This window comes from Rhinopithecus roxellana, chromosome 20 (assembly GCF_007565055.1).
Source record: "Rhinopithecus roxellana isolate Shanxi Qingling chromosome 20, ASM756505v1, whole genome shotgun sequence".
NCBI classification, from domain to species: Eukaryota; Metazoa; Chordata; class Mammalia; order Primates; family Cercopithecidae; genus Rhinopithecus; species Rhinopithecus roxellana.
This window is the reverse complement of record NC_044568.1, coordinates 53,387,567-53,459,294: the sequence shown is the minus strand read 5'-3', so window position 1 is coordinate 53,459,294 and position 71,728 is coordinate 53,387,567. Positions and strand designations below refer to the sequence as shown.

At 49.6% G+C, this 71,728-nt stretch overlaps 1 protein-coding gene across 1 annotated transcript; it reads right to left on the bottom strand.

Annotated features, from left to right (window-relative positions):
- Nucleotides 1-16,160: 16,160 nt before the first annotated feature.
- On the bottom strand, nt 16,161-69,078 carry COTL1 (coactosin like F-actin binding protein 1). Its single transcript, XM_010355627.2, has 4 exons — nt 68,825-69,078; nt 68,485-68,567; nt 41,237-41,394; nt 16,161-17,519 (listed from the first exon to the last, which is right to left on the bottom strand). Exons 1-4 carry the CDS (start codon nt 68,899-68,901, stop codon nt 17,409-17,411), a joined length of 429 nt encoding a protein of 142 aa, XP_010353929.1. The 5' UTR covers nt 68,902-69,078; the 3' UTR covers nt 16,161-17,408.
- Nucleotides 69,079-71,728: the final 2,650 nt, after the last annotated feature.

Sequence of the window (71,728 nt, the reverse complement as noted above, 5' to 3'; positions counted from 1 at the left end):
CTCCATGTCAAAGGTGCATGTCCTGGCCAGGGGTGGTGGCTCACACCTGGAATCCCAGCACTTTGGGAGGCCAAGGCGGGTGAATCTCCTAAGGTCAGGAGTTTGCCAGCCTGGCCAATGTGGTGAAACCTCGTGTCTACTAAAAATACAAAAATTAGCCGGGCGTGGTGGCGGGCACCTATAATCCCAGCTACTTGAGAGGCTGAGACAGGAGAATCACTTGAACCCAGAAGGCGGAGGTTACAGTGAGTGGAGATTGCACCACTGCACTCCAGCCTGGGACAGAGCGAGACTCCATCTCAAAAAACAAACAAACAAACAAAAAAAATGATGCACGTCCTCTTTTGACCCTCTGCTGGCTATCTGCCCTTGGGAAATACCTGCCCATGTGCACGAAGCAGCATGGATGTTTATGCAGGGATGTTCCTTGCAGCATTGTTTGCAATAGTAAAGAATTGGAAATATCCTAAAATGTTCATCAGTAAGTGAGTGGTTAAATGATGGTACATTTACACTATGGAATCTGTCACCATAAGAAAGAACGCTATGTCTATATCTGGGTTTCTCAACCTCAGTACAATTGACATTTGGGCTGGATCATTCTTTGTGGTGGGGGAGTGTCCCGTGCATTGCAGGAGGTTTAGCAGCATCCCTGGCTCTACCCACTAGATGCCAGTAGCACCAACCTCCTTGGTGTGACACCCAGAAATGCATCCAGACATTACCAAGTGTTCCCTGAGGGTAAAATTGCCAGTGGTTGAGAACAGCCAGTCTATATGCAGTGAAATATGAAGATCTCCAAAACAGACTAATACATGAAAAAAAAAGTTACAGAACTGTATGCATTAAAAAAATACAAGCTGGTCAGGTGTGGTGGTTCGAACCTGTAATCTCAGCACTTTGGGAGGCCAAGGAGAGAGGATCGCTTGAGCCCAGGCATTTGAGACCAACCTGGGCAGCACAGGGAGACCCCCTACTTACAAAAAATAGAAAAACTTAACTGGGCATGGTGATGCACACCTGTAGTTGCAGCTATTCAGGAGGCTGAGGCAGGAGGATTGCTTGAACCCGGGAGGCAGAGGTTGCAGTGAGCCGTGATTGCACCACAGCACTCCAGCCTAGGTAGCAGAACAAAATCATGTCTCAGTAAGTAAGTAAGTAAGTAAATAAATAAATAAATAAAGCTAAGCTATTTATTTATATAGACGGCTGGGCGCGGTGGCTCATGCATAGATACAGATACAGAGATAGAGTCATGCATTCAGTGAGTTTTACTGAGCATCTGCCCCACGCCTGGAACTGTTCTTGGTGCCGAGGAAGTAACAATGATCAAAATGAAGTCCCTGCTCTACTGGAGATTACACTCTGGAGATTACACTCTGGAGATTACACTCTGGCTTCTGGCGGGGAAAGACAGGCAATGAACAAGCGAATAGACACACGGTGTCAGGTGGTGATAAGTGCTACAAAGAAAGATAAGTGGGGCTCGGGGACCTCAAAAAGACACAGGGTGCTGTTTTAGAGTGGGGTCAGAGCAAGCCTCTCCACTAAGGTGACATTGAGCAGGGAGCTGCATGAATGAGGGACCAGCATGGGAACTTACAGGTCAACGGGCTTCAGGCAGAGCAGGAGTCTCCCTGAGGCAGGATGGTGCTGTGTGAGCAGGAGGCCCAGCGAGGAGACCCGAGTGCCTGCAACAGAGTATGTGAGGACTGTGATGGGCAATGAAGCCAGTGAGACATCAGGGTTGAAACCACAGCTGGCCTTTGTTGCATTGACTTTGTTTTTTGCCTCAAGAACTGGAGACGTGAGGAGAATATCCAGCTTGGAATGTAAAGAGGCCAGGGTGGATGGTTCTGGGAGTAATGGAAGAGAAAAGGGGAGGGAGAGAGGGAGAGAGAAAAGGAAGAAAGGAAGGAAAAGAAGGAGGGAGGAGGGGAAACACCAGATTGTCTAGCTCACTGAGGAGTTCAAATCCCAGCTCCTCCATCTCCTCAGGCAACCAGCTTCGCCTCTCTGAGCCTCAGTTTCCTCTTGGGTAAAATGGTTTAACCATGCCGCCTCTCTCATAGGAGAGAATGTTGCCAGCAAAGTTCCCATTACGGCACTTTTTCTATAGGCCTTCAGTGAAAATGGAAGATTCGCCCTGTCCTGCCCCCTCCCCCAGATGACTCAGACAACTTCTTTGCAGCATTGCTGTGGCCCAGGGGCCCCTGTTTAGGCTGCAGGCTCCCATGGAGGCCCAGAGGGAATGCCTTTCCACATGTCAAAGAAACCTGAGACCCTAAATTCATATCAACTGCAGACCTTTGGGCCTATGGCTATTGCCAAGAAGAGCCTTTTAGAAAAACATCCCAGCAGGGGCCGGGTTTGAAGGCCTCCAGGGGCTTGTGGGAGCCAACATTTTCTTCTGTCTGACAGCCCCTTCCAACTCCCCCAGCGCGGGATCCCTCCCTGACAGCTGGTGGGCGGAGTCTGCTTCCAGAGGCTGGGCTTTGGGGTTGGGGTCTCTCTCTCAGCCCAGGAATAACCCAGCCCCCGCCCCTCCCCCTCCACAGTTCACCCTGCAGGAGAGGTCAGGCGTTCCCACGGCATCTGCTTAAGATGCTCATAAATCCATGGGGACAATCCCAGGCCTGGGGCATCTCCATGTCACATAAGTGGGGAGGGGAGTGCTTGGCTAAAAAGGGGGCCTCGAGAGGCTATAAAGATAGCAGCACACGGCTGGGCACGGTGGCTCAATCCCACCACGTGGTAGCTGTAATCCCAGCACTTTGGGAGCCTGAGGCAGGTGGATCACCTTAGGTCAGGAGTTTGAGACCAGCCTGACCAACATGGAGAAACCATGTCTTTACTAAAAACACAAAATTAGCCAGGCGTGGTGGCCCATGCCTGTAATCCCAGCTACTCGAGAGGCTGAGGCAGGACAATCACTTGAACCCAGGAGGCGGAGGTTGCAGTGAGCTGAGATCCCGCCACTGTACTCCAGCCTGGGCAACAGGAGCGAAATTTCGTCTCAAAAAAAAAAAAAAAAAGACAGCAGCACACGGCTCACTTTTCCCTTAGACTCTGCAGGGCCATGGAAATAGCCACAGGGACTCAGGCAGCGGAAGAGAATGTTCTAGAATCCCTGGCAGGAGCCAGGGGACCTGGAGATGCAGCCGGGTGCATCTATTCAGGCTTTCAAGCCTCCAGCAACCTGGAGACCTGCTGTCTCTACGCCTCTCACATGGAGCCAGCCTGTGGGGGCGAGTGGCTCCCTGCTCCCACCGCCCCCACTCCTCCGTGTTGGTCAGCCAGGGCAATGAGAATATGCTTGCTTTGATGAAATGTCAATCACTTTTATATAAATATCTATATTTAGGACTCCTTTAGAAAATAAGAAGATCTGGGAGCACACAGTCACCATGCAGCTGCCCCCTTTAGAAAGGCACGTGCCCTCCCCTGGCCACAGTCTCCACCTCTCCCTGTTGTCTCCTTGGTGCCCAGCCTCCAGCCCTCCTCCCCTTACTTGCCAGGCCCCGGAGGACTTGGATCCCCAGTCTCCTGCCCAGAGATGCTCCGGGGCAGCCAACCCCATGCCAGATGAGGGTCTCAATGGAGTAGGGAGGCAGGCCGAGCTGCAGGAGGCCTTCCCACTTAGAATCAGCAGCTGGGGCAGGAGGGTGGAGGAGGAGAAGCAGGAGGGTGGAGGAAGGACATGCCGAGGTCTCAAGCCAGAGAACACGGGGCTGATGGGGAGGTGGCAGAGACAGGGCCTGCTGGGAGAAGCAGGAAAGGCAGAGAATGTGTCCATGCGTCCGAAGCCCTGACCCGTGGTGGAGCCATTGTGTCGGCAACCAGGACACGCGCTTGTCTGAGCTCCAGGAAGAGAGAGCTGTGTGCACATCCTGTCATCAGAGCAGCTTGAAATAAATGCCCCTATTTGTGTATCCGATTGGCAACAAGTAAAAAGATTAATGATAGGAGACAGAAAGCAGATGAGAGGCTGCCGGGGGCCAGGGAGGGGGTGGGGAGTGACTGCCTGATGGATACGAGGTTTCCTTTTGGGGTGACAGGAAAATTCTGGGACGAGAGCAGCAGGGATGGCACAATACTGTGAGTGTGCTGAATGCAACGGACTGGATCACTTTAAAACAGTTAAAACAGTAAGTCCTATGTCGTGTGTATTTTACCACAGTTTAAAAAAAGACTCATATCCATTGTTGGTGAGGGCAGGGGGAAAGGGGGCAGGCTATCAATCCACACGTGCTTCAGGAGGACAATTTGGTAATTCACATCCATCATTTCCTTTTTCATTTTTTAATTTTAATTTTTTATTTTTTGTAGAGGCAGGGATCTCACTTTGTTGCCCCAGCTGGTCTCAAACTCCTGGCCTCAAATGATCCTCCCAATTCGGCCTCTCGAAGTGCTGGAATTACAGAAATGAGCCACTGCTCGTGCCAGCACACATCAATAATTTAAATGGTTAGCCCAAAAATCTTTTAGAAATCCATCCCACAGAAATTCTGAAATAAAGATGTGCGTGCAAGGAGGTTCAAGATAGAAATGTTCCTTAAAAGCACAATTGCTGGAAGCCATAGGAATGCCTTACCAGTTTTCTTTTGTTGTGTAACAAAGTACAACAAACTTCATGACTTCAAATAACACTATTCCCTCTCCATAAAAACACCCAAGTCACTGGTGATGTCACAGTTCTTTTCAGAAGTCTGGACAAGCATGGCTGGATTCTCTGCTCAGGGCATCCGAAGGCCAAAATCAAGGTGCCAGCTCACTGCATTCTCACCTGGAGCCCAAGGGCATCTTCTGAGATCACTTAGGGGCTTTAAGACAGAGGTTCCCATATTTCCCGACTGACTGTGAGAGCCAAGAGTCATCCTTATCTCCTGAAGGCCTCTCTCAGGTCCTTTCTGACCCACCCCCGCAGCAATAGAGAATTTCCCTCAAGGTAAATCCCTCTCCTACTTACAATCTCCCCGTCAGAGAGAATCCCAGCCCTTTTAAGGGCTTAACTAATTGGGTCAGGCCTACTGAGGGTCATCTCCCATTCTTAAAGTCAACAACGTCATAAAACACCCTCTAATCTAATCACGGACTGACACCACTATCATATTTGTAGGATCCTCTATGGGTTATAGACGTCAGCCTGCAACAGTGTCTGTCAATAGGGGACTAGTTCATCTCCATAATCTCAAATACTGGAGAGTTTTTCAATAAATGAGATAGAGCTATATGAACATTTTCCTTGAGACATTATTAACGACATGCAAATAATTGATGCAATTTCATCAGTTTCTTTGATGTAATTGCAAAACTACACATATAGATATTATATATATATAATTTCACATATAATTATATATGTATAATTTCACTTATATATATAAAATTTCATTAAAAAAAATCTATGCATGGCCCAGGTGCAGTGACTCACACCTGTAATCCTAGCACTTTGGGAGGCTGCGGCAGGCAGATTGCCTGAGCTCAGGAATTCAAGACCACCCTGGGCAACACGGTGAAACCCCATCTCTATTAAAAGGCAAAAAATTAGCTGGGCATAGTGGTGAGTACCTATAGTCCCAGCTACTCAGGAGGCGGAGGCACAAGGGTCACTTGAGCCCAGGAGGCAGAGGTTGCAGTGAACTGAGATCATGCCAGCCTGGACAACAGAGTGAGACTCTGTCTCAAAAAAAAAAAAAAAAAAAAGAAAAGAAAGCTATGCATGCTTGTACAAGTGTGTGTGTACATGCACAAAGAAAAGTCTGGAAGAATATAGACCAAACTATAAATAGCAAGTACCTCAAAGAAGTGAGGCTGTATGAAGCAGAATTTTCACTTTTTATTTTATATACTCTGTATCATTAAAATTAGTTACATTGAATATGTATTACTTTCACAGTTAAAAAGATTAAGGGCCAGGCACAGTGGCTCACGCCTGTAATCCCAGCACTTTTGGAGGCTGAGGGGGTGGATCACCTGAGGTCAGGAGTTCGAGACCAGCCTGGCCAACATGGTGAAACCCCGTCTCTCCTAAAAATACAAAAATTACCCAGGCATGGTGGCACACACCTGTCATCCCAGCTACTCAGGAGGCTGGGGCAGGAGAATCACTTGAACCCGGGAGGCTGAGGTTGCAGTGAGCTGAGATCACACCAGTGCACACCAGCCTGGGCAACAAGAGGAAAACTCTGTCTCAAAAAAAAAAAGTTTAAAATATTAAATTTTAAAAAAGCTCATAATGTAATCACTAAATGTTTAAGGTTCATAAAGGAAAGCTGGTCCCCCCTCACTGGCCTCCCCCTCACTGGGAGAAATTATCAAGCCAGGTTGGTCCTTTGTTTTGTTTTCTGTTTGTTTGTTTTGAGAAAGGGTCTCACTCTGTCACCCAGGCTGGAGTGCAATGGCACCATCACAGCTCATTGCAGCCTCAACCTCATGGACTCAGGTGATCCTCCAGCCTCAGCCTCCCAAGTAGTTGAGACTACAGGTGCGTACCATCACACCTGGCTAATCTTTATTTTTCTGCAGACATGGGGGGGTCTCATCATGTTTCCCAGCTGGTGTCAAACTCCTGGGCTCAAGTGATCTTCCCTCAGCAGCCTCTCAAAGTGCTGGGATTGCAGGCGTAAGCCACTGTATCCAGCCCAGACTTGTTATTTTTCCGTTTTGAACTATTTCTTAGTGACTCTTGAACTTCCTCATTGTTCGGTGAGAGGTCTAGAAATCAGAGTGTGGTGAGGACGCGGAACCACACCCGGTGCTCTCTTCTCTCAGAGGGGCCCAAATGTCTCTGTGCAGGCAGCTGCAGGGTAGAGGGACTGTCCACGCTGGAGGTCAGCAGCACCCCTGAGACCTGAATCAGGCTGAGGGTCAAGAGCTGGAGAGGATGGAGTGGGGTGGGCTCACACACCAGGCAGCAGGGATGGGTTCCCGGGGTGGTTGTATAAATCAGGCTTGATGCCAAAAGTAGGAATGATTCTATTCTGCCAGAGAGTCACAGACTAGGCCACCCCAAAATATGCCATTCTGGCATCAGGATTATTTTGAGCTGAAGACAGTTGAGAAGAAGCAGATGAAGGAAAAGCTCTGCCCTCCCCTATTTAAGCAGGACATAGATTTCTTTTTCTTTTTTCTTTTTTTTTTTTCTTTTCTTTTTTCTTCATTGAGACAGTGTCACTCAGTAGCCCAGGCTGTAGTGCAGTGGCGCGATCTTGGCTCAATGTAACCTCTGCCTCCCAGGCTCAAGCGATTCTCCTGCCTCAGCTTCCCGAGTAGCTGGGACTACAGATGCATACCCCATGTCCAGCTTTTTTTTTTTTTTTTTTTTTTTTTGAGACGGAGTTTCACTCTTGTTGCCCAGGCTGGAGTGCAGTGACACAATCTCAGCTCACTGCAACCTCACCTTCTGGGTTCAAGCGATTCTCTTGCCTCAGCCTCCTGAATAGCTGGGACTACAGGCACCTGCCACCATGCCTGGCTAATTTTTTGTGTTTTTAGTAGAGATGGGGTTTCACCATGTTGGCCAGCCTGGTCTTGAACTCCTGACCTCAAGTGATCCGCCTGCCTTGGCCTCCCAAAGTGCTGGGATGACAGGTGTGAGCCACCGTGCCTGGCCCTAAAAGCAGGACATAGATTTCTAACAGTGCCTCCTGGTCATCCTTCTATCAGGAAGGGCAGAAATTCATCACCAGACATAGACCTAGACCCTTACTGCTCAGATGACACCAGAGGAATCTACGTAACAAACTTTGCTAACTGGCCCTTATCTTCTCTCGGTTTCCCCATCTTTGCCTTCCCCCAATCTTCTGTTGCCCCAGAAACTCCAAGTATTTCAGGCAGAAGACAACTGAACACAAGGTGTTTGATGCTGACAAAACTGAGAGTTGGCTGGAGGACCGTAAGGACCCCCCAGGTGCTGCAGAACCGACTCACCAGCAAGGCTGCCTGATCAGGAATGTGCAGAATCAGAAACCTGCCTGAGGGACTGCTGAGCCAAGCACATCCTCAGAGCTGCAACCCAGAGATCGGAGGCCCCACAGCTGCCTCCAAACCTGCCTCTGCACACCCTCAGAGCTGCAACCCGGGGGTCACAGGCCCCACAGCTGCCTCCAAACCTGCCTCTGCACACCCTCAGAGCTGCAACCCAGAGATCGGAGGCCCCACAGCTGCCTCCAAACCTGCCTCTGCACACCCTCAGAGCTGCAACCTGGGGGTCACAGGCCCCACAGCTGCCTCCAAACCTGCCTTTGCACACCCTCAGAGCTGCAACCCAGAGATTGGAGGCGCCACAGCTGCCTCTGCCCCTGCCTCCAAGCACCCACGAAGCTGGAGACTGGACACTCATATCCACACAACCTTGCCTGCCAAGAGAAAATGGGCCACTGAGAGATGCTTCTGTCTCCCTCCTGTCTTCCAAATCTCACGCGAACGTGCTTAACTGTCACAACCAAATGTGCCCCCAAAACCCCAGATGTCAGAGAGTCTGGGTAATTCATTTTAAGTTTTCAGTGTTGAAAACCCTGGAAGGAAGTGGGAACGGATGCCGAGTACCAAGAGTCACTACCCAGGATGGGGACTACACCACGGGAGGCCAAGAACTCAGACTGGGGCCCAGGAGGCAGGAGAGAATCCAGCTACAAGGTCCAACGCCATGTTCACTGTCTGAGCTGGGCCACGCTTGCATTGCTCTACAGAAATACCTGAGACTGGATACTTTATAAGAAAAGAGATTTAATTGGTTCATGGTTCTGCAGTCTGTACAGAAAGCATAGCACTGGCATCTGCTTCTGGGGAGGCCCCAGGAAGCTTCCAATCATGGCAGAAGGCAAAGAGGGAGCAGGCCCCTCACATGGCATGAGCGGGAGCAAGAAACAGAGGAGGCAGGGAGTTGCCACATACTTAAACAACAAGATCTGACAAGAATTTACTCACTATCGCAACGACAGCACCAAGGGCGTGAGCTAAACCATCCATGAGAAATCCACCCCACCCAGGAGGCGGAGGCTGCAGTGAGCTGAGATGGCACCACACTGCACTCCAGCCTGGGCGACGAAGTGAGACCTTGTCTCAAAAAAAAAAAAAAAAAAATATATATATATATATATATATATATATGTATGTATGTGTATGTATGTGTGTGTGTGTGTATAATATATATGTATATATATATAAACCCATTACCATGATCCAGTCACCTCCCACCAGCCCCATCTCCAACACTGGGGACTACAATTCAACATGAGATTTGAGCAGGGCCAAGTATACAAACTTTATCACCACTCTAGCTGCAAGGAAAACCTTGACACTTTGACATGGTCCCTGGTCTAGGTTTCCTAGGTGACCTCTTCGTCTTTAAACATAGTATTGGGGGTCAAGTTCCTCTGCTTTAGCTTCAGTGCGGCTGAGCAGATTCACTCCTGTGAGTCTTGCACTCTGATAATTATTGATCATCACAATCTCAGTGGCTGCTCTGCACTGAGTGGCTTGCCAAGCACTGCGCTGAGAGCTTCGTGCATTACTGTGCATCGGGTATTTTGCAGCAACTGTATATGATTAGGACTGTTGTTACTATTATCATTTAAAAGGTGATGAACCTGAGGCTCAGAGAGGTTTTATAACTTGCACAAGGTCACACAGCAAGTAAATGACAGAGCCAGGATTAGAACCTATTTGCTGAACCACATGATGACATTGGCTGCCATTATTCATTTTTATTTTATTTTGAAATAAGCAAACAAATCTGTGCTTCCTAAATCAAGTTTCTTTGGAAGACAATTGTTCCAAAATATAAAATGCATGGGGAGGTGAATAGTAAAAGGAATGCTTTGTAGGGAAGGAAGCGGAGCCTGTGGTACTCAATGATCCCTGTGCCCTTTCAGAGCCGACGTTCTGTTCTACAAGCATGCCTCTTTATTCCCTCTTCAATAGCAACTGGGACTGCATCCATGCTGGAAGTTACTACCCGTGGAGCCAGGGTGGGAGGCGGGCTCGGGGGAGGGGACCTGCTTCTTGGAGGATGCTCTGTGATCCTCCCTGAAGCAATCTACAATATGGTCCCAGAGTTGCCATAGCAACTCCCCATCTGGGCTATTTAAATGAAATAAAGGAAGCATCTTCTGTCTCCAGACCATTGTGACTTTGAAGAATGATTCCTTCAGCAGACATTCAACAGTGTCACCCAGGGGTGGCAAACGCAAATGCTCACAGGAAGCGAACAGACAACGTAAACGATCTAATGAAAGGACGGCAGGGAGGTTCAGTGGGTAGTTGGGGGCTGGAGGGCCCTGGATAGTGCACCTCCCCCTGCCCCCATCCATGCAGGCAACTGTAGCTCAGTCATAGCCCCTTGTTACTCTGCAGGAATGTAAACCCAGGGTTACTGGATCTTCAGGTTTGTCAAGAAAAGCTGAAAGCTAGATTTTTAGGTGAAATCTTTTCATCTATAAATGTTAGCACCCAATCCAAACTTTGCACTGGGGCTTCCAGGCATTGTCGTGCAAGTCATGCCCTGCACAACTCCAAGGACGTCAGTTTCGTGTTTGTCCACTCCCTGCCGTAAACTGCACACTGCGAAGCCAGATGTGTGTAGTCCTGTAATGTCAGGGGACTAAATTTGGCTTGTCACCACTGTGCCAATTCCAATTCTAAGTATCCAGCCATAGAGGTCTGGCTAGAGAGATTATTGTTCAACTAACCAATGTAAGCCACCAAAAATAGTGAATAGTGCTCATGGATGTGAAAAGGTATTCACCATATATTGACATGTGAAAAAAGCACAGTATAAAAATATAAAGAGAGCATAATCTTAATTTTTGAAAATAAAGATGTATACATTGTATTAAAAAGTATTAAAAAGCAAGGAGAGAGGAGGGAGAGTATTAGGAAAAAGAGCCAATGCATGCTGGGCTTAGTACCTAGGTGATGGGGTTGACAGATGCAGCAAACTACCATGGCACACGTTTACCTATGTAACAAACCTGCACATCCTGTACATGTGCCCCAGAACTTAAAATTTTTCAGAATAGTCTGCAAGGCTGCACCTCCAAATGTGAAACAGTAACCTCGGAGAGGTATAAGGTCATTTTTATTTTCATCTCCTTTTTCTCTGTGTTTTCTCAGTATTTTTTGTGATGGCATGTAAATACTTACAAAATTTAAAAAATTAAGTTCATTCCAAAAAGTATTCTAATGACTGGATGCAGTGTCTCACACCTGCAACGCCAGCACTTTGGGATGCCAAGATGGGCAGGTCGCTTGAGCCCAGGAGTTCGAGACCAGCCTGAGCAACATGGCAAAACCCCGTCTCTACAAAAAAAAAAAAAAAGCCAGGCATGGTGGAGTGCACCTGTAGTCCCAGGCACTTGGGAGGCTGAAGTGGGAGGATCGCTTGAGTCTGGGCAGTCGAGGCTGCAGTGAGCCATGATTAAGCCACTGCACTCTAGTCTGGGCAACAGAGTGAGATCCTGTCTCAAAAAATAATAACAATAATTCTTCTAAAATGGAATCAACATTTGTTTTCTAGCAAAAAGGAAGAGAGTAGGGCTGTGGCCAAAAGCAATGGTTTTCAAACTCCAGCGTATTTCAGCATGGCCCTGGACAGTTAGCTCAAACACAGATTACTACCTGTCCTGGCTGTGCCTGGAATAGGTCTTGTGGAATTTGCTGTTTAAGCAAGTATCCAGGTGATGCTAGTGCTTTGGTCCCCAGACCATGCATTTCAAACACTGGGGAAAAAGGCCTTATTAGGCTCTGTACTCTGTAAAGATATTCTCATAAGAATATCTAAGAATCACCTGGTAAACTCGCTTAAAATGTAGTTCTGGGACCATCCCCAAAGACTGAAACTCACTGGGTCTGGAGTGGGGCCCAGGAATCTGCATTTTCACAAACACACAGGGTGGTTTTGCTGTAGGTGGTTTCTGGGGACAGCCTTTGAGAAGCACGGTTGGATCTAAAAGCCAACCTGGAGATGGGATTGAGGGATTGCTGGTCTCTTTGTGGTAGGAGCTCATTTAGGTGGCATCTATATATTAAGTGAGCAGCTACTGGGCTCCCACTGTTTGCCAGGCACTGGGCCAGGAGCTGGAGGAGCTGGACAGATGTATAAGACATGCCCCTGGTGCAGCCCTGGGCTCTACTAGGGATGATAGGGACTGCGGGGAGCCAAATGCAGCCAGCACCCAGGTGGAAGGCATCTGAGGAGGCTGGGGGATGGGGACAGGGGTACACGAAATGAGGGCCTGGGCAGTGAGTGCCCCCGGGCTAAGGGAGGCAGTCTACAGGAGGGCACTGGGAGCTTTTGGGGTCGTTCAGTCTCTCGATCTTTCAGACAAAGAATTTGGTTCTCAGCAGCAACCAGCCACATTCTGGTAGCGTCTGAATCTTCATACTCAGAACTTGTTCATGGCGCAGCAATCTGTCCTCTCTGTTCTTAATTGACCCTCTGTAAGAACCCTCATTACTTTCTTCTTAGCTTCCTGCTGACTCTTCCAACAGGTGTACTAAACCAAATCTCCTGTTCCAGGTGAGCAGTTTGACATTCCTCCCTCTGATTAGCAGGTACTACATAAATTCTTTGTTTAAAAAGTATTTCTTGGCCGGGCGCGGTGGTTCACGCCTGTAATCCCAGCACTTTGGGAGACCGAGGCGGGCAGATCACGAGGTCAAGAGATCGAGACCATCTTGGCGAACACGGTGAAACCCCGTCTCTACTAAAAATACAAAAAAAAATTAGCCGGGCGTGGTGGCAGGCGCCTGTAGTCCCAGCTTCTTGGGAAGCTGAGGCAGGAGAATGGCGTGAACCCGGGAGGCGGAGCTTGCAGTGAGCCGAGATCGCACCACTGCACTCCAGCCTGGGCGACAGAGCGAGACTCCGTCTCAAAAAAATATATATATATATATTTCTTAACTTTAATACTCCAGACAGACAGAAAAATAGGGAAAATTATTTAATTTCCACCTACCCATTACACATATGCTAACATCTTACTATATGCATCTGTAAGGTGTTACCCAGATGCTTCCAACTTAATTTATTTCCTCCAGCTCTTTTAAAAATACATGAGCCCAGAAAGACACACCAAGCTCCACTCCAGCACTGTCTTTGCCCCCCTCCCTCCCTCCTCCCAGGGCTCACCTCTCGTTTTCATTGTGCCAGATGCATCTCTGCTCAGGTGGACCCACTCGTAACCAAGGTCTTAGGAGTTTGTTTGGAAATTTAGCACAAGTGTTATCACTGTGCCCCTATCACTTTGTAAGCTGCCTTTTACCCTTGCCTTTATGTTCTGGGGTTTATCAGAGTCATCACAGTTTGTCTTGCCCGTGCATACACGCAGTGGTGTGGCCTGTCTTTAGCACTGACACCAGACATGGGAACGGCTAGGGATGAACCAAGGAGCAAAGAATTCAGTGCCTGCTCTCATTCTCTCAGGTTCAACAGAAATAACCCATGGAGTGTAGCCTTCAGTTCAAAGGGGCTTTTTCTTTTTTCTTTTCTTTCTTTTTCTTTTTTTTGAGACAGGGTCTTGCTCTGCTGCTCACACTGGGGAGCAGTGGCACCATCATGGTTCACTGCAAACTTGACCTCCTGGATTCAAGCAGTTCCCCCACCTCAACCTCCTGATTAGCTGGGACCAGACATATGCCACCAGGCCCAGCTAATTTTATTTTTATTTTTCGTAGAGAAGGCGTTTCCAGCCGGGCACAGTGGCTCACGCCTATAATCCCAGCACTTTGGGAGGCTGAAGCTGGAAGATCACTTGAGCCCAGGAGTTCGAGACCAGCCTGGGCAACAGAGCAAGATCCCATCTCTATTTTTTTTTTTTTTTTTCCTGAGATAAAGTCTTGCATTGTTCCCTAGGCTGGTCTCAAATTCCAGGGCTCAAGCGATCCTCCTCCCTCGGCCTCCCAAAGTGCTGGGATGGCAGGGATGAGCCAACGCTCCAGGCCCAAAGGGGCCGCTTTACTCACTGATCCCCCAGTTGCAGGGGCAGCTCCCTCAACCAGTTCCCAGCACAGGCAGACAGAACAGCCCCTGCCCCAGACTCCCTGGTGTGCCTTTAGCCTTAGGGCAACACCTGCCTCTCCTGCCCCACCCAGAGAGAGCCAAAGTCCCACACCTGGCACCTGGGGAGCACTTGGCAGAACCCAAAGCCTGCAGCACACGGCAGCCTCCGCAGCCCCCTCCTGGTAGTGGTATCTTAAGACTCCCTCAGAGACGATTAAAAGGGAGGAGGACTCAGGGTAATGGGGTCAAGCCGCTGGGGTGGAGCAGCCAGACAGGTGGACAGGCGCACAGGATAGCTGTCCTCCAGGGCCAGCCCTGGGGCAGAGCCAGAGACGGAAGCCAGCACCCAGGCAGAGAAAACCAGAAAGACCTCTGGTCTCATTGCCCAGTTCAGCACAGACTAGGTCCGAGCCCCTGAGCAAGTCTGGATTCTGAAACAAAATAGATTCCACTCACAAGAGGAACCCACGGAGGAGATGCAGACCTCCCTTTCAGCCCCTCCTGCCCGGGATCGGGGCCACTTCTGCAGCTGTCTGGAAAGGAAAAGCTGGCGTTTGTTGAGTTCGGCACTCCCATTTCACTAGTCTGGAATAGAGGCCTCATCTGTATTTTCAAAGCTCCCAGTGATCCTAATTCACAGCCAGGGATGAGACCACAGGCCTAGGGGCAGATCTGAGAGCTGCTCATTCTTTCTAGTCCGCTTTGGGGCAGGGAGTGGGGTGGGCAGTGAGCCTGGAGGAGGGCTTGGCTGACCAGGAGATTCCAGGAGAGGATGGAAGGCTTGCGGGGCGGAGTGCATGGTGACATGAAGTCATGCCCATGTTCTGAACAGAGCCCAAGTTCTGAACGGAGCTAAAACCCGTGCACTGGGAACGGACCTAGTTTACCTCCCTCGACTCTAGGTACAGGAAAAGATGGAAGCCCACAGAACTAACAAGACCAGGGGCAGGTGTGAGATAAGAACACTGTGCCCTGACAGGCACCCTTTGCCTGCACAATCCTCACTGCTTCTTCAGCCTTTCTACACGTAGGCAATGTTGTCCATTTTGCAGATAAGGAAACCGAGGCTGAGAGGTTAACTAAATTGCCTAAAGCCACACAGCTGTGAACAGATGAGCAGAAATTAGAACCCAGACGTGGCTGGAGCGGGCTGGGGCTGGGGGTGGTGGTGACCTGTGGCCCCCTGCTACCTGGGCAGCATGATGAGGGTCTTGCCCATACCTTGTAGGATTCCTTCCTGCCCTGATTTCGGCTTCTGCCCTCTCCCCGCACCCTCCCTGCCCCACGCTCAGCTCCTCCAAGCCCCGCTATCTGTGTCTGACAAATTCCTCTGCCCTGATTCTGGGCTCCCACAGGGTCTGGTGTGCTGGAAGTCCAGTTTCTCAGCTGTAGGATAACCTCGGAAAGGATGTCATGGCCAACGAGGAAGATGCTTTCTCTGGCTTTTCCTAAAAAGGCAGACAGGGGAGTTCTGGCCACTCAAAAAGAATCACGACCTGTGGTCCCATCACTGTCCCACATGTGTAGCCTCCCCGTTCCCTTCACAAGCCACAGCACCAGGGGCGTGGAGAGATCTCAGTTCAAATCCCAGCTCTGGCTGTGTGTGGTGGCTCACACCTGTAATCCCAACACTTTGGGAGGCCGAGATGGACAGATCACCTGAGGTCACGAGTTCGAGACCAGCCTGGCCAACAGTGGCGAAACTCCATCTCTACTAAAAATACAATAATTAGCCAGGCATGGTGGCAGGTACTATAATTTCAGCTACTATGGAGGCTGAAGCAGGATAATCTCTTGAACCTGGGAGGCGGAGCTTACAGTGAGCTGAGATCTCCCCACTGCACTCCAGCCTGGGCGACAAGAGTGAGACTCTGTCTGAAAAAAAAAAAAAAAAAAAAAAAAAAATCCCAGCACCGCCACTTTCTATCTGGGTGACCTCAGGTGAATGAGTCCCTCTGAGCCTCAGTTTTGAGGACATGGGGACAAAAGCAGCCCCTGTTTCTTATGGGTGCTAAGAATTAAATAAGCTAGTGAACACGAATGTGCCTGGCCCCAGCAGCTCCGCAAACACCCATTAAATCTGAAGGTGATGATGACTGCCTTTGTTTTTACAACAAAGAAAAGAACTTTGTAGGACAAATCAGAAACCAAACTGTTTTTTGAAAAACAAAAAAACATTTATTTCCGTAAACTGTCTGAGCGCAGAGATGTTTTTTACAATCCCACCACAGTACAGATTTCTTCCTCAAAACGAAATGAGCAAGGAAAAAAAGAGAAAGAGCTGTATCAAATGTGCTCATGAAGAACCAAGCCAATCTCATCTTTCTTCAAAAACCAAACAAAACGATCCTTTTGAATGCGTGGTGCAGGCCTAGGATTGAAGCCGCAGGCTCCTGGGGTGCTGTGAACCCAGGGCTTTGCTTGGCGCACAGCTAGCGCGGCGGGCGGAGCAACCCTTTGGCCCGAGTCATCCTCGCAGCTTGCACAGAAGCTTCCTGAACCTAAGGGATCCGTTCCCAGCCCTCCTTAAATTCCCAGTCCCCACCCCGGACCTCTCTCCCTAACGTTCTCGTCACTTTGGGAGCCCCTGAAGTGAACCCTGAAATACTCCCTCTGTCAACTCTGGGCTCAGACCTTTGCCCTTCTCTGTGTCACAAGGAAATTTCGGTCAAGAGTTTGGGAACAGGTGGTTTCAGACCGTGCAGCAAAGCCACTGCCAGGCAAGTTTTAAGGCAAATTTTATCTCTTCTTATTCAGTCTGAGCCAGACCTAACCTTCTCACCATCGAGCAATCCTGCCTCTGCTGGACATGCAACTTAGGCAACTCTGGATGGAGGTGGGATGAGGGAGCCCAGGGCAGATTCCAGGAGGTCTGGGCCTGACTAGGGAATGGACGTGTGTGCTTATGAAGGCTGCAGGCACCGGGCACAACTCCTGGCCCAGCTGCCCCTCAGTGGTACACAGGAAGCAGGGCCCAAGAAAACTGAGATGGCAAAACAGGCCCAGGCTCTGGAAAGCAACGTGAGGTCATACAGATCTCACTAGGCAGACCTCGTCGCATGGAAGAGAAATGCCAGGAAAAGGGGTCACTGCAGGAGGCACCTCGGATCTGATGGCAGGCAGGACCTTGCATCAAAATGATTTTTCTTTAGAACAAAAAAGAGGGGGAGAAAAGAAAAAGAAGATCAAAGAAAGAGGTTCCATGAGCGTCATGAGATAGGACACAGCAGGGTTCTAAGGGAAGCAGGAAGGTAGGGGCTGCGGACACAGGGTGGCGGGCACTGCCTCTCATGGCTTCTTTTCTCCCTGGTGGGCTGGTGGGCTGGTAGCTGAGGCAGGCGGTCCTCTCCCCCGGGGAGCAGGCAGATGACTTTGGCAAGGGGTGGTGTGGGGGGGGCTGGGGTTACTCTGTCTGGGCGTCGTAATTGGCTCCCCCCGCCTTCTTCAGCTCGTTCTTGATGAAATCTTCCTCCAGCTCCTTCCGATCACTGATCACAAACTCCTTAGCGAAATTCTGTAAGAACAAAGGAAAACACAGTGTTCCTATTAAGAAGGAAGGGACAGGATGTGAGGGTGGCTCAGGCAACACACTGGGAAGCAAAGCACTGAAAACCCTGGCGAGGGATGGAAATGGAAATTCAGCAGCAGAAAAAACCTGACTGGGGAGGAGGGAGTGAGGCAGATCTGATGCTGCGTCTTCCCATGTCCGTGGGGACAGCCCGAGGAAGACGGGGCTTGAATTTTGGCTGTGTTACCTTGGCCAAGTCCCTTCAATTCTCTGTGCCTCAACTTCCTCATCTGTAAAAAAACATCTTGTCAGGAGAATAATAGGTCATGAGGTTGGAAAGGCAAATGGGTGTTCTGGTAAATGTTTAACACCAGGCACTCCAAAAAAATAAAATAAAAGGACAAAAGCTCAGATTGGTATCTTTTGCCCATTTCCATGGTGTAAATAGTCCCACAGTGGCTGATGTCAAGCTATGAAAGTGATGTCACCATACATGGAGGTGGAAGGAGATAGGCGTAACTGGCTCTTGCCAGCTGGGACAAGCAAGCTTCAGCCACCAATGTTCCTAATGATGCAGGAGCCTCCAGTCCTGGGTCTGCCATGGGCTGTCCACCCGCACTGAGTTACACAAGGGTAGAGGCTCTGCCTTCATTCAACAAATACCATCCAGGCTGTGAGGCTACAGGGCTGAGCAAAATCGATGCAGTCACTCTCTCCTCTTGGGAGTACACAGGTTTCACCCACAGAACCTGCAGGCACCCATGGTGCACTCAGTAAACACTTGTGGCATGGATGAGGGAAGCAGGTGACCTGGCTTATCAGACAGCCCTAAGCCATGATGATACACAGTTACTGCCATATGTGGATCGTAAGACTTTAACAAACGAAATTTCAGGATGATGATGGACAGCTTGACAAAAAAAAAGCTATCAAAACCACAAATAACAAGTCTAAAGGTAAGAAACTCATCCACATTTTTTAAAAAGCCCATAAGGAAATAACATAAACAATGACCATCATTTTTTTTTTCTTCTTGAGAGAAAAGCCTATTGCCTAGGCTGGGGTGCAGTGGCGCAATCTTGGCTCACTGCAACCTCTGCCCCCAGGGTTCAAGCCATTCTCATGTCTCAGCCTCCCGAGTAGCTGGAACTACAGGCTCCCGCCACCATGCCCGGCTAATTTTTGTATTTTTAGTAGAAGCAGGGTTTCGCCATGTTGGCCAGGCTGGTCTCAAACTCCTGGCCTCAAGTGATCCACCCAGCTTGGCCTCCCACGGTGCTGGGATTACAGGGGTGAGCCACCACGCCCGGCCAACCACATTATTTAGCATTTCTGTGTACCAGCACAGTGCCACGGTACTGAGAACAACACACAGTAGTAAATATGAATCATGGAAGGTGGAAGGAACCTCTATGTCCATCAGCAGAGGAGTGGATTATCAAAACACGGTCTGTCCACACAATGGAATATTCCTCAGCCACAGAAAGGAATGAAGCACTGCCACGTGCAACTATATGGATGAACCTCGAAAACAGGACGCTGAGTGAAAGAAGCTAGGCTCATATGAAGACCATATATTGTCAGCTGCCATTGGTATAAAATGTCTAAAAAAGGCAAACCCATACAGACAGAAAGCAGATTCCTGGTTACAAGGAGCTGGAGATAGGAACAGGAAATGATAGAGACGTTCTAAAATTGGGATTGTGGTGATGGGTGCACAACTCTGCAAATTCACGAAAAAGTACTGAAAAAGTACACTTAGGATGACTTGCTTTTGTGGTACATACATTATACCTCAATCAAGTTCTTTTTAAAAAAGGCCCGTAAGGTGATCAACATTATTTCCATTTTAAAGGTGAGAAAACAAAGGCTGGAGATTACAATGCTTGTCCAAAGTCAGACAGCCAGAAGGTCCAGTTGACACCAAAGCTGGCATCTTGAAAGAGCCACCATCTCCTTTGGGGTGATGAAAAAGTTTTGGAACCAGACAGAGGTAAGGCTTGTACAACACTGTGAATGTTCTGAAAGTCACTGAATTGTATACTTTAAAATGGTTCGGGCCAGGTGCGGTGGCTCATGCCCATCATCCCAGCACTTTGGAGGCCGAGGCAGGCAGATCACCTGAGGTCAGGAGTTCGAGACCAGCCTGGCCAACATGGCGAAACCCCATCTCTACTAAAAATACAAAAATTAGCCGGGCGTGGTGGTACATGCCTGTAATCCCAGCTACTCAGGAGGCTGAGGCAGGAAAATCGCTTGAACCTGGGAGGCGGAGGTTGCAGTGAGCCAAGATCACGCCAGCACACTCCAGCCTGGGCGACAGGGCGAGATCCATCTCAAAATAAATAAATAAACATACAAATAAAAAGGTTCATTTTATGTTATTTATTAATTGTCCACCACAATTAATAAATAAAAAGCAAAAAAGTCACCATACCACCAAGAATGATGAGCCCAGGAATATCCTCAAGGTCAAGCTTTACAATAAAAAGACAAAACATTTGGTATGCAAAGCCACTGAGAACACTAACAAGGTGGAGAAGGGGAGGTTAATTTTTATCAAGCAGCTGATGTGTGCCAGGAACAGCCTCACTCATGTTCTCTTTCAGTCCTCAGTATGTTAGCTTTATTTTATTTCACTTTTTGAAGATAAGACTCACAGGCTGGGCTTGGAGAGACTTGCCCAGAATGACAAAAACACCCTTTAGATCCTTTCTGTTCTCACCCCACTACAGTATGTTACTATGTGTATGTGATCAGTGCAATGAAAGAACACAAGTTGGATGTAAGAGCCAGAAAGGAGAATCGAGAATTAACGCATTTCTCAACCCTGAGCCCCACAGCATGAGGGAGGGGCAGAGAGTGTTCAGAAGGAGGAAGCCAACAGCTTAAGATGCTTATAGAAGAAAGTCCAAAGTTCCTCTGCTTTGTGATAGCTATATGTGGCAATCTACAGAAATAAGAACACTTGAAGTTCAAGTCGGTTAGCTATTAGAAGATTTAGATTAAGAAAAATAAGTTTGAGGGCCAGGGATGGTGGCTTACGCTTGTAATCCCAGCACTTTGGGAGGCCGAGGTGAGCAGATCACGAGGTCAGGAGATCGAGACCAGCCTGGCCAACATGATGAAACCCTGTCTCTGCTAAAAATACAAAAATTAGCTGGGTGTGGTGGTGTGTGCCTGTAATCCCGGCTACTCGGGAAGCTGAGGCAGGAGAATGGCTTGAACCTGGGAGGCAGAGATGGCAGTGAGCCGAGATGGCGCCACTGCACTCCAGCCTGGCAACAGAGCGAGACTCCATCTCAAAAAAAGAAAAATAAGTTTGATAAAGTCTAAGAAATCTAAAATGAAAGATACATGGAGCTAGGCACAGGCCAACCTAAAACCACAAGTACTTAGGTAATCAAATTATAACAAAACAAAAAGAAGCAAAACAGACAGCAGATCTAGTAAAACATAACAATAAATGTAAATGAACAAAATTACCTTTAAAAATGCTATGTTTCAAACTACAAAAAAAAAAAAAAACCCTCAAACCTTGTACTACATACCAGAGACATGTTTAAAATCAGAAGATTAGCAGAAAAATGATTCCAAGTTATACAAACAAAATATATACAAAAGCAACTATATGATTTCTGAAAACGTTTAAAGCCAACTGAATCTCACAAGATAAACAGGGTCATCCTGCAACTTGCTAACCCTCCTGGCTCAGCCGATGTTCTTTCCTCTCTGCTCAGTAGAAAAGAGAATGGAAGGTTATTTTCCCTGTAGAAGGGCTGTTTTTATTATCAGTACTTAGAGAGGCCTTAAAAACCAAGTCGTCCAGCAATCTGATTACTGCCAAAAAGCAAAGAAGGGTTAGAAAGCAAGTGTCTTAACACACTGAACTGACTCACACCTAAAAGTCCTGTATTCATATTTCATTTCCCATTTATCCTCAGGGGAACACAGAGAGTTTTAAGACTGTGCAAAATTGAGTCCTCCCTCATTCCTTACTGCTTTTCCTTTTTTTCTTTCTTTCTTTTTTTTTTTTTTTGCCTCTTCCAATGACCAAGAAAGACAAAACTTTAAACATTTCTGAAGCTACAGTGATGCTGTAGGCCCCTTTAGAACAGACCCCAGATTCTCTGTTCAGAAGAATCCTGACATACTGCCTCCAGGGGTGGGCTGAAGACCTTGTATTCAGACATGAACCTATTGGCTCCCTTCACCTTCAGTCTGGCTGACAGCTGGCGCATTTGGCACTGCTCCTCTCCTCACACAAGAGCCCCCGCCGCATGGCTGCCAAGGTGTACAGCCTGGGACTCACTACAGCCCACGCTGGTGTGAAGCTGAGCAGAGAGAAGGGATGGATGGAGGACACCGGAGGGCTGGGCTTCCTCTGGGCCTTACCATTGCCATGGCCTCATAGACAGCAGGGCTGGTGGTCCTTTGAGGTCATCTCTTGCCCCTCAATTCAGAAGGGGAAACTGAGGCTCGGTGAGTGACACCATGAGGCTGGTTAAGTGGTGGTCATCCCCCAGCCCACTGCTCTCCACCCTTGCACCTGGGTCCGCTCGCCTCTCCCCTGTGCCCGTCGGCTTCCCAACCCTCTTCGTGTCTCCTCCTCGTGCTGCTCCTGTGTCTTGTCCACCCCTTCCCCATTCTTTGAGCCTGGTAGTGACTCCTAGCACCTTCCAAATAAAGTGTCTGCATCTCAATCCAATCATCCCCCTGGGACTGGCTCCCCACTGTCACCTCACTGGCAGACTGGTCATGCACAGGCCCACTGCCTGGACATCCTGTGGACACATAGGTGAGACAGGCCTGTGACCAATAGTGGTCAGTTCCCTTGGAGTGAGAGCTGGACCCCAGCCTGCTCCAGAGTGGACACCAAGCCGCTCCCACCTTCTACAGGGCCAGCACCAACTCTGCAGGGGCCCAGGTGGTCAGGCTGCATGGAGGGGGTACTAGCAGGCCTCCATCCTACATGGGGTGCCTCTAAGCCCCCAGAGGCTTACAGAGGTGAGCCCTCACCTCCCATCCAGTGTGTGGACTCCACAGCATGTCCCCAAAATATCTGACCTGAGCCTCAGCCCAAAAACCAATTCAAAACAACCTCAGCACCCCTCCACCTCCACACCTTCCAGCGGCTCCTGCAAGATAAGGGAGTTGCAAGCACCACTGGGGAGTAGGCTTCATTGGAAGTCTTCAAAATGAGGCAGAAGCCGAGCAAAAATGGCACTGGGCAGACGGAGTCTGCCTTGGGAGCAATGCCTGAGACTGGAGGGAGCCTGCGTGGAGCAGCTGAAGTCTGCCTTGCACCTGAGGCTGGAAACCACAGGGAACATATGTATGCAGAGTGTCGCCACCCCTATGCCACACACACCTCCTCACAACACAGCACTCGCCAGCACCCACATGCCACCAACACCCACGGGGCCAGGGGCAGGTGGCAAGATTCAGGAGGTAAGTCCTTCATCAGAAGGAGACTTCCAGGGCCTAGAGCAATGCGGACACATGCAGAATTTTAAATTTTCTTTTTTTGAAATTCAGTCTCACTCTGTCACCCAGGCTGGCGTGCAGTGGTGCGATCTCGGCTCACTGCAGCCTCAACCTCCTAGGTTCAAGTGATCCTCTCACCTCCGCCTTCCTAGTAGCTAGAACTACAGGCACGAGCCACCACGTCCAGCTGATTTTTGTATTTTTCTGTAGAGATGTGGGTTTTGTCATGTTGCCCAGGCTGGTCTCCAACTCCCAGGTTCAGGCGATCCATCCGTCTTGGCCTCCCAAAGGCCAGAACTTTGAATTTTCTTTCTTTCCCTTTTTTTTTTTGTTGTTGTTGTTTTGAGACAGGTCTCACTCTGTCACCCATGCTGCCAGGCTGGAGTGCATTGGTGCAATCTCAGCTCACTGCAACCTCCATCTCCCGTGCTCAAGCAATCCTACCGCCTCAGCCCCGGAAGCAGCTGGGACTACAGGTACACACCACCATGCCCGGTTACTTTTTTTTTTCTTTGTAGATAACAGGGTTTGACCATGTTACCCAGGCTGGTTTCAAACTCCTGAGCTCAAGTGATCCACTTGCCTTGGCCTCCCAAAGTGCTAGAATTACAGGTGAGAGCCACTGTGCCTGGCCTGGAATTTTCAATTTTCTACTAGCCACAGTGAAAAATGTAAAAAAGAAACCAGTGCCATTAATTGTAATAGTATTTTATCTAATCCAATATATGCAAAATATTGTCATTTCCACAACGTCATCAATGCCAAAAGTTACGGACGAGGTCCTTTACATTCATTTCTTTTGAACCCAGCCTTAGAAACGCCGTGTCCCCTCCAGGTCTACGCACACAGTGATATGGCCGGGTGCGCTTGAAGTGGCCGGCAACAGTGCAGGTCTAGACAGAACATTAAAGAGTCTGAAAGAATAATGTGATCAGGCAAAGAGAATCATGAATTGCAGAGCTTAGAGCCCATCTGAGGGGGGTGGACATCTGCGCCATGTCCAGATCTGGGTGGTGGCTTCAAAGTAGGCACCACGAACATTCAAAATACACAAAAACTTGGGCCAGATGCAGTGGCGCACGCCTGGAATCCCAGCACCTTGGGAGGCCGAGGTAAGTGGATCACCTGAGGTCAGGAGTTCAAGACCAGCCTGGCCAACATGGTGAAACCCCGTCTCCACTGAAAATACAAAAAATTAGCTGGGCGTGAGAGGCAGGAGAATTGCTTGAACCGGGAGGTGGAAGTTGCAGTGAGCCAAGATCGCACCATTGCACTCCAGCCTGGGTGACAAGGGCGAAACTCTGTCTCAAAAAAAAAAATACACACATACACACACACACACACACACACACACACACACACAAATTCATCAAGTAGTATTCCTAAGATCTGTGCGTTTTACTCTGTGCAATTTGTTTCAGTTAAACAAAATAGTGAAGGGAGGTAGTGGGGCGTGGTGGCTCATGCTGGTAATCCCAAGCACTCTGGGAAGGCAAGGAGGGAGAATCGCTTGAGCCCTGGAGTTCAAGACCAGCCTGGGGAACATAGTGGGACCCTATCTCTACAAATAATAATAATAATAATAATAATAATAATAATAATAATAAATAGTCAAGAGTGGTGGTGTGCACCTGTTGTCCCAGCTACTTGGGAGGCTGAGGCAGGAAGATCACTTGAGCCTGGGAGGTCGAGGCTACCGTGATGAGCCATGATCGCACCACTGCACCTCACCCTTCAGACCTGCCATTCACCTCCTCATTACATAGAGGACCAGCAGCAACCCAGAGAGGGGACACAATTCATCCCAGGGGACACAGCAACTTCCCGGCAGGGCCCTGGGGATGCGTTCCTGGTGCCAGCCCCACTTTCTCCCCACATCCCGCCTCCAGGGGCTGCTCTAGACTGCCAAGCCCTCGAGGGGGCTGCCACAACCTGCCAGAGACTGCACGGCAACATGTGTCAGTCTGGGGGCCCTGGCACCTGTGGCTGAAGAAAGCTCTTTGTTTTGTCTGGGAGCTCGGTGTTGCTCTCTCATAGCTGCCAGACAGGGGACTTCTTTTTTTTTGCCAAAGCAGGATTTTTTCCCAAGGGCCTCATCCAACTAAGTCTGACTCCAAACGGCTGAAGCTGCTTGAACGGTTTCGAATTATGCAACCAGCAAGTGGAAGACAAGTTTTATTGTTTTTGTTTTTTGAGATGGACTCTCACTCTGTCGCCCAGGCTGGAGTGCAATGGTGCCATCTCGGTTCACTGCAACCTCTGCCTCCCGGGTTCAAGTGATTCTCCTGCCTCCACCTCCTGAGTAGCTGGGATTACAGGCAACCACCACCACGCCTGGCTAATTTTTGTATTTTTAGTAAAGACAGGGTTTCACCATGTTGGCCAGGCTGGTCATGAATGAAGACAAGTTTTGTCCCTGTGACCTTTCTGAAGTGCCTATACATTCATGCCTCAAAGATGCAAAACAAACAGGCAGCAAAACTTGTCTCCACCTTTATGAGGAGGGTAATATAGCAGAGAGTACGGGTTAGGTATGGGGACTCTGCACAGAGCCTAGCCGTCTATTTGCAAGGCTGGATTTTAAAGTGCATGTTCTCCTATCTTGGTTTTAAATCATCCTTTTCTTATTTATTTATTTAGAGATGAAGTTTTTGCTCTTGTCACCTAGGCTGGAGTGCAGTGGCGCAATCTCAGCTCACTGCAACCTCTACCTCCTGGGTTCAAGCGACTCTCCTGCCTCAGCCTCCCGAGTAGCTGGAATTACAGGCACACCCCACCACGCCCTGCTAATTTTTTGTATTTTTAGTAGAGACGGGATTTCACCATGTTGGCCAGGCTGCCCTCGAACTCCTGACCTCAGGTGATCCGCTCACCTCAGCCTCCCAAAGTGCTGGGATTACAGGCGTGAGCCACCACGCCTGGCCCATCCTTTTCATTTTTATTTTTATTTATTTTTATTTTTTGAGGCAGAGTCTCGCTCTGTCACCCAGACTGGAATGCAGTGGTGCCATCTCAGCGCACCACAACCTCCACTTGCGGGTTCAAGCAATTCTTCTGCCTCAGCCTCTGAAGTAGCTGGGATTACAGGCATGAGCCACCACGGCCAGCTCATTTTTGCATTTTTAGTAGAGACAGGGTTTCACCATGTTGGCCAGACTGGTCTCGAACTCCTGGCCTCAAGTGATTCACCCACCTCGGCCCCCCAAAGTGCTGGGATCACAGGCGTGAGCCACCATACCCCACCCCTTTTCATTTGTAAATGGCTCCCAACTGCCTAAGCTTAAACCCCAGCATGCTGGGAGTAGGTCCGGACCAAATACAAACACAGGCATCTCCAGTGGCCTGAGCCTCCCTGGGGACTCAACCTCCCTAAGCCTGAGTCTCCTCATCTGCAAATGGGGACAACAGCAGCTTCACATCCTAGGGCTGCTGTGAGGGGCATATGAGCGTAAAAGGGGCTTGCACACTTGATGAGAATGCGTGGTACAAAGCGGAGTGCTCTACAGTCAGAGAGAATGTTCTACAGGACTGTGGGCTCACCTTCATTCTCAGGATGGTTAGGGGGATTTGAAATACAATGAAGTTCCCTCAGCCACTCAGAGTGAAGACACAGGCAGTGGCTGGTTCCTCTTCTCATTCCTAACGTTTATTTTGTAATGAAGGGAAGTCCCAGGAACTCCTTCGAATAACCAGGTCAGTGAAACTGGCAGAGAGAAGATGACAAATCGGCTGCAAACTCCAAAGCCAAGCCCAGGGTTAGCTTCAGGGGAACAGGGAGGCCTGTCGGGGTACAAGTGTAGGGTCTGCTACTCGGGAGTGTTTGGGCCATGAGGATATTCCTAACCCATGCAGAGAATGTGGGTGCAGGGGAAGCTCCGGGCGCGCCCGGCCTGGAATGCGTATTTCTATGAAGTGGGGCCCAGGAGAGGAGCTGATCTTCACTGTATTGAAAGACAATGAAAGCAACACAATTTGTTCTTCCCACGAACACAAGTTAGTAAACACTTGAAGCCAAAATTCTGGTACTGACTGGTCTCTCTGACAGACTGAGAATAGAAAAATAGGGCGGGGCGCGGTGGCTCAAGCCTGTAATCCCAGCACTTTGGGAGGCCGAGACGGGCGGATCACGAGGTCAGGAGATCGAGACCATCCTGGCTAACACGGTGAAACCCCGTCTCTACTAAAAAAATACAAAAAAACTAGCCGGGCGAGGTGGCGGGTGCCTGTAGTCCCAGCTACCCGGGAGGCTGAGGCAGGAGAATGGCGGGAACCCGGGAGGCGGAGCTTGCAGTGAGCTGAGATCCGGCCACTGCACTCCAGCCTGGGCGACAGAGCGAGACTCCGTCTCAAAAAAAAAAAAAAAAAAAAAGAAAGAAAGAAAGAAAAATAGAAGCAGCGGGCTCTAAAATGCCCAGAAGACAGTATTTAATGGCTCTGGGCCCCGGTTTCCACCTCTGTGAAAGAAGGCGGCTAGACAACAGGGTCCCCGAACCTTTCACCACCCGTCATCCAGGGATCCTATGCATAAGCCTCCAAAGCACATGGACATGGGACGAAGTTCCACCAGGGACACCAGATCCTAAGGCAATGGGGAAACCTGGCATGGAAAAGTCAGCTCTGGGATCAGAGCATGGCTCTCACAACGAAGGCTGCAGGCTGGCTTCAGGTCCATCCCAAACCCTCGCAATAAAGTGTGGGGGCTAGAATCTCCCCTCCCGCAGGCACGAGATGGCGCTGGGGATAGACAAGACACATGCTGGCCACATGAATGTGTCCTTTCCACAAGTGGGTGATGATGACTTATAAACCAAAGACCGTGGACTGCTGAAGAAAAGCAGCCACAGTCCCCAGCACCCTGCACTTGCTAGGCGACAAGGCAATCTCCAAGGAATGGTAGCCAATTGAAAACGCACAGCCATGAAACCCACTGGGCACCCACTGGGCGCTGCCAACCCCACTGAGGCCCCTACACCTCCCTCCCACAACTAGTCAAAGTGCTTAAAAGACTGAGGTTTTAAAATCTACCAGCAAGGCATCATTTACTCAAAAGGAATGGGTTCTTTTTTGTTTGTTTGTTTGTTTGTTTTTTGAGACAGAGTCTTGCTCTGTTGCCCAGTCTGGAGTACGGTGGTACCATCTTGGCTCACTGCAACCTCCACCTTCTAGGTTCAAGCGATTGTCCTGCCACAGCCTCCCAAGTAGCTGGGACTACAGGTGTGCACCACCACGCCCGGTTAATTTTTGTATTTTTAGTAGAGACAGGGTTTCACCATGTTGACTAGGCTGGTCTTGAACTCCTGACCTCAGGGGATCTGCCTGCCTAGGTCTCCCAAAGTGCTGAGATTACAGGTGTGAGCCACTGCACCTGGCCGGAACAGGTTCTTATAATAGGCATGAGTCATCACAGATAAAGGGAAAAACTAACAGATGAAAATGGCACTGGCTAGGTTTTGACAGATTCAGGAACAAAGGCACCCAGGTCAAACCCTTGCAGTTCAGGAGTGACGCGACCCTGCTGTACTGGGAGAGAACAAAAGCCAAGACAGAGGCACACGGCTGTATTTCAGGTGGACACAGGGTAACCATCTAATGAAGATGGAAGGCATGCGTCCCAGAAGCACGCCGTGGCGTCCCAGAAGCACGCCGTGGCATCCCAGAAGCACACTGTGAGTGTTTTGGCCAAAACCAAATAGGGGCAGCTGTTCTTATGCCTGGATCCATGACCCCGACAGAGCCCCCGACCTCTTCAGCATTTGGGCAACTGCCTGGGGTCTAAGGCTCGGCTTTCCTGACCACAGAGATTTACAGAAGCCCCATATGCACCTTGCCTAATTTCTAACTACAGCTTCATCTAGACCAGGCATGGAAAGCATGCAGGAAACACATTCTCCTCTCTCCAGTGTCCGCAGCAGACATCACAAATTAATCATGGCACTTTCCCCACCGAGTCCAGGCTTAACCTCAGAATCCCCCGTAACCCAGAGCTCCAAATAGCCCAGGCTTATTGATCAGTTGACAAGCTAGAGATTAAATCCAGGTTCAGATCTTCAACTTCTGCCCCATCAAAATCGTGCCCAGCATTTCTTACTCCTCAGCCACATCCATGTTTGGGGATTTTTCCCAAAGAAGTAACAGAATCTTTTTTTAATGACAACATACATACTCAAAGATGTTCATTGCCAGTAAATACCAGGCTGTTTCCATTTTTTCAGCAAAAGTTGGAAAAGTAAGTAAATAGTATCTATGTAACACTTCATATACGCCAGGCACTTATATATGGTATCTTACTGAATTTTCACAATTCCATCAGTGAGATATTATCATACACATTTTTCAGATGAGAAAATTGAGGACAAGGGAAGTGAAGTAGCCAGCAGATCACAGGATTCACTCCACGCCAGGGAACTCACCAGGTGGAGGAACACACACACAGGCATGTACGCACACACAGATATGCACACACCCACACACACGCAGGCATGCACACACACACAGATATGCACACACACCCCCCCACAAGCAGGCATGCACACACACAAACACAGATATGCACACACACCCCCACACACGCAGGCATGCACACACAGATATGCACACACACCCCCCCACACACACGCAGGCATGCACACGCACACAAACACAGATATGCACACACCAACACACACACACAGGCATGCACACACACACAGATATGCACACCCCCACACACACATATGCAGGCATGCACACACACACACAGAGGCATGCACCCACACAAGTGCACACACACACAGGCGTGCACACACAGGCATGCACACACCCTCCCACACACATACATGCACATGTACATACAGGCATGCACACACAGACAGACACGCAGGAATGTGTCCACACAAACGTATACACACACAGGTGCATAGAAACACAGGTATGCACACACATATGCACATTCAGGCATGCACACACACATATACACATGCATGCACACATATAGACACGTGTGCATACACACAGATGCATGCAGTGCACACACAGGTATGCACACACACGCACATCCAAGCATGCATACACACATGTACACATACGTGCACACACATCCACACTCATACACATACATACACATATATACACACAGGCACACACACATCCACTCCCACACCCAGACATGCACACACACACCATACAGAGGTGTACACACACATAAAATGTGTATCACAGACTTACATATGTTGTAGTACATCCACTTACAAAATAATATTTGGCCATTACAGTAATAAAAACAGGCCAGGCACGGTGGCTTATGCCTGTAATCCCAGCACTTTGGGAGGTGCAGGTAGGTGGATCACCTGAGGTCAGGAGTTCACGACCAGTCTGGCCAACATGAATACAAAATTAGCTGGGAGCATTGGCATACACCTGTAATCCCAGCTACTTGGGAGGCGGAGGCAGGAGAATCACTTGAACCAGGAAGCAGAGGTTGCCATGAGCCAAGACTGTGCCATAGCACTCCAGCCTGGGTGACAAGAGCAAAATGCCATCTCAAAAGAAAAATTATAAAAACAAAAAGCATTTATGAAATGTCAAGAGAAAGGACACAGGCTGTTATCTCTACTCCACTAAAGGCTGTGGCAAGGGCTCCACAGGAAGGGGCAGACCCCTCTGTATAAGGTCGGGGGTAGTGGCTGATCACTTAGCTCCTGCATTTTGTCGGAACCCTTTGGGCAAACCACAGCGACTTAGAATAAAACCACCACAGGGCGAAGACAAAGCGTGTGTGCTTGTTTCGTAAGAGAATCTCACGAGGCAAGATGTCCGGGAACAAAGAATGGCAAGAGGTGGACAAAAGCGTGCAGGGAAGGGGAAGAAAAGACGGGGAGGAAAGACACTTGTACACAGGCGCAAGATTGAGAGTGCAGTGAGCCTTCGGCCTTTCATGAAGGCTGGGAAACATGCACTTCACACACAAAGACCTCTCCAGATTCATTTCTTCAGGTTAAGACCTGCACACGTTCGAATGCTGCATCCTCACGGCACAGCGACTGGATACTATGCTAGAGACTGTGTTGGGAATCACCGCACCAGAGCGTCCGGAGACCAGCTGCTGGCAGGTGCCCGGGGCAGGTACCAGACTAGGGCAGGCTGGCACTGGTCTGGAGTTTGGTGGAGGGCAGCCAGGTCACAGCCTGCTGGGCAGAATTCTTTGCTTATTAAGGTGGCTTCATATACATCCCAGGCCCAAACCTGGGATGCAGGGATCTCCTTTCTCCTAAGAGAGTTTTTTTTCTCTAAGACTTTTTTTTTGAGACAGGGTCTTGCTCTGTCATCCACACTGGAGTGCCACTGCATCCTCACAGTGGTGTGATCATAGCTCACTGCATCCTTGACCTCCTGGGCTCAGCCTCCCGAGTAGCTTGGACTATAGGTACATATCACCAAGCTCGGCTAATATTCTTGTATTTTTTTGTAGAAGCAGGGTCTCGTTATATTGCCCAGGCTGGTCTGGAACTCCTGGGCTCAAGCAATCCTCCCATTTCAGCTCCCCTAAGGGCTTTTAACTTCTTAAGTAAAAGATCCGCAAAGCAGACCCATCGCTCTTCAGTTTCAGATCTTCCCAGGGCTCCTCACTGCTCTCCCATTATAAAAGTCCCACATTGAAAGTGGCCTCCGGTCCCCCACCATCTGACTTCTGCCTGAACACTCACCTTGGCTCAATAACTAGTCCTTTCTAAGCCTCAGTTTCCTCATCTCTATATTGGGGTCAGTACAGCCCCCGGCTCATGGATGAATAAGCCTGGCCCTCCATATGCAGTACCTGATCCCACCATTCACAGGCTGCATGGGAGCTTTTGAGTTTTCAATTGTGCAATTTGTGTTTTAAACATATATGACACGAGGCCAGGCACAGTGGCTCATACCTGTAATGTCAGCACTTTGAAAGGCTGAGGCGGGCAGATCACCTGAAGTCAGTTTGAGACCAGCCTGGCCAACGTGGTGAAACCCCATCTCTACTAAAAATACAAAAATTAGGCTGAGCATGGTGGCAGCTGCCAGTAATCCCAGCTACTTGAGAGGCTGTGGCAGGAGAATCGCTTGAACTCGGGAGGCGGAGGCTGCAGTGAGCCAAGATGTCGCCACTGCACTCCAGCCTGGGCAACAGAGTGAGATTCCATCTAAAAACAAACAAACAAAATATATATATATATAAATATATTTATTTATAATATATGTAATATATATTACATACATTCTATATTTTATATTCTATATTATGTTATATATTATATATGAATATTTATATATTTATTTAAATATATAATATATAAATATATATTTAAATATATATAATATATAAATATTTATATAAATATATATTTATTTATAAAAATATATTATATAAATTATATAAATATATATTATATTACATAAATATTTATATATAATATATATTTACATATAACACAATATAAATATAAATATTTATATCTATTATATATACATATATAAAATATACATACGTATGACATGAGCAACAAGAAGCGCCCCTGGCCTGAGCCCAGGCCCAGGTGAAATGCATCAGGCCAAAAAGGGCCTTCTGGTTATGCAAATACAGAGTCCTTCCTTGAACCACTGGCTTAAGGAGGCATAAACACTCCACATAGAAATAAACAGCGGAAGCCCTTTGAAGGCAACGGGCAGTCTATGGATGGTCCACACAGTGCTAAGTGGTAACTCATGCTTTGCAGAGGGGAGCAGCAGCCTCATAAATCTCATCCCACGGAGGGGTGCAGGTTCTCCTGGCTGCCCCAGTCAGCTCTCACTCCTGCTTTCTCTAATTTTTGTTGTTGTTGTTGAGATGGAGTCTCGCTGTGTCTCCGAGACTGCAGTGCAGGCGGCACAATCTCGGCTCACTCCAACCTCTTCCTTCTGGGTTCAAGCGATTCTCCTGCCTCAGCCTCCTGAGTAGCTAGGATTACAGGTGTGTGCCACTAAGCCCAGCCTAATTTTTGTATTTTTAGTAGAGACGAGGTTTCACCATGTTGGCCTGGCTGGTCTCGATCTCCTGACCTCAGGTGATCCGCCCGCCTCGGCCTCCCAAAGTGCTGGGATTACAGGCGTGAGCCACTGCACTCAGCCTCGTGCTTTCTATTGAAACAGAAGCAGAGATTTGGAAATGTCAACCTAGCCCCAAGTCCCCTGAGTATAATGAGCTTCCACAATTTAATTTAATGCAGAGAACAGTTACTGAGCATTTATAAGTTTCTGTCCTGGTAATACCCAAAGAGCCTACATGAGCAGATTCATTTCTTTCTTTTTTTTTTTTTTGAGACGGAGGGTCTTGCTCTGTTGCCCAGGCTGGAGTGCAGTGGTGCAATCTCGGCTCATTGCAACCTCTGCCTCCTAGGTTCAAGCGATTCTCATGCCTCAGCCTCCCGAGTAGCTGGTAGTTGGCATTACAGGCACATGCCACCACACCCAGCTAATTTTTGTATTTTTAGTAGAGATGGGGTTTTACTGTGTTGGCCAGGTTAGTCACGAACTCCTCACCTCAAGTGATCCACTCATCTCGGCTTCCCAAAGTGCTGGGATTATAGGCATGAGCCACTGTGCCCAGCCCATTTCTTAATTTTTAAACATTATTTTAAAATAGAGATGCAGTCTCACTATGTTGCCCAGGCTGGTTTCAAGCTCCTGAGCTCAAGTAATCCACCTGCTCCAGCCTCAAAAAGTACTGGGATTACAGGCATAAGCCATGGCACCCGGCCTCATTTCTTCATTTCTTAGCCTTTGTTACGTGCAAGCACACAGTAATCTTCCAGCACTAGGAGTACGATTCACAAAGCAGCCATGACTTCTGCCTTCTAGGAGATTATCTCCTTGTTAGTTACTTAATTATAATTCCTTAATTATAATACTATCTAGACCATAGTAGATACAGATGCAGACACAATGAATTCTGATTGAGGCTGGTAGGAGAATGGGGTAAGAGATCAGGGTTTTGACGGATGAGTAGTTCACCAGGCATCAAAATGGAGAAGCCCTTTACATACCCACTGCTTTTCTTTAATCCTTCCAACCACTCTGTGACATTTTACATTCTCTTTTTCCTAAGTGAAAACACAGAAATTCTAGTGATATATACCTGCCCAAAGTCCCACGCCTGTGAGCTGATGGAGCCAGAGTATCAACTTGAGCCTCACTCCCTACATGCCATAGCTTTCTCCATTTTACACAGCCGCATTTTTTTTAAAGTAGGCACAGCCCAACAAAGTTCACTTTCCAGTTTAAAGATTCCACCATCAAGGAAAACTGAGAATCAGAAAATTTGAAAACTAATTGCATGGGCAACAGGAGTCTGCAAAAGGAGTGTCCAGCCCTGCTTATGGCCTTAGAACCTCTTTCCTGGTGCCAGATGGCTTGGGAAATGTACAGTGTGGTGAAGTGGCCGTGTCGGGGCTCTGAGCCCACAGCCTGGATTCCAGGCATAGCTTTGCCATGTCCAAGCACCCGGACCTTGAACAAGTTACTCAGCTTCCTCGGATCCCAAGCTCCTCATCTATAAAACAGGGAAAGTGGCAGACCTGGCCTCGTGAAGGACAAATGACTTAATACACAGAAAATCCTTCAAAGAGTGTCAGGCATATAGTAGGGCCACAATAAAACTACTGTTATTCATATTATTGCCACATTGGTACCCAAAAGAGGCCCTCAGAGGGGAGGGGTGGGTAAATCTGGTCCCAGAAATTAAGCCGATCCTGCCCCTAGCATTTATTTTTATTTATTTATTTACTTATTTTTGAGACAGGACTTTCCTCTGTCCCCCAGGCTGGAGTGCAATGGCATGAACACAGCTCACTGCAGCCTCCAACTCCTGGGCTCAAGTGATCCTCCCACCTCAGACTCCTGAGTAGCTGGGACTACAGGCATGCAACACCACGCGCCAGCTATTTTTTTTTTATTTTTAGTGGAGACAAGGTCCCACTATGTTGACCAGGCTGGTCTCCAACTCATGGGCTCAAGCAATCCTCCTGCCTTGGTCTCCCAAAGTGTTGGTATTACAGGTGTGAGCCACTAAGCCTGGTTACTCCTGGGGCTTAGAAGCCATCAGAATAGACTCCAATTAGCTAGTTCACACCATCCCTGGCACGTTGTCCTTCCCACTTCCACTTCTGCTTAGAGGCAGCACCCTCTGATGTCCTCTGTTCCTGACCCTGAAAGTTGAGCTGCACGCCCTCTGGATTCCTGGCTCCGTGAATGTTCGTATTATGTTAAAGAATAAATAAAAGGATCAAGTGAATGAACCCATTCTGCAAGACAAGCATGATGCAGCATTGACCAAGCATGGCTCTAAATCAAGAGAGCCTGGCCCTGGCACATCGCAGGTCACTACCAGCGGTCACTGCATTGTCCCCACAATCCTGCAGAGACACGAGAACAATGGGACCGAGCTTCTGTCCTGGGCACCAGCCGGGTACTTCTGTGTGGCAGACAACAGCTGTGGCCAGCCAGCCGTGCATGCTGTACGTTCAGCGCATTCCCCGGACTCGAGTCTGGGCGTCGCAATCGCCCCGCCCAGCTTGCCTGGCAGGCCCTGCTGCCCCGTGGCCTTGCTGGCATTTGTCTTGTTTTGTCTTGTTTTCCCCCAGCCACAGACGCCTCTCAGTTTCTCAGGCTCTGAATACAGACTAAAGAGGATCAGAGTCGAACTTCACTCCTAATTCTTCCAGGCTCTAGCCCCAGCTCTGTCACTCATTAGCTGTGGGTTTAGAGCAGGTCTTATCACTGCTGTGGGCCTCAGTTTCCCCATATGCTGATGCACCTGTGTGCCGGCCACAGGTGAAGTATGAACTTTTTTAGGTTAGCGCTGGCAAGTGTGGGTGAGGCCAGAGCCTTCCTGTGTGGCTGATGGCTATGACTTTGGCCCAAGCCATTTGTAAGACAATTGGCAATATTGGTGAACAACAAGATTCATGCCCTGGAGCTCAGCATCTGTATCTAGCATCTCCTAAGGAAATAATCTACAGTGTAGAAACATTTCCTGCCCAAACTGTGCATCACGGGGTTGTCTAAACGGAAAACTGGAAATAATAGCTACTACTTCCGGGTCCCAGAAATTAAGACATTGTTCTAAGCACTTTCTCTATATTTGCTCATTTAATCCCCACCACAACCCTACAAGGCAGGCACTATATTACCCTTATTTTACACTGAGCCCAGAGAGGGTAAGCCATGTGCCCAAGGTCACACAGTAAGTGATGGAGCTGAAATTTGAACCCACGCCATCTGGCTCCAAAGTCCACTGTACTACACCTTCCCCCTTGGCAAAGTAAAATAAGGTTCATATAAAGGTAGAATGCCTTCATAAACAAATTACTCCATTAAAACAAAAGAAAAGAAAAATTTCCAGAATACCCCAAAATAGAATATGACACAGCAAGTCAACTCATCCAATTCTTCATTTTACAAATGAGGACACTGAGGCCCAGGGAGGGAGAGACTTGCCCATGGTCAGGCAGGTGGTTAGTGACATGCAGATCCCTCCTCTAAATTAGCTGGGCGTGGTGGCACACACCTGTAATCCCCAGCTTCTCAAGAGGCTGAAGCATGAGAATTGCTTAAGCATGGGAGGCAGAGGCTGCAGTGAGCTGAGATTGTGCCACTGCACTCCAGACTGGGTGACTGAGATTCTGTTTCCAAAACAAACAAACAAACAAACAAACAAAAAACGCCCCCCTGGATTCCAGTTCCTCCACATCAATGACCATGCAATTAATTTACACCCTCCACGTTTCACACAAAGCACAAGAATGTATGTGCATTACTTTATTACAATCAAAGTCAAGAGTTTATTAATACAGTAATCTTAAACTAAAAGCCAATCTACTTCTTCTTCACATTGAAATGGTGGCAAAAAGGCAGCCGGGGAAGTGACCTGGTCCCCAAGACATGGCATCCAGAATGGGCCCATCTGGAAGGTTCCTTAGAGAATATCTGCTCCGAACCCCCATGAAGCAGAGGGGAAGCTGATGGGCATGGCTTTAGCAGCCGTGGAAAGATAGCCTGATACCAGCAGAATGGACCCTTTGTAATCTAAATGGCTATATTTGCAACTGCAGCATAAACACAAGGTCTTGTAGCAGCTTCAGATAATTAACATTTTTAAGTGGAGAGGTGGAAAATGCAAATGATAATGGTCAAAATATGAGCCTGCACCTGTAGTTCAGGACAGTATTCCAGCTCCCCCACTGCAGTGCACATATGCGCTTCTTCACTCACCAGCATGCCTTTCTTTAACAACTGGGATTACGTTGGGGCTGCCCATCACGAAACCCCGCCTCCCTGCCCAAAGAGGTGTGCATGTGACCCAAGCTGGGCCAATCAGGGTCCTCTGAAGAGACTGATTGACACTGAGGAAAGAAGCCTCTCTCTTCTGGGATCCTGACCCAGAGGGACCACCATAGCATGGACCATTTCTTTGGCTGTGCAGAGGCTGCCTGACGCCAACCGCAGAGAAAAACAGAACTGAGAGATGAGATGAAAATACTGCGTGAGCCCTCGATGTAGCCACACCTAAAGCCAAAACCCCTGCACTTCCCCCAAGAGCCAAGCAATTCCTCTTTGTGCTTCAACTTACTCGAGCTTGCAAACATATAAATTATCACCACTACTCCCGCCTAAAGGTTCCCACCAGGGAATTAATTTCCTCCAATCCCCCTCAGTCACCGGCGCACCTACCCAAACTGAAAAGAGTTCTAGAGCGGAAAGAAACTCTGCAGACTGCCTTAGTGGGTATGAGGTTTCCTTTGGGGGTGATGAGAAAGTTCTGGAACTAGACAGCGGTGATGGCTACACAACATTGTGACTCTGTTTAATGCTGCTGAATTGTAATTTAAAATGGCCAACATGGTAAACTTTATGTTATTGTATTTTACAATTTATTATTATTATTTATTTATTTATTTTAGAGTCTTGCTGTGATCTCGGCTCAATCTCCTGACGTGATCTCCTGGGTTCAAGCAATTCTCCTGCCTCAGCCTCCCGAGTAGCTGGGACTACAGACCACGCGCCACCACGCCTGGCTAATTTTTTGGTATTTTTAGTACAGACGGGGTTTCATTGTGTTGGCATGTTGGCCAGGCTGGTCTCGAACTCCTGACCTCAGACGATCCACCCCTCTTGGTCTCCCAAGGTGCTGGGATTACAGGCATGAGCCACCAAGCCTGGCCTGTATTTTACCACAATTTTTTAAATGGGAAGACAAAAGGGAATCGCAAGATCTGCAACGTGGTGCCCTGTGCACACATCCTGGCGAACGCCCCCTCCCTCTGCTCGCTTTCCTCCTGGCCACGTCCAAGAGTGGGCCAAGCATGGCGGGCATAATTCAGCAGGAGACCTTTGGCCACAGAACAGGTCTTCTTTTTCATTTTCCATCTTGCTGCCCCTCGGAAGACCCCTGGAAGCTGGTTAACCATTAAAACCCAACTGGCCTGGAGAAAAACAGCCTGTAGGATTGAATAAGTGGTTTTCCAAAACAAGGGCTCCAGGGCCAGACAGGGTGCAGACAGCAGTGTCAACCAAGAACGCTGACTAGCATGTGAAACAAACGGCCTTTGTCAGCATTTCCTCGGTCCCAGGCACAGTGCTAGCACTGCTCAAAGCCAATCTGACGCCCATACCTTTTAAAAATGATGATCTTGCCTCTTAACTCCAGAACCCCACCTGCCGAGATTGTATTCTAAAAGAATAATTCAACAGAAGAAAGGAGCCGCATGTATTAAAATGTTGGTTGGAACATTGTTTATAAAAATAAAAATTGGAAGCAACTTAAGAGACCAAGAACAGGGGAACATTTAGTACATGACAGTACGCTTGTGAACCAGGACACTCTGCTACCAGAAAACCATGAATTACAGAGGCGGTGCAGCCATATCATTTATGAAATTACATTAGCCTTAAAAAAAACAGCTGCAGACGAGAGTGTGACCTGTAGGCTGGGACCACAGCAAAGCCGAAAGGCAGGAGGCGAGCCCGTCCAGAGAGTGGCCAGGAGGGACGTCCAAAAGTGGGAACTGACAGGGGGACCACATGACTCTATTATGTCCTATCATTATTTTTTATTTTTATTTATTTATTTTTGGAGACTCGCTCTGTCCCCCAGGCTGGAGTGCAGTGGCTAGATCTCGGCTCACTGCAACTTCTGCCTCCTGGTTTCAAGAGATTCTCCTGCCTCAGCCTCCTGAGTAGATGGGATTACAGGCACCCACCACCACGCCCAGCTAATTTCTGTAGTTTTAGTAGAGACAGGGTTTTGCCATGTTGGCCAGGCTGGTCTCGAACTCCTGACCTTAGGTAATCCACCCGCCTCGCCCTCCCAAAGCGCTGAGATTACAGGCATGAGCCATGGCACCTGGCCATATTGTTATTTTTTAAATAAAAGTTTTATTTTGGGCTGGGCGTGGTGGCCTATAATCCAAGCACTTTTGGAGGCTGAGATGTAGGAACTCTTAAGCCCAGGAGTTTGAGGCCAGCCTGGGCAATATAGTGAGACCCGTCTCTCTTAAAAAAAAAAAAAAAAATTATTTAGAAGAGCTTTGGATTTACAGAAAAGTTGGAAGAGGTAGTACCGAGTTTCCATATTACCTTCCTTAACACACACACATACATATTTCCCCATTGTTAACATCTTATATTACTACAGTACATCTGTCACAGTGAAAAAGTCAACATTGGTACATTACAATTAATGAAACTCCTGACTTGATTCATATTTCCACGGCTTTTCTGTTCTAAGGTCCAATTCAAGATAGTGCATTGCAGATAGCCAGCCATTTTGTTGTTGTTTTTCTTTTTACAACAGGGTCTCAGTCTCACCACACTCAGGCTGAGTGCATGGGCAAGATCTCGGCTCATTGCAGCCTCGACCTCCTAAGCTCAAGTGATCCTCCCACCTCAGCCTCCCAAGAAGCTGGGACTATGAGCATGTGCCACCATGCCTGGCTCATTTTATTTTCTTATGTTTTGTAGAGATGGGGTCTCACTAGGTTGCCCAGGTTGGTCTCAGACTGCTTAGCAAAGAAATCCTCCCACCTCAGCCTTCCAAAGTGCTGTGATTTACAGGCATGAGCCACCGCACCCAGCTGAGTCTATTCTTTTAAAACGTTTGTTTTATCATGGACCAATTACACTGCTTTGAATCTTTAAAACAATGTGCACGGTGGAGGACGGGCAGTAGTACCCCCCGCCCTCTGTAACAGACAAGCTGCTGAAGGGATGTGTAACACACTATTTCCGCTCACCTGAACAACAGTTTAAAGGGGTGGTAAGAGGGAGAGATTCCCTAGTTCATGGGTTGTGAGAAATCCTTTTGCAAAATGGAGATCCCTTTAGTAGGGAAAGACCTTTCTCCCTCCTCTACCCTGCCCCAGGATTACCTTTTTGGAGTTCAGATGTTCTTTTTTTTTTTTTTTTTTTGGGGGGGGGTGGAGTCTCGCTCTGTCGCCCGGACTGGAGTGCAGTGGCCAGATCTCAGTTCACTGCAAGCTCCGCCTCCCGGGTTTACGCCATTCTCCTGCCTCAGCCTCCCGAGTAGCTGGGACTACAGGCGCCCGCCACCTCGCCCGGCTAGTTTTTGTATTTTTAGTAGAGCCGGGGTTTCACCGTGTTAGCCAGGATGGTCTTGATCTCCTGACCTCGTGATCCGCCCGTCTCAGCCTCCCAAAGTGCTGGGACTACAGGCTTGAGCCACCGCGCCCGGCCCAGATGTTCTTTTCTCAACATGACCGTAACCCGTATCCCAAGTGAACAACGTTGGAAGTTTCTGACATTGAAAATGTCAGAATGGAAAAGACTTACAGTAGGCACTGTTCAGAGGGGGCACACATGGATTCTCCCACGGGATCCTTGTCACCATCACCAACAGCCAGCCAGGACGCCACAAGGTAGTGGCCACTATTCTGGTCCCCCCACCAGTCCCCTTCTCTAGAAGCAACCTGCCCTACCCACGGAGGCAGGCACCCAGCTGCCATGCTTCTGTTACGGGATAGGTGGAACCGCAAACACAGTCACCTCCTCCTAGCCCGCATCCTGAAGTAATTCTGGTGACATTTCACCAATGGCTTTACAGGTGCCGAGACACAGCATGGCTTGTCCCAAGTCACAGCTAAGCTACAGACCCAGGAGTCAAACCCAGCCCTCTCCCTCCTTGCAGGATGGTAACCCTTGGTGAGCGGTGACCTCCAGACCCTGGAGGAACTCAGTACCTGTACAACCTCCTTCACCAGGGTCTTGTCCGTCCCAGTTTTGGCGCGCTGCAGCCCGCTGACGTTCTCGCCGATCCACGTGATGAGAGCGAACTTGGACCTCTTGCTCATGGCATCCCCGGTGGTGAAGCGCACGAAGGCAAACAACCGGATGTCATCTGTGGCCAAGAGTGAAAAGAGAACATGGTGCTCCGTTAAAACACCCCAACGTCATGACCCTGAGGAGAGGCCATGAGCCGTGAGTGCACCTGGAGCAGCACAGCAGGAACCCGGTGCCGTTCCCTGGGAGTGCCATGTGCAGAGGGCAGGAGGGAAGCACTCATCCCCTGCTCTTGGCACTGTCTCCTGAATCCTGGCAACAGCGCTGCAGGCTTCATGCCCATTTCACAGATGGGAAATGGAGGTTCAGAGAAGTCACATGACACTTTAAAGGTTGTGAGGAAATTCAAGGTCATGCTGGGATTTAAACCCAGGCCTCTCTGGCTGCAATGCCTACAGCCTTCCTACAATCAAGGCTCAAATTCTGGGTGGGCCCATTGCACAGATGTGGGCGCCGCCAGCAGTGCCAGGGCCCAGCCAAAAAAAATTTTAAAATGAAAATTTAGCCGGGCGCGGTGGCTCAAGCCTGTAATCCCAGCACTTTGGGAGGCCGAGACGGGCGGATCACGAGGTCAGGAGATCGAGACCATCCTGGCTAACACGGTGAAACCCCGTCTCTACTAAAAAATACAAAAAAAAACTAGCCGGGCGAGGTGGCGGGCGCCTGTAGTCCCAGCTACTCGGGAGGCTGAGGCAGGAGAATGGCGTGAACCCGGGAGGCGGAGCTTGCAGTGAGCTGAGATCCGGCCACTGCACTCCAGCCCGGGCAACAGAGCAAGACTCCGCCTCAAAAAAAAAAAAAAAAGAAAATTTAAAAAGGCTCAAACTGTGGATCTTATTTATAGGGACCAGAAATTCATCCTCTTTGTAGACCAGAAATTCATCAACTCTTTTTGCCTCAATCTCTGCAGTCCTACTTGGAATCAGACTCTACACTGTAGAGAGACAGGAACCACCCTGGGGCAAGGGGGGTGGGTATGAAGAGGAAACAAAGAAAGGGGCTCTAAATTTGGCCTGGGAAATGGCTCCAGGGATATTTCACTTATGACTAGGCAATTAGGTCAACAATGAATTCTGAACCCTTTTCCATTGGCTGTGTTATGCTTGTTCTATCTTATGTAGTCATTTTTATTAAAATGGCTTTGAGGGCTATTTTATTCCATTGATCCACATTAAGGTTTATTTCAATGCCACACTGTTTTTATTATCATGACTTTAAAATCTGTTTCACAATCCACTATGCTAAGTTCTCCCATCCTCCACTGCTCTGTTATCAAAATATCATCTGATAGTCTTAAATTTATTTATTTATTTTTTTTTTTGGAGACGGAATCTCGCTTTGCTGCCCAGGCTGGAGTGCGGTGGCGCAATCTCAGCTCACTGCAAGCTCTGTCTCTGGGGTTCACGCCATTCTCCTGCCTCAGCCTCCTGAGTAGCTGGAACTACAGGGGCCCGCCACCACACCCAGCTAAGTTTTTGCATTTTTAGTAGAGACAGGATTTCACCGTGTTGGCCAGGATGATCTCAATCTCCTGACCTTGTGATCCACCCACCTCGGCCTCCCAAAGTGCTGGGATTACAGGCGTGAGCCACTGCGCCCGGCCTGATATCCTTGAATTTTTAAAGTGATGTGTGTATTGGCTGGATGTGGTGGCTCACCCCTGTAATCCCAGCACTTTGGGAGGCCAAGGTGGGAGGATCACTTCAGCCTAAGAGCTTGAGACCAGCCTGGGCAACATGGCGAAACCCCCTCTCTAAAAAAAAAAAAAAGAAAACCAAAAAATTAGCTGGGCACGGTGGCGGGCACCTGTAGTCCCAGCTACCAGGGAGGCTGAGGTGGGAGGATCACTTGAGCCCAGGAGGTTGAGACTGCAGTTGAGTAGATATCACACCACTGTACTCCAGCCTGGGTGGCCAAGTGAGATCCTGTCTCAAATAACATAACATAACATAACATAAAAGTGTGTGCACGTGTGTGTGTGCATTGCATGTGCATGTGTGTGACATGTGAGTGCGTGTGTACTCCACTAGGATAAACCAAAATTGTTCAACATCAGCTCCATTGGCATCTGGGGCCAGATCATTCTCTCTGGTAGGGATCGTCCTGTAAATTGCAGGGTGCTGAGCAGCACCCCTCACCTGGACCCACCAATTATGACAAACAAAAATGCCTCCATACATTGCAGATGTCCCCCAAAGGGGGCAGAACACCCCTAGTTGAGAACCTCTGCTCTAAACCGTTGGTGTCCCCATTAATCGGGACCCCTTTTGTGTTTTCCAACAAAGTTCTGTGCCTTTTGAGGGGACCACATATCCTTATTCAGCTTACTTCACTAGTTCATATTTTAATTGCCATTATCACCAAGATCTCATTACAGTTCCTCACTGGTGGTTGCCGGCACATAGGGATGCCACTGGTTTGGAGTCATGCACCTTATGTTAGCCACTTGCATGAACTGATGCTCTCTCAGGGCATTTAGTTGCAGGTGTGAGGGTTTCCCAGGCACCCAAGGACATCATAGAGTGATATGTTTGCTTCTCAAACATTGCGTGGATTTGCATCACTGGGGGAATCTTCCTAAATGGAGCTTCTGATTAAACACGCCTGGGGTTTACGCTTCTAAGAAGCTCCCCAGTGATGCTGATGCTACTGGTCAAAGGATCACACTTTGAGTTAAAAAAAAAATCAATCTGCGTTTCTCCCTAGAATCTAAGTACCTCCCTGCAGAGTCCCACACAAAGTACGTAAGTTAGTACCAAGACCCAAGGCCACAAACCACCTGTCTAAAGGAGACATGGCCTGGACAAGTTCACTTCCTGGTGATTATCTCAAAACCGGAAGGGCAACCAGCAAGTCTGCCTTCGATAAGAAGCCGCACTGTCTAATGGATCATCCATCTGTCCCCGGGAGCTAAGGAACACACAGCTTTCAGCAGACCATGAACATGTGATCCTCACTGGGGTCCAGGTTCAGGGACTCCACTACACTTACTTCTTAAAGGAAACTGATCATCTCACACGTGTTTCTTAAAGGAAACACTCACACTGGCACAGCACTTTTCAGTTTACAAAACATGCTTCTGTTTCATCTCATTTGGTCTTTGTAACAATGCTGGGAGGTAGATGAGGTAGAGACGCCATGATCACTTTCATCATCAACATCCAAATCACCTTCATAGATAAGGGCTGGAGGCTCAGGGGCCATGTGATGTGGCCAGAGTCACAACACAGTGAGGCCAGAGCCAAGGGCCTGGACACCTTAGGTGTGTGTGCTCAGCCCCCTTTCTCCAGGGAGCTGCCCCACCAGGCCATGGCCATCTGGGGGTCAGTAGGTGACAAGGCAGCAGGGATAGAAGGAAGGATGATCTCAGGGACACTGCGCAGGTGAATCAACAGGGCCTGGTGACCAACTGGATGTGCGAAGTGAGGACAGGCCCTGGCAACCACTCGTCCACTTTCTGTCTCTATGGATTGGCCTTTGCTGGACATTTCATTGAAATGGACTCATACGCTCTGTGGCCTCTGGGGTCTGGCTTCTTGCACTCACTGCCACATCGCCAAGGTTCATCCCTGCTGCCGCGTGTGTAGGTCACCACTTCACTCTTTTTTGTGGCCAGACAGCACTCCATTGTATGGAGAGACCACGTTTTGCTTATCAATCCATCAGTTGATAGACATTTGGGATCCTTCCAAAAGGGGGTGGTTTCACACCTCCCGTATCAGGTGACCATGGTGATTAAATGTGAAAGCTACAAAACCCACCTAGCCGTCAGGGTGGAACCTCCAACCTCAAGCTCCTGACACAGGGTGGGTCTGCCAGTGGCCACTGCACATAGGAAACGAGACTGGGGCAAGAGAGGGCAGTTCCTCCCTTCTAAGGTGCAAAGTGCACAGCCACAGGCAGCAGGTGCAGATTCGGCGTGTGGGGGAGCAGCCCTTTAACTCCAGAGCATTTCTCAGCAGTCCCCGTGGTGTCTGGGAAGCCAGCGCTCTGTTTAGAGTAGTGTTGTCAGAGCATCAACACCAAAGTGCTTAATTAAATGGCAGCCTTGACCTGAGGGGGAGGAGGGGCTGCACATTCGCCTCCGACTGCATTTCACAAGCAAAAGAACACAGTGAGTCTGTTTCCTTGGTAACCACTCTCAGGTTCCCATTTCCACAGTGGTCAGCCCAGACTCGGATCCAAACTGCCCATCCCTGGCCCAAGCCTCCATGGAGGAAAGTTACTAGCCCTGCTTTGGGCCAACGCAGTTTTTGGGGACCCTGACCATGTGTTCAGCCCAGTGCCAAGCCTTCGGGCTGAGCCAGCTCTCCCAGTCTCTCTCTTCTCAATGTCCCCCCCTCCCACGGCTCTGGCCGGCTCCTCTGTGGAGCACCACGGCTTTTCCAGCGTCTGCCCTCTCTGCTAGCTGCCAAGTGCCTCCACATGCCGGCCGTGCTCTCCACACCTCCAACCCTCCACATCATCCAGCCTTCCCCTCTTTCACACCTCCCCAGGTCTACCTTGGGCAACACCCCTTGCCCCTGTAGGCTCACAGGTTCTTGTTGAAGAACCACAAGCATTGTCCCTGTGTCTCAAGTACCAGCCCAGGGCCTGGCACAAGATAGATGTACAATAAGTAAGTCACAGCCCCAACCCCAAGGACACTGGGAACCTTCCAGAACTGTAGCCTGATGTCATTTAAATGATCATGGGGTAGCGGGGTAAAGAGGACATGGTTTGCTAGGTGACTGCTGGGTGCTTATCTGACAATGGTTTGGTCAACAAGATTGCTGACAGGCCTGTTTCTGAAAATCCGAGTCACGTTGTGCTTACAAATGTTTGCTGCTAGAGATCTGGCACGACAGTGACAGGTCAGCTGAGTCTGAGACAGAAAACCTGTTGGTCTGCGCACCGTTTTTGTAGCTGCCCGGCAGACTGGAGGCCTCTCCCCAACTCGGCTCACCCTGAAGGAGGTTCTCAGCCCCTTTTGACCTCACACTGGGCGGTGGAAGGGGAAGTGCTAGCTCTTCGTCCCTGGTTCAGCTACTTCCCTTCTTCTAAACAAATTGGGTCCACAAACCCCAGTGGCAGTCACAGCCTCCCATCAGCACTGGAGAGCCCTAGGCTCCCTCGTCTACCTTGGGCTATTGTCACTCCTATACACAGCAAAACCGGCATATCTACTAAAGGGCACAAAGAAACGCCATCATGTATATATTAATGTGATGTGTGTGTGTGTATATTTGTGTATGTGTATATATACATATATTTGTGTGTATAATATATATAATGTGTATAGGTGTGTTTGTATATGTGTGTATATACATATATTTGTGAGTACAGGTGTACATATGTGTGTGTATATATATTCAAGTATTTGTGTATGTGTATGTGTGTTATATATATGTGCGTGTATGTGTGTATGCACTAAGATGGCAAAACTGCCCAGAAGAAGGTTGGTACCCGGGCTCTCCATCACCCCCACTGTGCCACTTGGTCCTCAACAGGGCCAAGGGTCCATCTCTTCAGACTGAGGTTGACAGTCCAGGTCTAGACAGAGGAGACAGGGAGACTGGGCAACCCCAGTGGGGGACAGGGGACCCAGGACTTCACCCAAACACAGGCAGCAGAGACAGATGCCATGAGCTGCTTCTGCTGGAGGCCTCAGCACAGTGGAACAGTCTACACCCTTAACCTTCTCTGCAACGTCCAGATGGCAAGTTCACATTTCAGAAGCCTTTAAAAACTTACCCCCACATGTACTAGCCTTGTGACCCAGACCAGAGTCCTGAATGGCTCTAAACCTCAGTTTCCTCATCCACAAAATGGGTCAAATACTTACCTCATAAAGTGGTTGGGAGGATTACATGAAAAAGAAACGAGATCTGAAGGGCTTGGCGGATGGGAATCATTGCTGGTTTTTGACCCCCCACACCTCTCCAATGAAACTGCCCTCAGGGGTCCACAGGGGCCTCCTAATTGCCAAAGCCAACAGCATCTTCTCCATGCCCACTGGTGGCGTTTCACACCATTGTCAATTCTGCCCTCCTTGAACTTCTCCCTTCCCATGGCACCCAGGGCATGGTGCTATCTTGGTTCTCATAGCGCTGATCCTGCCTTCTACTTTCTCCCTGGCTCTTCCACCCGCTCTGTCTCCACACAGGCACTCCCCAGGGTTCCACCTCGTCTTCTCCTTTCCCCTGACACTCTCTCCCCGGGAGATCTCAGCTACCACCACAGAACACTGGCGCACCTGCCCGTCCTCACAACTGTCCACTGCTCTGTCCTTAACAAGATGGGCAGAGTCTGCCCTCCGTTTCTCACTATCTCCTGGCACCTCATACCCCTTACACACAACTGTTTGCTAAGGCAACCTGATGCACTGAGAAGAGCACAAACTCCAGAGATCAGCCAGCCAGAGCCGCATCCCAGCTAGGGCCACATCCCAACCAGGGCCACATCCCAGCCGGGGCCGCATCCCAGCAGGGGCTACATCCCAGCTGGCTTCCTTCTAGCTAAGGAACATCAGATGAGGGTGCTTCATGCTCTGAGCCTCAGCTGTTCCAGCTATAGAATGGGGACAACTTTCTGCATCCAGCTCTGGGTTTCAGAGTGGGGCACTCCGAGGTACACAGTCACGGAGTCACTCCTGTGAGTCTCTCCTGAGGAGAGATGGAAGACAGTGAAGATCTGGGAGGGAACTGAGCCCCAAGTCTACCAAGCACTTATGCGGGGTTAGGCCCCACTCCAAGAATCTGCACATTGCAGATTCTTCTTCTCTGTGAGGGCAGCACAGATCACAGACCCATTTCACAGATGAAGAAACCGAGGCTTGGAAAGGTGAAGTGATAATGAGCCACACAATCCTCCCTGCCCGCTGCAGAGCTGCTGAAGTCTACAGCAGCAGTTCTCAAAGTGTGGTCCTTGGACCAGCCGCACCACAACACCCAGGAACTTACTAGAAATGTGAGTACTCAGGCTCCACTCAGCCCTACTGATCCAGACACCGGGAGTGGAGCTCTGAAACTGTGCTCAGATGAGCCCCAGGGTGATTCTGAGGCTGCTGAACCTTGAGACCCACTGGCTGAGAGGAAGAGGTGGAGAAGAGGAAATGGTGACAACTCACTGTTGGGAGAGGAGACAAGACAAAGGTCTCAAGGGCAGAAAAGCTGAAGTGCTCACAGCTCAGTTCCCCACGTCCTCCTTGCTGCCTGTCTGCCTTTTATTTTAAGCAAGTGACAGCATGAAGCAGCTTCCTGCAGAGTCCATGGTTCCTGAGCTCGTCCATCAAAGACCACCAGGACAGTCCCTCCAGTGTTCCCTCCCCAAAACCCCAACCCCAAGAGAGGAAACAGCCATCATTAGCAAGAGAGCTACTGAGCATCAGCCCTGGGTACCGGGAGGCCTTTCTGCCTGTGCTGCCTCTAGCTCCTCTGCTTGCCCATAAGCCACGAGGATTCAGATGTGCAGCACAGCATCACACCGAGCCCTGTCTCACCGAGGATACAGCAAGGTCAGGAGCCCCATCCTGAGGACCGTGGTTTCCTTCTGGTCAGTGTTATGCACTCAGAGCCCAGGCCGATTGCACACTGGAAGTTCCCGATTTGGAGACTATGGATGCCCTCAGCTTCCCACCCAGGGAGAGTCTTGCTTATGAAAAGGCAGCTGTCATGTTTAACATTAATAAAACTCCACTCTCAAAAGCGCCTGACCCTTCCTTCCGCTGGTATACGAAGCCTCATCAGAGGCCAACGATGGAGCTCTGGCTCCTGGAAAGGACCCCTGGAGACCTAGAAGCCCCAGGCAGGGCCCTGCAGGCAGGTAAAGGGAGCCTTAGTCCAATGCCCAGGTCATCTCTTCAAGGTTCCCTGCCTTCATTTACTAAGTAAGTTCCTCTGTGTCAACAAATCAGCATCCTAGCGTTCTCAGGACACTGCCTGGCGCAGAGCGGAGCTCAGCCCTGGTGGCTGTTACAGGCTCTCCTCTCTGGCCTTTCCCGCTCCTGGCTCTCCTCTGACCTTTCCCCTGGGTGCTGGAAGTGCCTTTTCGCCTCCTCCTCCCCTTCTTCCCTCCTCCCAACCTCTCAAGAAGAGAGAGGGATGGGGCAGGGAAAGGCCGGAGGGGGTAAAGGAGAGACAGTGGGGGTGGGAGGGACCACACAGGGAGACCCAGCGGGACAACCAAGTGGGGGTGGGGACCAAGGCAGGCAGGGGGGTGGGTGGATTAAAGCGGGGTGAGGGAGAACAAGCCCGAGCTGCTGAGCAGTCAAAGGGATGTGGAAAAAAACCCAATGACAAAGGAAACGGAGGATGACCACAAAGTGGCTAGCTAGGAAGGGGAGCAAAGGCAAGAATTCTCTGTAATCACCAAAGCCACCAGGATGAGCTGCTCTAATAATTCCCCAAAAGTTACAAACGGCATATGGTACCCACTAAGCTCGGAAGGCCTGCCCCTTCCCCCTTCCCCCTCCCACCCAAACTGGAAATCTCAGGCTCAGGTCAGCTCTGAGGAAGAGATTCTGACCAGGCCCACCCAGTGTTCTCACCAGGGCAGCCCCGACACAGGATCCACATTGACTGGGGGCCTTCTCCCCAAAGAGATTCTAGTCTCCTCTGCGTATCCCCAGAGCCAGTCCTGGCTGGAGGACCAACCCCCGGAGGAAGGAGGATCTGGCCGGGCCAAGCACCGCACAACTCTCTTAACACGTTTGTAAATGTTTTGAACAACTTTTTTTTTTTTTCATTACAAAAACACATACTAGGTGTAGAATAATGAGAAACACAAAAAAGCCAAATTAAGAAATTAAAGGTCCCCCACCACCCTAGAAACTTCTTCGTGTCAGTCCTTTTGATCTTTTCAGCTACTTTCCTGTCTGGGTCTTGTTATGGCCCCAGCACTGATCACCACGCCAGGCATGTCACAGGCACCCTCTATGTTATCTGTGGGCCAACGGAAAGAAAAGCGAGAGAAGCATTTCAGCATTTCAACCCCACACTCAACCTTAGAGCAAGGCAGAAGAAAGGGGGAAGGGGAGGACGGGAGGAAGTTGCCCCAGAGAGCGGCAAGATTGCAGCTCACTCTAAGGCTGCCCTAACTTTACAGAGACTCCGGAGAGGTTATGCAAACACGGCTCAGGAAGGGAAAAAACAACCCACACACCAAAAAGCTGAGTGGTCAGCTTCCACCGAGGGAGCTCCCCGGAGCGAGGAGGAAAGGAAACGGGAAAGAATTCTTACATCCTGCTGCCCAGAGCAAGGGGACAGCTGGGTAGTCGCCATGGCAGCGCCTGGCTTCTAGCAGGCGGCTAAGGGGAGGGGGGCAAGGCTGAGGAAGGAGAAATGTCTTCTCGCCACCAAAGAGGAAGGAGGGCTCAGCGGGCGCCCATGTGTGTAAGAGGGAGGGGCCTGAGGCTGGGGCTGGAAGGAGCCAGGCTGGTGGCTGAAGTTGAAGGGAGAGCTCTCACTAAGAGGTCGTGTATCACTATAGCACTTGCTGTCTTTTTTCAGAATGACTTTCATAACTTCCCCTGACTGACAAAAACCAAACCAAACCAAACCAAAAACACCCTCCTGTCCTGCTCAAAAAACTTTGCAAAAATATTAAAAAGTGTAAAAACTAAAACCCATTACTCTAGAAATAAACTCCTTTTGGTTTATTCCTTACAGGGAATGACTAAAGGCTCTTTTTTTTCTTTTTTTTGAGACGGAATCTCGCTCTGTCGCCCAGGCTGGAGTGCAGTGGCGCGATCTCGGCTCACTGCAAGCTCCGCCTTCCCGGTTTACGCCATTCTCCTGCCTCAGCCTCCCGAGTAGCTGGGACTACAGGCGCCCGCCACCTCGCCCGGCTAATTTTTTGTCTTTTTTTTTTTTTTTTTTTTTTTTCCTTTTTGTGGAGAACGGGGTCTCGCTGTATTACCCAGGCAGGTCTCAAACTCCTGGGCTCAAGCTATCCTCCCGCCTCTGCCTCCCTGAAAGCTGGGATTACAGGCGTGAGCCACCGCGCCCAGCAACGCCCGGCTAATTTTTTTGTATTTTTAGTAGAGACGGGGTTTCACCATGTTAGCCAGGATGGCCTCGATCTCCTGACCTCGTGATCCACCCGTCTCGGCCTCCCAAAGTGCTGGGATTACAGGCGTGAGCCACCGCGCCCAGCCTTTTTTTTTTTTTTTTTTTTTTTTTTTTTTTTTTTTTTTTTGAGATGAAGTCTCGCTCTGTTGCCCAGCCTGCAGTACCGTGGCACGATCTCAGCTCACTGCAACCTCCGCCTCCCAGGTTCAAGCGATTCTCCAGCCTCAGCTTCCCGAGTAGCAGGGATTACAGTTGCCTGCCACCATGCGCGGCTAATTTTTGTAGTTTTAGTACACATGGGCTTTCACCATGTTGGCCAGGCTGACCTCGAACCCGTGACCTCAGGTGATCTGCCCGCCTCAGCCTCCCAAAGAGCTGGGATTACAGGCATGTGCCACTGCGCCCGGTCAAGGCTCTGTTTCTTCATGTGATCTGCATTGCGTGGGTATCTGCGTGTAGGCACATCGTTTCTGCATTGGAGCTCACACTGTCAATGCGGTTTGATATCCCCTGCAGAAGACTCCTCAAATGATCCCTGACTCATTACATTTTCATTAGGTGTGAATGACCCAGCTTTCCTAGCTTGACAGAGAACATAAGAAAATGGAGTGCAGGATGGCCAGAGGAAAAGAAAGAGGATTACTTCGGCAGAACCTCCAGGGTATAAACTGATCTGGACACCCAAATTAAACCGAGAGCTAAAGGTTTGCCCCCTATGACAAAGCACTAGCACTTTCTTTCAATGATAATTCTCTACTTCCTTAAATGGGAGTTAGTGTGTTAGACCTGACTCCACCCTCTGACTTAGAGAAGAGTGGCTGTAACCAGTCCCTGGAGGCTCTGAGGACCTTATTACAGCATCTATGGCATCTACAAGGAGATGCTCGGCCACTGAGGGATTCAGCGTCTGGCTCCCAATCACTGAACAGCCCTGGCACACACTGCTTTATACTCTTGTATCTGCTTTTTACTGTTGTGCTGCGTCTTCCATCGCTGTGGGTTGGTTATTTGACAAACACTTACTGACAATCTGTGATACAGGGATTTTGCTGAAAAACATGCAATCCCTACCCTCAAAAAATATACAGTCTACCATGGCAAACAAAAATGTAGTGTGTGAATACCATGACATTACTGCTATGGTAAAGAGTTGTGGCTGGCAGTGATAGGAGCATCAAGGAAAGAAGGAAATCCACTCTGCCTGGACGGTTGTGATCACGACAGGCTTCGCAGAGGAGGTGATGTTTGATTAGGGTCTTTTTCTTTTTACTCCCGGAGATGGAGTCTCACTCCGTCACCCAGGCTGGAGTGCAGTGGCGCGATCTCGGCTCACTGCAACCTCCGCCTCCCGGGTTCAAGCAATTCTCCTGCCTCAGCCTCCTGGGTAGCTGGGATTACTGGCACGCTTCACCACACCTGGCTAATTTTTGTATTTTTAGTATAGACAGGGTTTCACCATGTTGGCCAGGCTGGTCTCGAACTCTTGACCTTGTGATCCCCCAATCCTGGCCTCCCAAAGTGCTGGGACTACAGGCATGAGCGACCGACCGCACCCGTCCTGATCAGGGTCTCGAAGGATGACTTAGAGTTCCTCCAGAGAACAGGGAAAGGATAAAGAGGGTTCTTGTTAACAATTTGAGAAAGAGATTATGACAGAACTCCAAACAAAGTAACAGCCTCTGCTGGCAAGTTCAAAACGCCTTCCTCCACCAGCTGTCTCTGTTTCTGACTCACCACAAGCCAGAGGGGCATATGATGCAGTTGATTATAACTGTATGCAAAATAAGAGCTTAAAGGCTCAGAATGAGCTACAGGGCTCCTTCAGCTTGCTCAGCCCTACTCCAGGAGGGAAGGAATCTTGTTCCCTAGCACATCCAAAGCACCCAGACGATGCCCAACGTGTGCTCAATACATACTTCCTGAATAAATGAAGGGCATCTGCATGGCATCTTTGACTTCTCAGAGGCTTTTCAGTTCCCAGTTTGCAACTGGGGGTGCAATTTTACAAGGTAAAACAAAGAAGATGGGCACAGTGGCTCAGGCCTGTAATCCCAACACTTTGGGAGGCTGAGGCAGGAGGATCGCTTGAGCCCAGGAGGTTGAGGCTGCAGTGAGCTATGATCACACCACTGCCCTCCAGCCTGGGCCACAGTGAGACTCTGTTTCAAAAAAATTTTTTCTTTTAATTAAAAAAAAAGAATAAAACCAGTTCCTTCTCAGGATTTTTGAAGTGTGACTTCCACGCCCAGAGAGCAGGAATGAATAGACAGGCAGGAATGAACGGATACCGACAGACATAACAAGTGATTTGTTTTGACAAATTTGTGGTTTAATAAAAGTGCAGGGGGCTGGACGTGGTGGCTCATGTCTGTAATCCCAGCACTTTGGGAGGCCAAAGCGAGCAGATCACTTGAGCTCAGGAGTTCGAGACCAGCCTGGCCAACCTGGCAAAATCCCGTCTCTACTAAAAATATAAAAATTAGCGACCCATGGTGGTGTACACCTGTAATCCCAGCTATTCAGGAGGCTGAAGTAGGACAATCGCTTGAGTCCAGGAGGCAGAGGTTGCAGTAAGCTGAGATCATGCCACTGCACTCCAGCCTGGAGATAGAGTGAGACTCCATCTCAAAAGAAAAAAAAAATCGTGCATGGAAAGGGCAGGCCAATAAGGTAGTGTTGCTAGAGTCAGCGATGCCTGCATGAGGAAGCTGATTCTCCACCTTTCACACGCCCCAAGGACGGTGGCCCAGAGGGGCGCAGCTGGCTTGAAACCTCAGCCGCAGGAAAGCCTGCCCCTTTCCTCCCGTGTAACAATGGCCCAGCGACTTCCCCTCTCTGCCCCCCAGTTCCCCGGAGGCCTCTCCACCTCCGGGAGCCCCTGGTTGGCGGGGGTGGACTTGCAGCCGGTTTTCCTTCCCGGTGGACTTTAACAGCACTCCAGCCCGCAAGCCTGGGCACACCAGCCCCCACGAGGATGGCTGGCTTACTTTACTCTTCTACAGATTCACTTATTCATTCAACATCCGAGGCAGAATCTCCCCTCTTCCCAAAGGACAGAGGCAACGAAGCGTGACTCAGCCAGGGCTCTGCGCCAGACTCTGAGTGAGCACATTGGAAATGCGGGTACGATACGGCGTCGTGGCTCGGCCCTAAACACAGGAGGACCCCACTGAGAGCCCAGGGGACCAGCAAGCCTCCCCCTGGAGGTCTCCTCATCGGTGACACAGCACGTTGATCCTCATCAGAGTCAGCTGAGGGGGTGATGCCCTGGGAATTGGGCCTGGCATACAAAGTGTTGAGAAGCACTAGGTGAGGATAAGGACAAGGCGGCCTTGGGACCAACGGGGACAATGGCAACAGACTATGAAGGGAATGGAGGCAGTGGGGGAGCCGGGAGTTCAGTGGGGAGAGGCAGGGCTGCGCTCAGAGGAAGAGGCCGCTCAGGGCCTGTGGGGTTGGCTCATCATCCCTGGGGACCCAGAGGAAGACGTGGCAGAATAAAACTGCCCAGCTGGGAATGAGCTACAAAAAGGGCCGAGGCAAAGTTCTAGGAGGACATGAAACCAAAGTAGTCGGAATGAAATGCGTGCTGTGCCAGGAAAACCCGGAGGCCTCCCATGGCTCCCGGGGCCACTGCACCCTGGGCCCTGCCAGCGCCCCACCGTCCTGCTTTCCACCCCCACTCCCCACCCACACTTCCTCCCCGATGGCCCCCACCCCATGCTCCCCACTTCCTACTACACCCCCACTCCCCTCTCCCTCCCGCTGCCCCACCACAGCCGGACCCCAAGCTCCCCACCCGCCTTCCCACCCATGCTCCCCTCCCACCCCCCACCCACACTGCCCCCTCCACAGCCCTCACCCCATGGCCCCCACCTACACTACCCCCCACTCCCAACCCCTGCGCTCCCCATTCACATTCACCGGCCATAGCCCTCATCCCAGGGCCCCCATCCTCTGCTCCCCACCCCACACTCAACCTCCACAGTCCTCACCCCCTGCTCTCCACCCCCGCTCCCCACCCATGCTCCCCTCCCACGGCCCCCACCCCACGGTCCCACTAGGTTCCTGCCCTCCTGCCCACCCAGGAGCCTCATCCTCCTTTTTTCTTTACGCTTTTTAAACCTAAGATATTATTTACACTGCATGAACTGCACCCTGTTAAACTGTACAATTCAGTGGTTTTCGGTCCATTCACAAGGTTGTGCACGGTGATGCACCCCACTGAGCTCTCCCAGCACCAGTGCCCAGCAGACCGTGAGTGCTCAGTTTATATTTGCTGCGGGGATGAGTGATCAAAGTCACCCAGGAAGAGAGTATGGTGTTCCCAAGAATGGGCCACACAGCAGCCAGGTTTGGCCAAATCCAGAGAGCTCCAGGGTGGACACAGCCCTCTCTGTCCCTCTGTGAGGCAGGGGCCCAGAGGGGGCTGTGGCTGCAGGGGTCACACAGGGGGCGCCAGGAGCCTGGCTCTCTGCATCTCAAGCCAGGTTCTTTTCACCCTTCCCCCAGCTCCAGCTGACCCTGGGCCCGCGGCAGCAGCTTTTATTTGCAAGCCATGAACAATACACGCCATTTTATAAGCAGGGTAGAATTCTAGCCAGAAAGGGGGAGAAAAGCACTTCCGCTTCCCGGTCAGATCAGACCTCCAAACGCCAGCCCTTCAGGCAAAAGTAGGGAAATCGGGATTTCCTAGGAAAGTCTCTCCAGGGTAGGAGGGAACTTTTGGGTTCAGGAATTAAAATGGAGCTTTGCTCCCCAGACACACTCACAGGTTTTCTGTGTCAACAACAATGGCAGAAACGGCCTCTAACCAACAGTGGCTTCTAAACAGTGCCATGGCTCCCCGATGGCCTGGGCCTGGGCCTGAGGTCTGCCCCTTGGTGTTCCACAAAAGAGCCTCCCGTGGTCTTGCCTCCTTGTTTCACAAAGATTTTACATCGCAAGCTGGGGTGCAGGGGGTGTCAGGAGTGAGGGCGAAAAGCACGTGCACCGGGTAAGAACTGCAGCCCGGCTGCATGCCACCCCAGCTGTGAAACGGGATTAACAACAGGGCCTGCGATGCTGGTCACCGTGCATATGAAATGAAATCACAAGGAAGTGACTGTGGCAGGCAAAACACTGGCCCCCAAGACATCTACGTTCTAAACCCCAAAACTGTGAATATGTCCCTCACATGGCAAAAGGGACTTTGAGGATGCAATTAAGGTAAGGATCCTGAGATGGGAGATTCTCCTGGGTTATCTGTGTGAGACCTGTGTGATCACTGCAGTCCTTAAATGGGGAAGGGTGGGGAGGAGGGCCAGAACCAGAGAGATGGCATCATGAGGACTCGACCTGCCACGACTGGCTTTGAAAACAGAGGAAGAGGCCACAAGCTAAGGAATGCAAGCAGCCTCTGGAAGCCAGAGAAGGCAAGGAAATGGATTCTCCCCTGGAGCCTCCAGGAAAAACCAGCCCTGTCCACACCTGGATTTTAGTCCTGGGAGGCTCACGTCAGACTTCTGAGTTCCAGAATTGTAAGATGATGCATTTATATTGTTTTAATTCACCAAGTTTGTAGTCATTTGTAACAGTGGCCATAGGAAATTAACACAATGACCTTGGCTAATGCCTGGCCTAATAAAGGTCCACTGTTAACCATTGCTGTTATCAACTTAGTTATTTATTACTGGCAAGGAAGCTTCCCTAACTACATAGAAGAAAAAATAAGTGCATGAAGAAAAGCGTGATGACCATAAACTAAGTACAGAACTAAAAACAAGATCTATGACGGGTTAATTTCAAAATGCACACATGAAATAAAATATTAAATGCTGAGGTGCCATGCCTGTCTTCAGAAACCAGCCTCTGGGGACCTGCCACTGCTGAGGCCACTGAGCTAAATCAGAAAAGTCTCTGGCACTTGTTTAAGTGGGAGAGGAAGGTGGCAATGTCTGGGCTCTGGAGTAAGAAGCCTGGGGCCAGAGCAGTCACGTGGCCAGTGGTAGCAGCCAGGGAGCCTTGTGGGCCACTGGACTGTTACTTTGGAGGAGGGGACAGCGGGCCCTCCTGTGTGAGCTTAGCTCTCAGACATCTACATGGACTGTCACTCATTTGCCTATTCAACGACATCTGTGCAGGCTGCCAGGTGCTGTTCCCCACGCTGCCAATACTGCAGAAAACAAAGCTGACCAGGTTTCCACCCCACGGGGCTTGGATGCTCCCAGGAAAGTCACACGATAAACAGGTGCATAACTGCACATGTGGCAATAATCTTAGGCACTGCTAAATGCTGCAAGGATATGCTTTTTGACTCCTCGTCACCTTCTCGAAGGCCACGTCTGGTTTCAGCGGTGGTGGGCATAGCCATGTGGGTACACCATGACATCCTGCCATGTGCTAGCTGCTCAACCCCACAGAGGCACAGCCTGGAGTGCAGAAACCCTAAAGCCCTAAAGGACCCCTCAACCAATGGGGGATGAGAGTCGGTGGCTACGTGCCCCCGCCTCCCAGAGCTGTACTCTCCACGTTCCTCTAAGGGTTCCTGTGGGATTTTGTCCCAGATGCCCACAGCAGTAACTGTAGGATTTTGTCCCAGGTGCCTACAGCTCATAAGAAGTAGAGCTGAAATTTGAACCCAGGCATTATGGGTTCTCTTCTACAAGCAAGAGACAAAGGGGTGGATAGCCAGCACTTGCTGGGAAAAGCCTATGACCCAGGATATAGCCCATGACTTGGGCCCACTCAAGGAAGCAACACACCTGTAGGGAAAAGAGACTGGGAGCCAGCTAACCATGAAGGGTGGGGATTCCACCACCAAACGGACCAAGTCCCTCTCTCCAGGACTTCGCCAAGGAGATGAAGAAACAGACATGCACACCACCACCACACAGGACACCAGCACCACGAAGACAAGGAGGGCGTCCGAGCAGAGGGAACATTCACACCGGGCCTTGACGGGTGTGTAGGAGTCCTCCAGGAAGGCGAAACAGATGAAGACAGTGCAGGCAGAGGGAAGAGCATCCACAGGCCTAGGGAAGCGGGAAGGCAGGGCAGCGCGGCACAGGGAAGGGCTGGGAGCCTCGGACACAGATCTGGATTCAAAGTGCAGTTCTTCCCAGCTGCGGCATCTCCAGCAAGCGACTCTGGCTCTCCAAGGAAAATGTCAGGTTCCTCCTCAGTGAAGTGCAGATAATTCCTACTTGTGGGTGTCACTCTGCTCATTACACCCTCAGAGAGAAGATAAATTAGATGAGCTAACACACACAGAGCCCCTATGTAAGGCCTGAGACTTGGGCATCCCTGAGGTCAGCATCGTGTGTGTTGGGGACACGCACTAGAGGAGTTGGCTGGCCAGCGCCTGTCATAAAGGGCACCCCATGTCATGTCTGAGCATTTGGACCTTATGGGGAAAAGGTGTTGGGAGTGGGAGGCAGGGGAGCAGCCCGACCTGAAGGTTAGAAAGCCACCGCTGGCCTGAACTGCAGGGGTCAGGGAAAGGACTCAAGTCAGTACTTGGCAAAGGGCTTGGCGCATAGTAGATGCTCAAGAAATGTCCTGGAGAAGACAAGGTCATGATCAAGGGTGGAGCCCTAAGAAACGCCTAGACTTATCAGGCGGGAAGCAGAAGAAGCAGCAGCAGAAGGAAGTGAAAATGAGAGGAGAGAGACATAAAAGGAGAACTAGGCAAGTCTAGCCGTGCAGAAGCAGAAGCACAAGCGAGGGGGGCTACCTTTTCAGGAGGTGCTGGCCACTGGCAAATGCTGGAGGGAGGTAAAGTGGATCAGAGACAAAGATATGACCACTAAATCTGGCAACTGGGATATTATCAAAGACCTAGGCATAGAGCTCCATGCTCCAGGTGTGGGTGGGCGCCAGAATGAAATAGGGTAAAGAAAGGATGGAAGACAAGGAGGTATTTATAACATCCCTAAAACCTGTAAGCAATGCTTTCAAAAAGTTTCCATTAACTTCTGAAGATTTTCAAGGGGTAAAAACACAATTTAACTAGTGTTTGGGGAAGGCCTTTTTTAAACATGAGACACTGTACTTACCAGGAAGATACACATCTACCATCCTTCATCATGGGTGACAAGGCCACAAACAGAAAAGAAAGCACAAACATCACCATGCAGTAGACTGAAAGAGTTACCACAAAGCCCACGTGCCTTTGGATACACAAAAAAGCTACGCAGCATGGCTCAGGGCCTCCCAGCAACAGATACGTGGGCAAAGAAGGCAATGGGAGACTGGAGAGTGCACAAAATTACAAAGGTAATGTCTCAGCAGCCCTTCAGGGTACCACTTAAAAACAAAAACCCAGCCGGGCGAGGTGGCTCACACCTGTAATTCCAGCACTTTGAGAGGCCAAGGCAAGTGGATCGCTTGAGCCCAGGAGTTCGAGACCAGCCTGGACAATACAATGAAACCCTATCTTTACAAAAGATACAAAAATGAGCCAAAGCAGGTGCCTGTAGTCCCAGCTACTAGGAGACGCTGAGGTAGGAGAATCGCCTGAGCCTGGGAGACAGAGGTTGCAGTGAGCCAAGATCGTGCCACTGCACTCCAGCCTGGGTGACAGGGCAAGATCTTGTCTCAAAAATTAAATTAAATTAAAAACCCAACATTGTTTCTGGAGCAAAGTAGGGAATCAATAAAATGTTTGTCGCATGCATAACGGACAGACTGTTCAGCACTTTATAACTGCCCAAAGCCCTGTCACAGATTGAGAGCTTCAGTCTGTTAGACCTTAGGAAAGAAGGGAATTTCTCTCCTTCCCTTCTCACCCAAATTTCTGAAACCTGTGTGTGTATGTGCAGCTAGGGAAAAAATATTCAGTTGCAAAACAGCATGATAAATAGACTGCCAACTCTGTGCGTTGTATTGCTATATATGAGGAGGTCATGGACAGCAAGTAAATTTGACTCCTTAGCATTCCAGCTCCCTTCTTTTGGTAACTATACTCGTTTTCCGTAGGAACCACCCCTCCATCACTCTCAGTCTCTGTCGTCCAGGTAGGGCTAATCCCACCTCCGAGAGGCATCGGCCAGGCCTGTACTAAGCCACATTTGGTCAGTCTTCCTGGAGGCACAGCAGGCCAGAAAACAGGGCTGTGAGACAGGAGAGCGCAGAGGGAAGGAGCGCCTCCTTCAATCCTTTCTTCAACATCTACACCGAGTGGTTAATCGGACTCTCCTGACATACCTCCCATGACGGGGACCTCGCTTTCTCCTCTGGTAGCCCATTCTACTCTGAGGGCCGTTCTTCCTCTCCAGGTCCACCCAAAATCTATCTGATATGGTTTGACTGTGTCCCCACCCAAATCTCACCTTGAATTGTAATAATCCCCATGTGTCAAGGGCAGGACGGGGTGGAGATAACTGAATCACGGGGCAGTTTCCCCCACACTGTTCTGGTGATAGTGAGTTCTCACACAGCTGATGGTTTTACAAGGGGCTATCCCCTGTGCTTGGCTCTCAGTCTCTCTCCTGCTGCCATGTAAAGCAGGATGTGTTTGCTTCCCCTTTTGCCGTGACTGTAAGTTTCCAGAGGCCTCCCCAGCCATGCAAAACTGTGAGTCAATTAAATCTCTTTTCTTTATAAATTACCCAGTTGCGGGTATTTCTTAATAGCAGCATGAGAACAGACTCACACACTATCCCTGAATTCCTACTGCATAGTCCCATTTACCACATAGAGTTGGTGTGGGGGTAGGAACACAAGAAGTCCACACTTTCCACATGACAGCCCCTCAAACATCTGAAGACAACACTCGCATGCCCCCAAGGATCTCTCCTCTTGATCTCACAAGGTTAAATGTGTCCAATTTCCTCAGTCAGTTCTCACATCAGAGGCTTTAAATTCCTTGTCCAGCCTGGATTCTCCTCTCCTCTGAGACTGTGTCCAGCTGCCTAACCTGGAGACTATGGCCAGGACTCTTTTAGATAGAAACTAAATCCAGAACCCACTCACGCTGGCCTAAGAAAAAATATTACTTGGCTCATGAAAGTGAACCGTCTAAGGAGAAAGCTTCAGGCATGGCTGGATCCCAGAGTGACACCTGTCTCCACCCCCACCACCAGGCTCTGTTCCTGAGTTCTCAGACAGGTTCTCTCTATAAATGGTAGACACGCCCTGTGAGCTCCAAGTCCTCATCATTCTTATTTGTTTTAATCCCAGAGAAAGATAGAAAGACTCTTTACCAACAACTCTGTCCAAAGTCTCAGGGATGAATCTGATTGGCTAGATGTGAGTCACAAGGGCCCTTGAACCGGTTGGCAGAGGGGTGGCTTACTCTGATTGGACAGTCTGGGTCATGTGCCCTCTCACAGGCACTACATTGGCTGCCCAGGATTATTATGAAATGGAAGGAAGAGTTTCCCCCAAAGGATGGAATGCTGGACAGAAAAACAAAAACAAAAACAAAACAAAACAAAACCATCAATCCCTACATCTCTCTGTGTGACGTTTTGGATTAAACACTACTGGTTGACCAGAGCCTCATGGGAATATCATCTCCACCCAGACCATCATCCAACAAATGTTATAGGGCACCCGCCTCCAAGCAAGCTGATGCTGCCCTTCATGAAGATGCCTTTTCTGGTAACCACCCCACAGCTCAAATTTATTTCAACCTATCCATTGATATGTAACACCTTTCAGAAGGTGCTACCTTAACAACAACCACATTTATTGAGCATTTATTCTGTGTCAGGCAGTACTCTACAAGCTTTATATGGAACATGCCGCTTTATCCTTACAACAACCTACGTGCAATCATTATCCCCATCTTTACAGATGAGAAAACAGAAACTCTGGGAGATCTGCCCAAGGTCACACAGCACAAGGCTATCGTTCAAAGCAAGACGCCCCAGCCCCACCACTGATGCTCTTAACCAATCAGCTCTAAAATCTGCACCAACAGAAAACTGGACTCATTCCCAGATGCCTGGATTCCTTCTAAAATAAAACTGCTTGCAACACATAATTTGAGGTCCATGGGTAGAGGATTGGTTTAACAATGTTACATTTGTATAAGAGAAACTATGTAGCCATTTTCAAACTGGTATTGCAGAATAAGAGAGGACGATTAAGGAGGAAACTTTGGAATGGGGGGGAGGTGGCTCTAAAATATCTATGATCCCTTTTTGTAGTAGAATTACAAATAGAAAAATATCTCAAGAATATAGATAAAAATGAGACCAGTAGTCTGTCCTGGAAGATGACAATAAAATGTCAGCTCCATGAGGACAGAGGCCTTTTCTGCTTCTATGCTTAACCTCAGTGCCTAGAATCGTGCTCCCCACAGAGTAGCACTCCCATATGTTCAATAAATTAAATGAAGAAATGAACAGGAGAATGAAGAAATAATTGAATGAATGAGGGAACAAGTTCCTGAGTGTTTGCAAAACTGCATCTGAACTGTATTACTTGGTATTTTCTTTTGGTTTAATCTTGGTTTATGAGTATGCTACAAAGAATATGTATTATTTGAGTGGTACAGAAACAAAATGTGATTTCATAGACAGCCCCAGCCACTTCCTCGCCATACATACATGATCTGGTAAATGGCTTCTTTCCCTCCACCTCTGCCAGCTGAGCCCTGATTGCTCCTGGCTCCCAGTGGCTCTGTTAGGTGAACCTGTGACCCTCCAGCCCAGCTCAGCACCCATTTCCTTCCCGTCATCTCTCCCTCTTCCGTCTTCTTGGTGCTCTTGAACACTTCTTCCATGTCACTTAAATTCCACAGACAAAAATGGCAATCACAGTAACTGACATGTATGGAGTGCTCACTATGTCCCAAGCAGCATAAGGACTTGCTTCTTTAATCCTCCTAATGACCACACTGTAGCAGGTTACCAGACGGGTAACTCACCTGCTCCAGAGCACATGACTGGCAAGTATTTGAACCCAGGCAATCGGACAAAACCCAAACCTTGAACCACTGAGCTAAGCACCTCTCACCATGCTCCTGCACGCAGACCCGTGCCAAAGGTCTAATGCATGTCCGCATGGGGCCAAATGCCTATTACATACCAGCCTGGGCCAAGTGCTACTGTGTGCTGAGTGGGGACATGTACTGAAAGCTTCCGAATGGAAAGCATGCCTCCATGAGTGCTATCAGAGTAAAAACAATTATTTGAGGTCGGGCACAGTGGCTCACACCTGTAATCCCAGCATTTTGGGAGGCTGAGGCAAGTGGATCACTTGAGGTCAGGAGTTCGAGACCAGCCTGGCCAACATGGTGAAACCCCATCTCTACTAAAAATACAAAAATTTGCCAGGTGTGGTGGCACATGCCTGTAGTCCCAGCTACTTGGGAGGCTGAGGCAGGAGAATCACTTGACCCCAGGAGGCAGAGGCTGCACTCCAGCCTGGACGACAGAAAAAAACTCTGTCTCAAAAAAAAAAGAAAAGCAGTAGTCAGGGCAGCCAACACACACCATGGCCTGTGCTCTCATTTTAGGTCCATTACTTCAGGGAACCTTCACAGTCACCCTCAGAGGTAAACATGTCAGGATCCCCATTTTACAGACCTAAAAACTGAGGCACAGAGGGAGGGATGCACTTGCCCAAGACCACACAGTGAGTGAGAAGCAGAGCTGAGATATCAATTTAAAATGTTTCTTTTTTCTTTTTTTTTTTTTTTTTTGAGACAGAGTCTCACTCTGTTGCCCAGGCTAGAGTACAATGGCACGATCTCAGCTCATTGCAACCTCTGCCTCCTGGGTTCAAGTGATTCTCCTGCCTCAGTCTCCGAGTAGCTGGGATTACAGGCACTGGCCACCATGCCTGGCTAAGTTTTGTATTTTTAGTAGAGATGGGGTTTCACTATGTTAGCCAGGCTGGTCTCAAACTCCTGACCTCAAGTGATCCGCCTGCCTTGGCCTCCCAAAGTGCTGGGATTACAGGCATGAGCCACGGCACCCAGACTAGAGCGTTTCTGATTCCAAAGTGTACTCAGAGTTGAAATAAAGGAGGAATCACAGTGTGCTAGGTGGGCGGCTGAGTCCCACATGAGTTGAGATGGGGAAGAGGAGTTCCTCCTGGTAGAAACCTCCAAAATCAAAAGCACCAAGGCGGGGAATGTTACAGTGTTGGGCCGCAGGTGCATGAGGGAGGCTGTGTGGAGATACTAGAGAGGAGATGTGGGTGGGGACAAACCGACTAGAAAACCAAGCAGACAGCCTGAGTGTAATCCAATGGGCAGACGGGAGCCACAGAAGGTTAATGAGCAGAGGAGTGACTTATTAGAAATGTACTACAGAAAGAATTACCCCAGCAAGGGAGGACAGAGTAGATACCAGACAAGGAAGATCAAGGGCAAATAGACTGTTGCTATAAAGAGGAAGGCAGAGATGTTAAGAGGCAAATGGACACTTTTCTGAAAGTGGCATGCCATTCTTCCCTAGAAGGCCACCTCCCCAAGTCAGTCTCCTGGTTTGGGTGGGGCTGCCCCTCCCCCCACTCCAGAGGTGTGCATGTGATCCAGGCCTGGCCACCCAGAGTCTCAGTGATTGGTCTAGGGATGGGCACATGACCTCAGGGGAGCCACAGACAGTCCAGGGACCCCCAAAATCACTGGCAAAGAGGCTTGCTGTGTCTCTCCACCAAGATGGCTCTGCCCAGGGGCTAAACCTTCCCGTTCCCCGCAAGAATGGAGGTGAAGGATGAAAACAGAGCTAGGAGGAGGAAGAGAGGCTGTTTGGAGTTTGGGCAGCCTTTGCTGCTGTTAGAACTTCCCCTGGAGTTTCCAACCTAGAGGCCACAGTGGATTTTCTGCTTACATTAATCTGCACTGGGCATCTCTCATGGCCCTTGCAAGGTCTCTGACCATCCCAGGTGAACCGAGCTATGGAGCAAGAAGCAAGAGCAGAGGTAGTGGTGGGGCAGGCAGCGAGGAAGGCCGGGAGCCAGGCAAGCCCAGGAAGAAGCAGTACAGACACAGAGCAGGCAGAAAGATTGGGAGGATGAGTGCGGGGGTGGGAGGGAACTGGTCTGGCAGCGCGACACCCAGTGACCCTCTGGAAAAGAGCTCCGAGGGAGGAAAGGCCAGGCCAGGAGGCTGGGGAGAGAAGAGGAGGGGAGGCTGGGTGGAGATCCCATTCTGGAAAGCCCTGGGGGAGGAAGGGGAGAAGGGACAGTAGCCTGAGGTGGGAGGGCCACAGAAGGGGGTATTTTAGAGAGAATGCCTGAATGCCAGAGTGGGGAGTGTTGGGAGGAGAGCAGGACCCCAGGAAGGCCCACATCCTGAGTTTATAAGGAAGAAACTGGGTGCTGTTTCTGGCCTTCCAAGTCTGCTGGCCACCTTGTGAGATGTTTGGAAGCAGGAAGCCCGAGCCAGAGTAGAACCTTTCTTCTCAGGCCTATCAGGATACCTGGCAGGGAACTGGGGCCACAAAAGAGCCCTCTCTGCATCACAAGTGGGCAAAAACATGTCATTTGCAACCCGCAAGCAATCCCATCCAGACGTGAGAATCTAAATGACCTCCTCAGAAACCAAGAATACGTCCGCTGAGCCAGCCTGCCTGGGTTCAAGTCCTGACTCTGCCACTTTCTAGCTGGGTGAACACAGGAAGCCTATTAACCTCTCTGGGCCTCAGTTTCCTCATCTGTAGAATGGGAACAACCTCAGTACCTGCCACACCGTGCTGTTCTGAGGCATGACCAAGATAAGGCATGTGGAGCGTGACTAGTATCCAGCCAGCGCCAGTGTTGAGTCCACTGTCTCTGGGTTATGAGGACACGACGGCAGGAAGGAACAAGCTTTTCCGAGAGGAACAAGAGCAGACATGGCAACCCTAATTCTCCTATGCATTTGTCCAACAGATGGCTGGGGAAAGAAAGCAGACTGCAGCTGAAGCTCCCATGGCCCATTCATGAGGATCCACACACAGCAGGGGAGCATTTTCAGCTTCCTCGCCAGACGTGCGCCACTCCCCACTCCCACCCCTGGGGGGCAGGGGGTGTGTATGAGCAGAAAACCACAAGCCTTCGGGAGGAAGTGTTTTCCCACTACACCAGAGTGGGTTGAGGCCTGGGAGCAACTGCCAGGAGTCTCCTGATGGGGTGGATGCTCCTTTCCTCATCACCTTCTACTTGCTGGAGAGAACAGTAGCTTCAGGGGCAGAAAATGGTTTGATGAGGGAAGGGAGTGATTGGTGACCAGCGGGAGGAAAGAAGTGAATTTAGCGAGGGAAGCTGGCCTGTCAAGCACAGCCTCAGAGCTGGCAAAGCAGAAATACTGCTGAATCTTCTGGCTGTTCACTAACCGGAGGGGAGAAAGTTAAGATTTTGCACTTATTCCGCTTGCAAAAGCATTCAACCACAGAGGCAGAGGGACGGAGGCCTGGGTTCAAATCCTGCCCTGCCAAATCTTCACATGTTGCAGTGCTTTATGCTGCTATTTTAGGCCAACTGCTTACAAAAGCAATGAATGAATGTCTAGAGGCAGCGCTCAAGGAGTAATTTTAGTTGTGTGTGTGTGTGTGTGTGTGTGTGTGTGTGTGCATGCGTACATTCTTAGTATCACTCAGCCTCTAGTAGTCCCTCCACAAATATCCTTTGAATTGAACTAAATGTAAAACATAATTTGATTATGGAAGCAGTTAAGGAAAGAAACACCCACATGTTCCCTGGCACAATTTTGTACTTTTTATTTATTTCGCAAATAATCATGTAGCTTGTACAGGCACTGTTCTGAGCATTTTACACATACTGACTCACTTACCCTCACAACAGCACTGTGAGAGTGCAGGTGAGGAAACCAAGACCCCCAGAGATTAAGGAACTCGCTCCAAGCCACACAGCCAGGAAGCAGCCATTGAGGGATTCAAACCCACACCGTCAGCTGGGCTCGGTGGCTCACGCCTGTAATCCCAGCACTTTGAAAGACCAAGACGGGCAGATCACCTAAGGTCCGAAGTTAGAGATCAGCCCGGCCAACATGGTGAAACCCCCCGTCTCCACTAAAATTACAAAAAATTAGCTGGGCGTCGTGGTGGGCGCCTGTAATCCCAGCTACTCAGGAAGCTGAGGCAGGAGACTCTCTTGAACCCAGGAGAGGGAGGTTGCAGTTAGCTGAGATTGGCCACTGCACTCCAGCCTGGGCAACAGAGCAAGACTCTGTCTCAAAAAGACTAAATAAATAAATAAATAAATAACCCACACTGTCTGGCTCAGGGTCCACGCCCTAACCTCCAGGCTGTGCTGCCTTTGTCCAAAAGTTTGCTTCCAACTAAAGACCAGAGATGGGAGGGAGTCGCATTCTCCAATCTCTTTAAAAGGTCCCATTAGCAACATCACAGAGCCTCTGCCACTCCTGAGGGGTTTATGGCGATGCCTGCCACGTGGTCTTTCTTTTCATGGTTCATACACAACAGGGAAGTGCCTAAGGCACACAAATCTTAAGTATACAGTTTGATGATTTTTTACTTGGGTACACACCTGCATAATCCCCTCCCAGATCAACAAATATCTAGAGACATTTCCAGCTCCCAGCAGTCCGGGTGGTGTGCCCCTCCCAATCAGTGCCTATCTACCCCAAAAGCTAACCTGATTCTGCCATTCACACCATAGATTAGTTTCGCCTTGTCTAAGATTTATAAATGGACTCATATGGTGTGTACTCTTTTGCATCTGATTCTACTCGTCAAATTAAAAATCACATAAAATTAGCACACAGGCAGACAATGCTAGTGGGAGAAAGGAGGGCGCGGCTGAATTTCTTTCCCTTCCAAGCAGCCCCCTAGCCTGTTCGTATTTGGGCTCAGTGACTGATCAAAGGGGACAGTCGGAAGAGCTGGACACTGCAGTTTGGAAACACAGGAGTTGACCTTGGAAAACCGGTGAATCGCAGGGGGCAAAAAAGCTGCCCCGCCTGGAGAAGGCATTGTGGGATGGTGGAGGCAGGTGGGTCAATTCTGTTGCTTCACATGTCCAGAGGGGAGAAGGTTTTATGAGGCCTTAAAACGCTCACATCGGGTTCCTCCCACGCCATGCGCTAGGGGCACCCCATGTGGCCACCGGTTCCTCCCAGGTTGACTCTGGCCGGGGCTCCCCGGGTGCAGACAACCTCCCAATGACCGCGCATCCGCCCGGCAGGCGCGCCTCCCTACCTGTGCACTGCTGGATGAAGTGCTGGTACTCCGCTCCCTGCTCGCCGGGGACGATGGTGGAGCCGTCATATTTAAAAGTCACCCTTTGGGTTGGGAGAAGAAAAAAACACACACACACACATCAGCGCTGGTGGCTGCGCGGCGCGGCGCTTGCAGAGGACAATCTAACAGACGCGCTGGCCACGGAGAAGCCCGCGGGGGCCTGGCACGCCGTCCCGGAATAAGGCGAGGAAGACAGCGCGGGAGGCCCCGAATCCGTCCCGCCTGGAGGCCGGCTCGGTGCACGAGGCCCCGCGCGAGCCCGGGGAGCGGGGCGTGGAGAGGAATGAAAAGTTCCTACCAGATGACTGCCGAGCCGTCGTCGCGCACCAGGTTGTACGCCGCCCGGCAAGCCTCTTTGTCGATCTTGGTGGCCATCGCCGCGGGGCCTCAGCGGGACACTGTCCGGGGCGGCCGAGCGCGCCTCTGGCCGGCGGCGGGAATGGGAGCGCGGCGGGTACGCGCCGAGGGCGCACGGGCTGGCGGCGGTGGCTACGGCGACGCGGCGCCTGCGAGCTCCGAGCACGGCGGCGGCTTCCACTGCGGACGGAGAGCGCGCGGGGACCCCCAGGCCGTGGCCCACCCCGCCCCCCCGCGCCCATTGGCCGCCCAGGCCGCGGCCCGCCTCGTCATTGGCCGCCGGGCTGCGGGGGCGGAGCGTCTTGAATCTCCTGCGGCCAATCCCAGCCCGGAAGGCTTGCGCAACTCGGAGATGGGGGCCGGAGTAGGGGCTTTGCCTCCTCCCTCTCCCTTCTCCCTCCGGCTCTCTTCTCCCCCAACGTCCCTCTTCTCTCTCCTCCTTCTCACTTCCCCTCCTCCCCTCCCGACCTCTCCCTGGAAATTCCCACTACCCTAACCCCCTTCCCACCCCGACTTCCTCCTCTCCCTCCTCCTTCCTTTTCTTCCCCCCACTCCTTGCTTCCCCCACTTCCCTGACCTCTTCTCCCTACCTTCCCTCCCCCTCTTTCTCCCTTCCCCCTTATTCTTCTTCCTCTCTCCTCCTCCCTCTTCTTGCCTATCCCAGCCCGAAACTTCTCCGTCCTCCCTATTTCTTTCTCCCCAAGCTCTCTGCCTTCCTCCTCCTTGACCCCCTCCCCTGCTTCCCCCTGGCTTCCCCTCCCTCTTCTCCACTTACCTTCCCGGCATCTCCTCCCTCCCTGTCCCCTATTCCCTCCTCCCATTCCCCCCTCCCCCTTCCTCATTCTCCCCGTGCCCCTGCCCCGAGGCTGCAGGGCTGCAGAGCTCCACAGGGGACCTCCACGTGGATGACGTAATGCATCAAACCCAAGGAGACAGGCTGGCCACTACCTACCCCAGCGTTTGGTTCCGTGGATTCTAGGTGGGGAAGAATTGGAAAGAATGAAGCATTTTTAATAGGAAGAGGTAGAAAGTGGACTGCTTCCAAAACGCTGGTGGGCTCTCTCTTTACTCTGGATTCTGGTCATTTGCATTCCTATCTTAGCCTCTCCCTTTGGGCTCCTCTGAAAGCAAGAGCTGACTCATTCTGTCTTCCTCATTCCTTCACTGACTCATTCATTCATTCCCTCATCCAGCCATTCCACAAAGACCAGTTACAGCGTCCAGGCAGGTAAAAAGGCAGGATCCTGAAGACTGGGCTCTTAAATTGCATCCAGTACTGCCACTTTCCAACTAAAGGGCCATTGGAAAGCCTCAAAACCTCTCTTAAATGACTCCTCAAATGGGAAAAATAGTATAACTGATATCACTGTTTTGTTTTAAGTTTAATTGAAATGACACATGGAACAAATATGCTAGACATTCGATAAAATGTCATCATTTTTGGTTATTAAGTGATAAAAACAAATCCTAAATAGAAACCCAAAAGGTCAGGGACAATGTCCAATTAATATTAGAATTCTCAACAAGCAAAAAGACAAAAACAAGAAATTGAATGAACGAATCAACCAGTCAGTCAATGGGTAGTTGAACGGGTGGGTGGACAGGAACACAGTTTCAGAAGAGTAGAGGCTAGATGCTGTTATAAGACAAAAAGAAATGCTCATTTCATTCCTCACAAAGCAGTTCCTACTTAACTCTTTGATAAGGGTAATGGGACAATTGGCCATTGGAAAGAAGAACAAAGATGGATCCATTGATCAGGGAAAATTCCAAAAGGATCAAAAATATAAACACAAATAAAGGAAATCAGACCAGTTGCAGTGGATCACACCTGTAATCCCAGCACTTTGGGAGGCTGAGGTGGGAGGATCTCGTAAACTCAGGAGTTCAAGACCAGCCTGGATAACATGGCAAAAGACCATCTCTACTAAAAATACAAAAATTAGCCAGGCATGGTGGTGGACGACTGTAATCCCAGCTACTTGGGAGGCTGAGGCAGGAGAATCGTTTGAACCCAGCGGGGCAGAGGTTGCAGTGATCTGAGATCGCACCATTGCACTCAAGCGTGAGCGATAAAGCGAGACTCTGTCTCAAAAAAAGGAAATCACAAAAGTGCCAGAAGAAAATATGGGGAGCTTCCTTCTAACCATAAACCATGTTACCCAAATCCAAATCCAAAAGCCATTGAAAAGATGAATACATTCGAACATATAAAAAGTGATCCAAGAAAAAAAAAAAAACCATACCATACCACCTGATGCAAAGAGTAAAAATTAAAAGACAGCAGTAAAAAGTGTTTGCAACTCAAGTAAAGAATAAGTCTTGCTAAAATATAGATAAGTCAACCTTAAAAAAAAAAGAAAATGAAAAGAAAAATGGCCACAGAACATGATCAGACAGATTAAATGATCTTAAACATGCGAAAAGATGCCCAACCTCAACTCCTAGTAAGAGAAATGCAAATTCAAGCAAAACTGAGATACTTTTAAAAATAAATAAACAACCAGGTTGGCAAAAATAAAAAACTTTCGCCAGCCTACTTTGCTGGGGAGGCTGTGAAGACCCAGGCCCTCTCGTACATTGCTGGTGGGAGTGTGAACTGACAAAAGCCCCATGGAGCAGCATGGAGGTCAGTGGGCAATGTCTAGCAAATTCACAAGTCTGTGTGCCCTTGATCAACCCATTTACCCTATAGGGTCCATGGTGCCCGGCCCTGGCTGGACATGGGAATCACCAAGGTCCCTGGTCCCACACCCAGACATTCTGATATAATTGGTCAGATATATGCCCTGGGTATGGAGGGTTTTTTGTTTGTTTGTTTTTGTTTTTTGAGATGGAGTCTCAC

Coding starts and splice junctions, on each gene's coding strand:
- COTL1 (XM_010355627.2), bottom strand. CDS start 68,901: ATGGCCACCAAGATCGACAAAGAGGCTTGCCGGGCGGCGTACAACCTG. Junction 68,568..68,824: donor GACGGCTCGGCAGTCATCTG/GTAGGAACTTTT, acceptor CCCAACCCAAAG/GGTGACTTTTAAATATGACG. Junction 17,520..41,236: donor TGGTGAAGGAGGTTGTACAG/GTACTGAGTTCC, acceptor TTGTTCTTACAG/AATTTCGCTAAGGAGTTTGT.